This window comes from Tursiops truncatus, chromosome 3 (genome assembly GCF_011762595.2).
Source record: "Tursiops truncatus isolate mTurTru1 chromosome 3, mTurTru1.mat.Y, whole genome shotgun sequence".
Taxonomy (NCBI): Eukaryota; Metazoa; Chordata; class Mammalia; order Artiodactyla; family Delphinidae; genus Tursiops; species Tursiops truncatus.
The window spans coordinates 157,501,549-157,572,214 of NC_047036.1; the positions used below are offsets into that span (position 1 = coordinate 157,501,549).

The window sequence follows — 70,666 nt, forward strand, 5'->3', positions numbered from 1 at the left end:
AGCCAGTGAACTGCAATGAAGAGCCCACGTGATGCAATGAAAGGTCCTGCATGCCACAGCTAGGACCCAACAAAGCCTAAATAAATAAATATTTTAAAATAAATAAATTTTTTTAAAAAAATAATTTTTTATCCTTTTTTACAGAAGAAGGGGTCCATGAAGGTGAAAGTTCCTCAGGCCCATGAAAACCATAATTGGGTTCTGCAACTTCTCCCTTGGACACTGGGTGCATCCCTGTCATTCATTTAGTCACTCAATCGACATCGTTCAGTAGCATTAACTGAAGCCAGCCACTATGCTGAGAACTAGGGGGTAGTTTTTGCAATCAAACACCCTGTTGATTTTATTCCTAATAATTTTGAATCCATCTGTTTTCCTCTATCCCCTGCCCCACGTATCCCCTTCACCTTCCAGTTTAAGGCACCATCAGCTCTTGCCTGGATGGTCCTACAACCTCCTAACTGGACCTCCTGTTGCCGTGTTTCCCCATAATACACAAACGCATCTCAGCCATGGCTTATAACAACAGACAGCTATTGCTCACGGTTCTGAAGGCTGGGAAGTACAAAATCAAGGCGGCAGCATGGTCGCATTCTGGTGAGAACCCTCTTCCTGGATCATAGCAGGCACCTTCTCACTGTGCCCTCACATGGTGGAAGGGGCCAGGGAGCTCTCTGGGGTCTCTTTTATAAGGACATTAATCCCGTTCATGAAGCCTCCACCCTCATGATCTAATCACCTCCCAGAGGCTCCACCTCCTGACTCTATCGTTTTGGGGGGCTAGGATTTCAACATATGAAGCTGGGGGGGGGAGGCACAAACATTCAGACCATATCAATCTGACCTCACTACCCGCTCCTCCCCAATCTCATGCAACTCCCCCACCGTATTCTGACACCTGGCGCTTCAGTCAGTTTTATTTCTGTGTGAGCTTCCTATTGCTGCTGTAACAAACTACTACAAACTTAGTGGCTGAAAACAATGCAAATTTAGATCTTACAGTTCCGGAAGTCATAAGTCCAAACTGGATTTCACTGGGTCAAAATCAAGGTGTCCACAGGGCCATGATTCCTCTGAAGGTTCTGAAGGAGTACCCATTTCCTAGCTTTTTCCTGCTTCTAGAGGCTGCCTGCACTCCTTGACTTGTAACCTCTTCCTCCATCTTCAAGGGCACAGCAGCATCTTTAAACCTGACACTAACTCTTTGCTTAGGTCATTCTATCTTCTTCTGCTTCTGACCCTCTTGCCTGCCTCTTGTAAGGAAACCTGTGATTACACAGGACCAACCTGTGTGATGCAGAATACTCTCCCCATCTCAAGATCCTCACAAGATCCTCACATCTGCAAGGTACCTTTGACCAAGTAAGGTGACATATTCACAGCTTTGAGGGATTTAGACATGAACATCTTTAGGAGAGGTGGGGGAAGTGAGCATTATGCAGCCTACCACAGTTTCTTCCACGCTTCAGACTTTCTTTTGCCCCCAAGCATTTACACACGTTACTCCCTCTGCTTAGAAATTCTCTCTCACAGTGGTATATGAGTGAATGGAAGTTACACTCATTCTGCCATGCATGTAGACAAGTTTTAAGAACATTGGTTATAAAGATGTCTCTAAGGCTGCTACCTGCAAGCAGCATTGGGAACAGTGTTACATCAGTGAATGGAACTTATACCCATTCTGCCGTTCATGTAGTGTTTAAGAACAATTGTTATAAAGATGGTTCTAAGAATGCTACTTGCAAGCTGCTTTGAAGACAGTGTTATATCTGTAAATTAAAGTTATAGCCATCTGTAAAGCATGTAGAAAAGTGTTTAAGAACTCTTGTTATAAAGATGTTTCTAAGAATGCTACTTGAAGCTGCATTGAGGGGGAAAAAAGGAAAGAAAAGAAAAGAAAATTCTCTTCCTACCCGTTTTCCTGTCTAGTACCATCAGTTTCCCTGGTTCCACAGACTAGATCAAACCCCTATATATACATTTCCATAATACCCTGCACTTTTCCTTATCATTCTTGTCCCATTTGTGTGTGATAGTCTAGTAACTATCAAGCCCCTGAGGTACTGCCTTATTTCTAGAGCTCTTGGAAGCAGACCTGAAAACAAGAATTCAAGTGTAAGAAATTTATCTGGAAGGCAATTCGAGGAAGTCCCAGGATAGGAGCAGGGCAGTGGTGCAGGAAAAAGAAGGCAGCCAGTAACAGGTGTTAAACAAATTACCATCATGGGCAACTGAGGCTCAGTCCTGCTGGGGACCTCTCAGAGACTGTGGAGAGCACGCATCTCAGAGTTATTCCAACCAAGGAGCAAGGAGGCTGGGGTACTTATCCATCCACTCTAGTCAGTCATAGATTGAGGGCTGCGCTTCTGGCCTTTGCATGGACCAAGCAAGCTTCAGTGGCCAGAGATAGCCTTCAGGCAGGGAGCTGAAGGGGCTGGCAGTTGGGAAGGCCAGTGCAGTATGTGTGGGGATGGTGCCAAGGAGATATGGCTGTGGCACCAACATCTGTTGCAGGGAGGGATCTTATCTGGCTTACCCCTCCGTATCCCCAGTACAAGGCACATAGCAAACGTTGGGTAAATATTTGTTACATGAATCAGTGAACAAGTGGAATAACTTAAAGTTTGCAGAGTGTTTCTATGTGTGTTGCCTTATTTAATTTTCAGTTTTAGAAATACAAAGATTTCCTTGTAATTAGCTGGTTCACCATGACTCTGCTAGCTCCCGTATTATCTTCCCAGTTTTCCTGGAAAATAAGAGACTGGCAGAGGAAGCAACACAGCATCGGCTGGGGAGAGAGGCAGACCTGGGCTTGACCCCTCCTAGTTGTGTTACCTTAAGCAACTTGTTTAACCTCTCTGAGCCTCAGTTTTCTCTTGTGTAAAACCATGATAATAGAATTACTTCTCTCACCAGGTTGCTGTCAGGATTCACTGAGGTGATACTGTATGTCAGTTACCCCAGTGCCTGATAGTAGGGAGGTCTCCATAAATAGTAAAAACTCATGTACTTTTTTTATTATTGAGGGGAAATTCATATGACTTAAAATTATCCATTTTAAAGTATACGATTAGGTGGTAATTCATTGAATTCACAAGCACCACCTGTATCTAACTCCAAAACATTTTCATCACCCCCAAAAGGAGAAACTGTATCCTTTAACAATCATTCTTATTCTATTCTAAGGAAGATCTTGCTGCTTTGCAGAGATGTCCAACCATGAAGGGGAGGGGTTAATTTTGTGAAGTAGTGAGTTCCCTGACACAGAAACAGTCAAGCATGGACTAGAATTTGCCAGGGACATTGTACTGAGGAGAGTCACACAGGACTAAAACAGTAGTTCTCAACAAAGTTCTCAGTAGTTCTGTTTTGGGATAAAAACAGAGATTCTCAACTAAGAGCAATTCTGGCCCCCAGGGGACATTCAGCAATGTCTAGAGGTATTTTTGGTTGTCCCAACTAGGAGGTAAGAGGTAGGGGATGCTCCTGGCACCTATAGAGCCCAGAGGTGCTGCTAAGTGTCCTACAGTGTAAAGGGCAGACCCCCACCATGGCATAGAATTATGCTGGCCAAAAACAGTTAACCATGTTAAGATTGAGAAACCCTGACTAAACTAAATGCCTCTCAGAGTCATCTTCAAAGTCAAAAATTCTTTCTTCTTAAGAGCTTTATTGAGGACTAATTGACAAATAAAAGTTGTATCTAGGGCTTCCCTGGTGGCGCAGTGGTTGAGAGTCCGCCTGCCGATGCAGGGGACACGGGTTTGTGCCCCGGTCCGGGAGGATCCCACATGCCGCGGAGCGGCTGGGCCCGTGAGCCATGGCCACTGAGCCTGCGCGTCTGGAGCCTACGCTCCGCAATGGAAGAGGCCGCAACAGTGGGAAGCCCGCGTACCGAAAAAAAAAAAAAAAATGTGGTATCCATTTAACAAGTACAACTTAATGTTTGGTATATGTATACTTTGTGAAATGATCATCGCCATCGAGCTAACACATCCATTACCTGGCATAGTTACTAAGTTCTTCTTTGTGTGTGTGTGGTGAGAACACTTAAAATCTACCCTCTTAGCAACTTTCAAATACACAATACAGTATTGTTAACTACAGTCACCATGCCGTTCATTAGATCTGCAGAACGTATTCACCTTGCATAACTGAAAGCTTGTATGCTTTGACCAACAGCTCCCCCATTTCTTCCTCTTCCCAGCCTCTGGCAACCACCATTTTACTCTCTGCTCCTATGAATTTGCAAAGTCAAAAATTCTTGATCAAATCCTGGACTGTTTATTCCAGTTCGTCCTTCTTTCCATTTTGGCTAACACCCCAAGATCCTTTCATAAATAGTTCTACCTCAGACTCTAGGACTTCTGAGCAATGAGCAGTTCTCTCCATCAGGTCCAAATGCAGTGATTCATGTTCTTGTGGGTAGTAAACCAAACAGTGATTTATCTGCCCCATACACATCGTATAATCAGTGTGGGGATTCAACAGGAGAGTGGTGATTTAAAACCCCTACTATGAAATGGGGAGAAGAGTTAACACAATCGTGTGTTACTAGCAAATGACAAATTCTTCTGTGCAGAATATTAAAGACTTTCTTCTCTGGCAATCAAGTAGGCTCCTTTTGTTCAAGAAAAACTGAAGTTGTTTAATGGCGTATATGTGCAGCTAGTAAATAAGTAAGTCTTAGAGATCTAATACACAGTATAGTAATTATAGACAACTGTATTATAAACATTAAACTACCTAAGAGAATACATCTTCCCGGTTCCCACCACTAGAAGAAATTGTAACTGCATAGTGCGACAGAGGGGTTAGCTGACACTACCTTGGCGATCCCATTGCAAAATAAATGTATCAAATCAGTATGTCGTGCCCCTTAAACTCACACAATGCTAGATGTCAATTATATCTCAATTTTTTAGTGGTAGAAAGCAAAACTCGATTAAATTTGAGAGCTGAGAACTGTTTCTTTTTAACTTGCAAGGAAGTCACCCCTTCAGAGGACTGGCTCTCAGAATTAATATTTGATATGTATTTAAAAGCTAAACCCACAAAAGTGTGGTTATTTTGTTCAGTATTCTAATTGCTGTGGGGGGAATAGCAATTCCTCATTGTGGTTATGTGTAGGGGTCAGCATTGCAAAAAAATCAGCAATACATTTTGTTTTCTTTTAAGGAGTCAGTAACATACAGTGTATTAATTATCTATTGCTATGTGACAAACTACCCAAAGATTCAGTGGCTTGCAACGACATTTATTATCTCTCAGTTTTCTGTCCAAAAGTCTCTCACCAGGCTGAGGTCAAGATGTCAGTTGCGGGGCTTCCCTGGTGGTGCAGTGGTTGGGAGTTCACCTGCCGATGCAGGGGACACGGGTTCATGCCCCGGTCCGGGAGAATCCCACATGCTGCGGAGTGGCTGGGTCTGTGAGCCATGGCCACTGAGCCTGCGCATCCGGAGCCTGTGCTCCTCAGCGGGAGAGGCCACAACAGTGAGAGGCCTGCGTACCGCAAAAAAAAAAAAAAAAAAAAAAAGTCAATTGCGGCTGTGGTCTCATCTGACAGCTCTACTGGGGTATGCTCTGCTTCCAGGCTTACTCACAATGTTCTGTTAGGATTCAGTCCTCACAAGCTATTGGCTGGAAACCTCCCTTTGTTTCCTGACACATGGGTCTCTGCAAGCTGGCAGCTCCCATCATCAAAATGTGAAAAGGAAGGCAAGTGAGACGAGTCAGAGAGAGCAAGACAAAAATTACAGTCTTTTGTAACCTAATCTCAGAAGCGACACCCCATTGCTTTCAAGATATTCTATTTATTAGAACTGAGCCACTAGGTCTAGCCACACTCCAGGTGAGCAGGTTACACAAGGGAGTGCATACCAGGTGGTGGGGACCATTGGAAACAATGTCAGAAGCTGCCTGACACACAGGTCCCAATATTTAGTCTATTGTGGGTTTAATACTAAGCAAAACTTTTGAGTGATTTAAGAAAAGACAAGGTGCAACTCAAGGGTGGTTTTCTCAGGATGCAAGGTGTTTTTCTGACATTGCTATGTGATGTGCATGTTTCACTATGAAGGGAAAAGGGAGACGTTGATGAGAGGTTGAACGTTTCACTTTCTCACTTCATTCTTCTGTTTCAGAGAAATTTCCTACCCACTGTCCTCCATGACTCCTGGCTTTGCCTCTGAGATGTCTTCCTTGTCCGTCATTCTCCCAAAATACATCTTAGGTGGGCATAAGAGATGGAAACTTGAGGAGGGAGGGTGCACATTTCAAAGGTTATTTCCTGCTAGTATAGATTTAGAGCCAGAGGATGTTTTGGGGTTTGAACAATTATAGGCTTTTTGACCAAAAACACACTTGTAATTTCTTCAATAATAAAATTCTCTCAAAAAATTAGTATACTTTCAGTCTATTGATTTCTGGTCAGTTCCATGTGTAAGGAATAACTATAGCCCATGAGTTCATCTAAACATACTTAATATGCTTAAATTTTCAAGATGACCCCCTCTCCCTCTCCTTTTCTCCCTCCCTCCCTCCCTCGTCAAACTCTCCTTCAGCAGAGCTTTGACTCCTACATTCACAATGTTCTGCAACCATCACCACTATCTACTTCCAAACACATTTTCATCACCACAAAATAAAACCCCATCCCCGTTAACCCATTACTACAGATTCCCCCCCTCATCCCAGCCCCTGACAACCACTCATCTACCTTCTGCCTCTGTGGATTTTCCTATTCTGGACATTTCACATAAAAGGAATCCTACAGTACGTGACCTTTTGTGTCTGGTTTCTTTCATTCAGCATGATGTTTTCTCCTTCAGCACACTGGCTGGCTCCACTCTGAGTCCACCTTTTGTTTTTATACGACTTTGCTGACAGCGGCGAGAAGTAGTCCACACACTCCAACATTTTCAGTTTTTTAAAAACCATTTCCTCTGGAACCACAGGCTCTGCACACATTGTAATTAACAGCCCTACCAAATGTTTCATCACAGTAGAACATGAGTGACTAGCTTTCCAGCGTATATACATGCATCCTCACCACTTCCTGCTAAGCCAGGGTTTCTCAGTCATGGCACTGTTGACATTTGGGGCCAAATGATCCTTTGCATGGGGGGTCTGTCCTGTGTATTGTGGGATATTTAGCAGTGTCCTTGACCCACTGGATGCCGGTAACATCTCCCTCCAACTGAAGACAACCTAAAATGTTTGCAAACTTTGCCAAATACCCCGGGTGGAAGGGCAGAATTGCAGAATTGCTGCTGATTGAGAATCACTATACCAAGCCAACGTCATACATTTGGGGTTCTGTCGAGGAAATACTTTTCTCCTGGTACCAAATTCTGTATTAGTTAGATTATGGATTTGTTTTTTAAACCACAGAGACCCAGCACAACGGTGTAGCAAGGTAAAATTGAAAGTATGCAGTCCAGGCCTGGAATGAGAAAGGGGTCTGCATGATTACCTTGCTATGGCTTTCACCTTGTGTTCCACGATGGCTGTCCTCCTCACACCCATGGTAAATAGGAAGGATAAAGGAAGAAGGAAATGAGCGCTGGGATCCTGAGGCCTTGCAGCCAGCCATACTGGGACCCAACCCAGCCCACCAGCAGCTGGCAGCCTCTGCACTAGGCAGGGCCTGGCAACCAGTTGGGCCAGGGGTCAGCCATGCCTACCAGCATCCCCACATTCGTCAGCCCACCAGATTCCATGGAATTCTATGGAAGATGGTGAGGAATGTTCTGGAACCTAGAAGGAGATGCTAGAATACATGGAAAGGGATTAAATCACCTCATTTACAAATGGAGACGTAAGATCCAGAAATCTGATGCAATTTGAAGCAGGTCTCAGGTCTCACATTGAGCTTGTAGAAGGTTAGGGCTGAAGTTGAATTCCCCCGACTCCCTGCTGAGAACTCTCTTCATGATTCCATTCATTTTCTAGAGCTGCAGTCAGTCTGAGGAATCAAACCATGAGGCTATGGCTTTGACATGTAGGAGCCAGGACACCACTAGATCCTTGAGAAGGCTGATCTCAGCTGAGGATGGGCTGAGAGGACATGGAGAATCCTGAGAGGCTAGGTATGGCTGTGGAACTATATTCTGGCCAATGAGACGTGAGTAGAGTGATATGTGAAACATCTCCATCATTCCCGTAAAGGAAAGGAACATGCCCTGCCCTTCCCCTTTCCTCTTTCCTGCAAACTGGAATGTGGGATGTGATGATGGGAGCTGGAGCAACCAGTTTGGGCCACAAGATACAAGCTGCATATTGAGGGAAGCAGAGCAACAAAATAGAGGGATTTTCTCTCCCTGGTGATTGCTGAGCTTCCATTCCAGCTTTGTGCCATCTATCTCTATTTTCACATGAAATAGAAAAAGATCTTCTATTTCTTTTTTATTACAACTATTTTTATTTGTGCTTAATTGGTCAAAACAACAAATACGTTATAAATATTATAAATTTTGGTAAATAGATACAAAACACAAGAAGTAAAACTTTTATTATCTTTTATTTTTTAAATTTTTATTGGAATATAGTTGATTTACAATGTTGTGTTAGTTTCAGGTGTACAGCAAAGTGACTCAGTAATTATACATATATCCATTCTTTTACTGTATAAGTTATTACAGAATATTGAGTAGAGTTCCCAATGATCTTCTATTTCTTAAGCCAGTTATGACAGCCAAATATTTTCTAAATAACACACTTTGAAAAATATAATTCCTGGGCTTCTCTGGTGGTGCAGTGGTTAAGAAACTGCCTGCCAATGCAGGGAACGTGGGTTCAAGCCCTGGTCCAGAAAGATCCCACATGCTGCAGAGCAACTAAGCCCATGAGCCACAACTACTGAGCCCATGTGCCACAACTACTGAAGCCCACGCACCTAGAGCCTGTGCTCTGCAGCAAGAGAAGCCACCACAATAAGAAGCCCACGAACTGCAACGAAGAGTAGCCCCCATTCACTGCAACTAGAGAAAGCAACGAAGACCCAACACAGCCAAAAATAAATGAACAAATAATGTCTTTTTAAAAAAATATATCATTCCTTTCAGTTTCCACCTTGTGTGAGCAGAAGTCCAGGGCCCCTTTTGTCCCTTTTCTCCAGGAGCATAGCCATGCACCACCAATCAGCTTTCTGCTCCCACCTTCCCCAGTTCATCACCTGAGTCACCTACTGACTCAATCCTTACATTTCCCTGCAAACCATCATAACCCTATTTGGTGAGAACTACCATGAGACCTAATGATCGCTGTTTTCTGGGGTAAGCTCTGAGTGTCAGAGTGGTCTGGAAATAGCAGATCCATCTTGCTCTGGGAAGGGCCTGCTTAATTTTCCAACTTTATCTCTCGTCCTTCTATGCTGCAGGAATTAGTAAAGAACATGGACACTAGAGTCAGAAATCCATTCAAACTCTGGTGTTGCCGAGTATTCACTGGAAAACCTTGGCTAACGTATTTAACCTCTTCATGCCTCGGTTTCCTCAAAATGTAAAATGGTCATAATCAGGTGGTAACTAGACTTAATGTGGTAATGATTTTGCAATGGATACAAATGTTGAATCATTACGTTGTACACCTGAAATGAATATAATGTATGTCAATTTTATTTCCATGTTTAAAATGTTCATAATAACAGTTTTTACCTCACAGGCCTATGAGAATGAAATGGGATAATCCAGTTAAAGTGCTTAAGATAGTTCCTAGCACACAGTGAGCACTCCGTAAAAAGACAGGACAGATTCTGACCTGAGTAATCAAAAGTTTTATAAAGGAGAAGACCAACGTGCAATGGATGCATAAAACTAGGAAGCCCTTACCCAGTGGGGAGAAGGCAGGTCATAAAAGGTTGCCCTAAAAAAGCTGACATTAAAGTTGTCGCCTGAAACATGAACATGAATCAGTTAGGTAATAAAAAGGAGAGTGGCTCAACATCACTAATAATTAGAGAAATGCAAATCAAAACCACAATGAGGTATCACCTCACACCAGTCAGAATGACCATTATCAAAAAGTCTACAAACAATAAATGCTGGAGAGGGAGTGGAGAAAAAGGAACCGTCCTACAGTGCTGGTGGGAATGTAAATTGGTGCAGCCACTATGGAGAACAGTTTGGAGGTTCCTTAAAAAGCTAAAAATAGAGTTACCATATGATCCTGCAATCCCACTCCTGGGCATATATCCAGAGAAAAACATAATTCAAAAAGATACACTCACCCAATATTCATTGCAGCACTATTTACAATAGCCAGGACACGGAAGCAACCTAAATGTCCATCTACAGATGAATGGATAAAGAAGTTGTGGTACATTTATACAATGGAATATTACTCAGCCATAAAAAAGAATGAAATAATGCCCTTTGCAGCAACATGGATGTAACTAGAGATTATCATACTAAGTGCAGTAAGCCAGACAAAGACAAATGTTATATGATATCGCTTATATGTGGAATCTAAAACTAAGATACAAATGAACTTACATACGAAAGAGAAATAGACCCACAGATACAGAAAACAAACTTATGGTTACCAAAGGGGAAGGGGGGCAGGGATACATACGGAGTTTGGGATTAGCAAATACACACTACTATATATAAAATAGATAACCAACAAGGACCTACTGTACAGCACAAGGAACTATACTCGATATTTTGTAATAACCTATAAGGGAAAAGAATCTGAAAAGGAATATAGATAGATAGATGATAGATAGATAGATATAGATATCTGAATCACTTTGCTGTACACCTGAAACAAGTACAACATTGTAAATCAACTGTACTTCAATAAAAACAAGACAAAACCAAAAAAACCTGCCTAGCCTAAAGCCTTATAAATTGAGGAGAGAGTTCTCTGGGTTTGATTTTGGTGGTCTTGGAGCTACTTGTCTCTCTGAGTTCTGACACTACGACCTGCAGCAACTGGAGGCTGAGGTGGTGAGATCCTATTACATTCCATCTGGAGGAAAGAGTCATTTGGGGACAGAAATCTGTAGGGCTGGCTTCTGCTTCTCCCTCTCCATTCACGTCCTGGACCACTCCCCCATCACCCTCCCTTTGGCTTCCTCACCTGTCCCAGGGCCTTTTGTCCTCATTGATTCCATATCTAAGCCACTCTTACTCATGATCACCTCCATCCCACACCTCTGCCTGGAAGATCCCCACTCAAGCAAGTCTCTTCCTCAAGGAAGTCTTCCCGTATCCCTTAGTAGTCTCAGTTAGTCTAAGTTCTCAGAGAACCATACTTCTCTCCTTCAGCATACTTATTTTAACTCCTGGTTATGTATTCATTAGTGTGTTTGTTTTGCTAATGACTGTCTCCACCCAATAAATGTAAGGTCCAAGACAGCATGGATCATATCTAATTTTTCTCCATTATATTCACTATGCCTGGGACATAGTAGGCAGTTAATAAATGTAGCAGGGAGGAGAAAAGAAAGGAAGGAGGGAGGGATGGAGGAAGGGAGGAAGGGAGGAAAAAAGGAAGTAAGGAAATAAGGGAGGGGGGAAAAGTAAGGAAAGGAGGGAAGGAGGGAGGAAGGAAGGAAGTCCTACCTAAAAATGGTCTCCCCAGTGTGGAAAAAACACTCTTTGTGTAACACCATTAAACATCCCCCTGGCAGAAACAGCTCTATATGTTGCCCACAATCAGGAGTGCTTCATGACATCAGCATTTGGAAGATCTGATTTCACATGGAAAAACCCCAGAAGGACTCAGTATCTCATCAATAGATCCCCTTGAGATTCAAGATGTCCTATCAGTTGACAGGTAGCTGACAGCATTGGGACTTCAGTTCTGTCCCTCTGTGGAGAAATGGCCTTGTGCTGGCCTAAAAATATCATTCCTGTCTCTTTCCTCACCCATTTCTGAACACAGAAACATATTTGTGACTCTTCATTGCAAGAGTAACCACAATTGCCATTTCTGCTTATTCATGGCACTAATACCTGATAATTATTCTTTTTTATCTTCATCTCGTGCCTCATTAATAGCACAATAAGCATCATTAATTGCTATTAAGTCATTGCTTCCTACAGTGGTGTGAACCTGATCCCTCCCCAGAAGACTTAGCTCAGGTCATTGATAGTATCAGTTTAGGGCCACCTCTTTCCCTTCTCCTTTCCTCCACCCTCACCATGAAAAAGACATACAGTGCACACACCATGCTGCTTCCAAAACACCAAACGGCTTACCAGAGCCAATCTCCCTGTGTATAGTGAAGACGCAGGTGTACTGGGGCGGGGCAGGGGCTTTTCCAGGTCACACAGCAAGCTAGTGAGATCAAGTTAGAGTCTTCAGCTGCCGTCCAGGTCATGGATGTTGGCCATCTCAACTAGGAAGTGTTGTTGGAGAGAAAGAGATGAATTCAAGAAGTATTCAATATTTAAGAAGTAAAACAGAGTGCTTTCTAAATCACGGACACTTTTCTAAGGGCTTTGGGTAGATTAAGTCCTCACAGCACTCAAGTAAGGTGGGCAGTATCATCTCATTCACAGACAAGGACTGATCCACAAAGACATTACGTCATTCAGGTCACTGGGGTCTACAGAGTGAAGATTCCCCACGTATATGCATCTCTTCCACCCACGCACCCTTACGTACACATGCGCACACTCACAAACACACACACGTCCACCTCTACAGCAAACTGGTAGGAATGGGAGCAACTGAGATATGTAGATGGCCAGGGGGTGGACCAGGCCAGAGAATGTGGCCAGGCAAAATGGGTGTATTCAATCAAGGTCAGAGAGAGAACTTCTTTGGTTGCCAGACCTACTCTAAGTCACCCTGAGAGGATTGGGCTAACTCGTTTATTCTCCTGAGCTCATGTGACCTTCTTAGGCTGCATTTGTCCTCTTATATTTCTTTGTCATTGATCTGACCCTTAGGCCATGAAGGAAGGAAAATAAGAGGACTCAGGAGTCTGAAACAGCTGCCCTTGGAGCTTAGCTGCACCACTGCTGAGCCAACTTTTTACTTGTCTAAACCTCCGTTTTCTCCGTGCAATCTCACAGTCCTTATCAGGATTTGAGTTTCCATTGTTCAAAGGTGACTGAGAAATGACAGCTGCATAACTCTGCTCCCCGTTGTACTGCAAGCTCAGTGACTTGCAAAACTTTGATACATTTGGGGAGGGAAGGAGCGGCTAGGGCACTTGGACGTCTTCCCTGACTGTGGCGACAAAATCCTGCCTGGCGAGATGCTTTCTCGTCTAGTCTTGTCAGACACCCATGGGTTGTTTATCCCCCAAGGGAGCCCGGGATGATGATAATTGCTAAGTCTTTGGGCAACACCACCTCCTTTTATCACAATGACATCTCACTGCTTCAGCTCCCAACAAGGCAAAGGGGGCCCCAGATGTCAGGACTTGAGGTCCAAATGGAACCATGGGTTGGTGTCACAGATGAGAATAGAGGCATTGAGCAGAGAAAGGGCTCTATTGCTGCAAAGATGAATTCATGGATGTGTTCAAGCAGTGAGTATGAGCTCTTTGGGTACATGGCCATTCTCTGGCCATGTGTGAAGGCAGGACGTAGCTACCGTGCCTGTGAACTCACGGAAAAATAGTGCTCAGGAAGCATATGCAAGTTCAGTGAAACATCTCCCCTTATTTTTCTGCAAAGCAGTCTGAGAAACTGAGCAGCTTGGGGACTGGGTGTCCTCACCCCACATCTGCCTGAGAAATAAGTCCGTTTCAGGTCTGGGATGCTATTGCTGTCACTGTGAATAATGTCAGCCCACACGTGGACATCAATCTTGTATTGATGGAAACCCAATATGGAATAAGGCAGTGGTTTTCAAGCTTTGCTGTACGTCAGGGCCATCTGTGGCTTTTAAAAGTCCTGTGGCACCATATACTTTGTGGCCCTTTGTGTCTGGCCCCTTTCACTTGAGCATGATGCTTTGAAGGTCCATCCATATTGTTGCATATATCAGAGCTTCATTCTTTGTGTCTGAATAATATCCCATTTATGGATGTATGACATTTTGTTTATGCATTCATCCATTGATGGACATTTGGGTTACTTCCACTCTTTGGCTATTGTGAATAAGAATAGGCAAATGGGGCTTCCCTGGTGGCGCAGTGGTTGAGAGTCCGCCTGCCGATGCAGGGGACACGGGTTCGTGCCCCGGTCCGGGAAGATCCCACATGCCGCAGAGCGGCTGGACCCATGAGCCATGGCCGCTGAGCCTGCGCGTCCGGAGCCTGTGCTCCGCAACGGGAGAGGCTGCAACAGTGAGAGGCCCACGTACTGCAAAAAAAAAAAAAAGAATAGGTAAATGTATAGAGACAGAATTAATCCAGAGTACTAGTTGAGAGAAAGGGAGAGTGGACTGCTTAATGGGTACGGGGTTTCCATTTGGGGTGATGAAAATGTTCCGGAATAGACAGAAGACGTGGTTGCACAACACTGTGAATGTTCACAATGCTACCGAATTGTACCCATTATAATGATTACAATGGGAAATTTTATGTTATTTATGGCCTAGACCCCACTAAACTGCTTGGGCCCCAACTAAACCAGATCTCTGGGGTTGGGAGCCAGGCTTGAATATTTTTTAAAACTCCCTTGGTGCAGCCAAGTTAGAGAACCAGTGGTGTAAGGAAAGGAGGAAGAACCATGTGAATTAAGCACCTACACTCCCCAGGGCTCGTTAAGTGCCGTTTCCTCCAACACCCACCCCCCCCCAACTACACTCTCACCACTTCTAGTCATTTCCTGTCACCTCATCTGGTGTATTTCCATGTTAAGTGCATGTCACCATCGAATTACCTTGTTTATTCATTTGTTCAATTATTGTCTCTTCCTACAAAACTAGTAGTGTTCAACCTTGCAATGCATTCAAATCACCTGGGGCCCTTTTTTAAAAACATACCAATGTCGGGACCCCTGCATGATCACTTAAGTCAGAAACTTCTGGAGGAGGACACAGGCATCTGAAGTTTGGTTTTGTTTTGGTTTGGTTTTTTTTGCGGTACGCGGGCCTCTCACTGTTGTGGCCTCTCCCGTTGCGGAGCATAGGCTCCGGACGCGCAGGCTCAGCGGCCATGGCTCACGGGCCCAGCCGCTCCGTGGCATGTGGGATCTTCCCGGACCAGGGCATGAACCCGTGTCCCCTGCATCGGCAGGCGGACCCTCAACCACTGCACCACCAGGGAAGCCCCATCTGAAGTTTTTAAGGGCTCTCCCAAGCAATTGCAGTATGCAGCCATGGTGGAGAAACACTACCCTGCAATGTAAGCCCATGAAGACTGTGTCTACAGCCCCAGGAACAGCTGATCCAGAGCCTGGTCAGGTGATGCCAGGCCACTGTACAGAAAGTATTTCATTGTATCCTCAGAATAGTTCCCCAAGTAGATTTTAGCAGGTGAGGCAATGCTGGCTCAGAAAAGTTAAGTGATCCGTCTGTAGCCAAGCCAGCATGGGAGTGTAGTCCAGGGACCACCCAGCCCCCTTTCTGTGCTAAACCAGGTCAGGGGGCTCCTCTGTGTTCCCACAGCCTCCTGTATCCTCATCTCAGCATTGGTCACCCTGACCTCTGTCTATGAGCTGTCTGGGTACCCCCGCCAAGAGAACTCCATAAGGACCATTCACCATCAGAAGATAAAATAATAAAATGTTATCAGATAATAAGATTAGACAACTATTGAATTCATCAACTTAATTAGTTGATTAATTAGCTGACAGTTGCTCCAATCCACGGTGACCCATCTTTTTCTGCCTTACCATTCTGGTTCACACGCCACTAAGATTTCTTGAGCGCCCCCCGCCAAGTCCTGTGTTCCATGTTTTCATACTGCAGTCTTGATGAGGGAGGTGGTCTTATTCCCAGTTTATACCTGTAGGGTTAGGCAGCATGAGTGTCGATTCTGACAAAGCCAGGCTCCCAATTCACAGGTCTTTACTGAATGTTTTCCATGAGGCTTGCTAGGTGCTGAGTAAACGACAAGCATGGCTTATGTTCTCACCAGCCAGCAGTCCTTTCAGGAAGACAGACAACAAGCCAGAATTATTAGAGCAGTGTGACTGACCAGTAGAAATGCAGGGAGCCCTGGAAGTTGGGATCTGACCTAGTCCAGGGAGTGTTCAGAGGTGGCTTCCTGCAGAAGCTTCATTTCACCTAAGATCCAACTGATCTTTTAAAGACCAAGAGTTAACAAATCACTCCCCAGTTCAGAATTCCTCAGTGGCTTCCCATTGCCTATTGAATAGGGGACCAATTCATTTTGCTTTGCCTGGGATTTCTCCAGGCTTTTTAGCACTTAAATCCCTGCATCTCAAGAAATCCATCAGTCTTGGACAAACCAAAATGGTTGTTCTCCCAACCAAATCCAGACTCCTTAGAGTAGCTTCAAGTCCCTTCACGATCTCATCCCCTCCTAGACTCACTTCTCACTACATGAACTCAACACTTACCTGCACTCACCCCTCACCACCTGGACTCACCTCTCACCACCATCACTTACACTTTATTCTCTAGCCACACGGAAGCAGGCGTGGTACCCTGAAACCACTGAGATCTTTCCTTCTCCTCTGCTACTGCCCATGCTGAGATCTCTCTTCATGGGCTGCCTCCCCCAAATGCCCACCTGGAAAGCACCTACTCATTCCTCAGGTCTCCGATGAAATACCAGCTCCTCTGGGAAGTCAACCTGCAACTCTATATAACCTTATGCATGCATCCCTCCAAAGAGTCTTTACACTAGTCTTTCTCTGGCTAATTGTCAGGTAACTCTAATATAATTAATCAGTTTTAGATTAATTAACTAACAGTTACCCCAGCCCGTAGTGACACATTCTTCTCTCACACACTGATAGTGTATAAACATGTGTCTCATTGGAGCAGCCAGGGCCTTCTGATGTTTTTGTCATTGATAGACTGAGGAGAAATTGATAAGGAATCATCTCTGCCACCCCTGCTTTCAGGAGACTACTGGACATGCCACAGCCTTCATCCACCCTGCCCTTCCTCCTTGTGACCTCCTATGACTCTGAGCGCAATGTTCAAACACGGTGCCTACACAAGGGACTGGTTTATCTGGACCCACCTGCTTTTCTGTAGAAAGGTTACCTCAGGAAATGCCCTTTTCAACCCTGGGCCCATGGGGCTGGACACACAATGGAATACTACTCAGCCATAAAAAAGAATGAAATAACACCATTTGCAGCAACATGGATGGGACTAGAGATTATCATACTAAGTGAAGTAAGTCAGAAGAAGATGAATATCATATGATATCACTTATAGGTGGAATCTAAAATATAGCACAATGAACTTATCTATGAAACAAAAACAGATTCACAGACATAGAAAAGAGACTTGTGGTTCCCAAGGGGGAGGGGCGTGGGGGAGGCAGGGACTGGGAGTGTGGGGTTAGCAGATGCAAACTATTATACACGGAATGGATAAACAACAAAGTCCTGCTGTATAGCACAGGGAACTATATCCAATATCCTGTGATAAGCCAAAATGGAAAAGAATATTTTAAAAAGAATGTATATATATATATAATATATATACGCACATACATATATAAAACTGAATCACTTTGCTGTACAGCAGAAATTAACACAACACTGTAAATCAACTATACTTCAATAAAAAATACATAATTTTAAAAAATACATCATTTAAAAAAAAGGTTGCAAGAAGGAAGAAGAAGCATAGCTTAGCTAAAATGTTTGACATGGGATGAGGATTGGATATTGGGTCCAGTTTGATTGGGTCTTTCTCTGGTTTTTGTTTCTCTTCCAGTGAACAATGTGTGCTTTTTACACCATCACAGAACAACATGACGACATGTTTCCCAATCTCTGTAGATGAGTCTGTGCCCTCCCCAGTGTGTTGTTCTATCCTCTCCTGGAATGGTCAGACCTTACCTGGCTCATTTGGAGGAAACATGAAAAGGGATGCTTCTCACACACAGCTCAACAGCCCCCAAGCCCTACCAATGCCCAGAAAACTTATGGTTGAGACCTGGTCTTTAATTAACATTTGTGACAGTACTAGGGATAATGAGGCATTTTGCAAGATCTGTGCCTGCTGTTGGTGACAGTGAGGATGCAGGAGGAAGAAGAAAAAGAGATGACATGAGATTGTAATCTTCACAAAGAGAGAGACTACATCAGTTTTATTTACCAATGTCAACCCAGCATCAGAGTACTCAATAAATATTTGTTTAATAAAATGAATGAAGGAAGAGGAGAACTAGCAAGGAGAAGAAGGAGAGATGGAAAAGAAGCAAATATAACATTCTCCTATATGCCAAGAACTAACATTGTTGGGTGCTTTACATACAAAATACCTCTCTGGATCTCCCCAGCAGCCTAGGAGGTAGGTCTTCATTTGCCACATGAGGAAACTGAGGCTTATGGGAATATCTTGTGCTGTTGAGGATGCAGGGAAATGGGCACTCTCTCATATATTGTTTAAGATTATTCATCAAATTGCTAAAGCCTTTTGGGAAAGCAAGCTTGAATTCAGAATTTATCAAAAATTTTGATACTGGGGCTTCCCTGGTGGAGCAGTGTTTGAGAGTCCACCTGCCGATGCAGGGGACACGGGTTCGTGCCCCGGTCTGGGAAGATCCCACATGCCACAGAGCGGCTGGGCCCTTGAGCCATGGCCGCTGAGCCTGCGCGTCCGGAGCCTGTGCTCCTCAGTGGAAGAGGCCACAGCAGTGAGAGGCCCGCGTACCGCAAAAAAAAAAAAATTTTTGATGCCTATGCCCTTTGATTCCACCTCTAGGAGCCTCTCCTCCAGAAAAGGCTCAATCTTATGCTTAAAGAGGAATGTGCAGGGTTGCTAATGGCATCCTTACTTGTCGTGGTGAAAAACTGGAAACACGCGAACTGTCCATCATCAGGAGGGTGACTAAACAAATTGCTGTACAACAATTCTATAGAATATTGTGCAGCTTATAAAACCAATGGTGTTGCACATGCACTGGAATGGCTAAAATGAAAAAAAAGAAAAGAAAATACCAAGTGTTCGTAAACGCCCCCTTAGCCTTAGAACTTAGTTGTAGTTTAAACTCTAAGCCATTACACAAGACAAAATAATAATAGTTTAGTCATTAAACAAAGTCAAGGAACTTTAGTTATTCCTCACGGGCTATAGATAATATTCTGAGCCATATCCTGAGAGCTGTTTTGCAGATACTGAAGCCCCCACCAGGTGGAGGAAGATGACTACATGATGACCAAATTGTAGCCATCACATAAGCTGCTCTATTTCACACAATTCCAAAAACTGGCCTCAAAGGAATGGGAAGAAACCCTGGCACTGAAGATTAAACTGTACTTAAAACAACCAAGACGACACTGATCAGACCACCGCGTTCCTGATTTCAAGATGACCGTCAGAGCTGACTGTGCTGCTCTGCCCCGTCCCTCTGCCAAAACACCCCTGAAACTCCCCTTTAAAAGTTCTTGCCCCCTAAGCGGCACTTGTGAGTTTGTTCTTGGACATCAGTCCACCTTCTCCCCTGGTTGCCGGCCTCTGAAATAAAGCAAGGTTTCCGTTCCTACCAACACTCGTCTCTCGAGTATTGGCCTTTGAGTGGTGAGCGGCAGGACCTGAGTTTGGTAACATGCTGCCATGGATTTAGAGCCCTCATGCACTGCTGGTGGGAGGATTAAAATGGTACACCACTTTGGAAAACGGTTTGGCAATAGCTACTAAAACTATACATATGCATTCCCTATAATCCAGCACTCCCACTTATAAGTGTATACCCAACAGAAATGTGTACATATATTCATTAAATGGGATGTGCTGGATGTGCATAGTTCCATAGCTCATAATCTCAAAAAAAACACTAGAAACTACCCAAAGGTCCATCAATAATAGATTGGATACATGAGCTATGGTATATTCACACAATGGAATACTAGAGAGCTTATGTCCTCAATGGGAGTAATCTTTTACCTCCACGAGGGCAAAAATTAACTTGGGGGGAATAAAAAATATACAGATATATATATACAATATAGATATAAATAGAGATAGGTGGTTAAATAAATAGAGTATATCTGTGATATTAAATTTCATGGAGGGGCAATTAGGAAAATTGTGTAAAACGGCTTCCTGGTGGGGGGCACTAATGAAAAAAGGATTGAAAAATAAAGTGATAAGATTGAAGATCTACAGATATATTCAAAAAAAGCTGAATCTCCCATAAAAGAAGAATGAAATATTGTCATTTGCAGCTACATGTATGAACCTAGAGATTATCATACTGAGTGAAGTAAGTCAAAGAAAGACAAATACTATATGATGTCACTTATATGTGGAATCTAAAAAGTAATGCAAGTGAATTTATTTACAAAACACAAACAGACTCACAGACACAGAAAACAAACATATGGTTACCTAAGAGGAAAGGGAGGAGGGTTAGATTAGGAGTATGGGGTTAACAGATACACACCACTCTATATAAAATAGATAAACAACAAGGACTTACTGTATAGCATAGGGAACTATATTCAATATCTTGTAATAACCTATAGTGGAAAAGAATGTGAAATATATATATATATATATATATATATATATATATATATATCTGAGTCACTTTGCTGTACACCTAAAACTAACACAATATTGTAAATCAACTATACTTCAATTTTTATTTTTTTTAAGATTTTTTTGATGTAGACCATTTTTAAAGTCTCTATTGAATTTGTTACAATGTTGCTTCTGCCTTATATTTTCCTTTTTTGGCTGCCAGGCACGTGGGATCCTAGCCCCACCACCAGGGATCAAACCCACATCCCCTGCATTGGAAGGCGAAGTCTTAACCACTGGACCACCAGGGAAGTCCTAATACTTCCATTTTTGAAAAGCTGAATCTCACAAACATAATGTTGACTGAATGAAGCCAGACACAAAGGAGAGTATACTGTGCGATTCCACTCATGTAAAGTTCCCAAAACAGGTAAAGTTCATCTATAATGTTCTATACCAAAAGAATGTCTGGGGAAGGCAGAGGCAGAGTGATGATAATAAAAGAAGCTGGAGAAGGAATTCAGGGGCAGGGAGCTGGTCACATTGTTTTCCTTGATCAGGGTCCAATTGCATTGGTGTGTTCAGTGAGTGAAAATTCATTGACCTACGTACATGATTTGAGCTCTTTTCTGCATGTAGCTTATTCTGCGATTCAAAGTCTTTGAAGAGAAAACCAAAAACGAGTTTGTTCCATATGAACCGACATGGAAAGACGACTCAGACATAAAATTAAGTGAATGAAGCAGGTTATAGAACAATTTGGTAGAATGAGCCAACATATGTAACAGCTACGACTGTGTACGTCAGTGCAGAAGTGGAAATTTGGAGAAAAACTGCCCAGTCTTGTGCCTGAATAATCTCAAAACAAAAGAACTGGGGGAAGGGGAAGGTACCAGTTTTCAAAAGCTTGTTATTGTGGTAAAATATACAAAACATAAAATTTATTATTTTAACCATTTTTAAGTGTCCAGTTCAGTGGCATTAATACCTTCACATTGTTGAGCAAACATCACTGCCATCCATCTAGAGAACTTTGTAATCTCCCCAAACTGAAACTGTACCCACTAAACACTAACTCCCCATTCCTCCTCCTCCAGCCCCTGGCACCCACCACGCTACTTTCTTTCTCTATGAATGTCAATATTCTAGACACCTCATATAAGCGGAATCATGCAATATTTGTCCTTTCGTGCCTGGCTTGTTTCACTTAGCATAACGTCCTTGAAGTTCATCCATGTTGTAGCATATGTCAGAATTTCCCTCCTTTTTAAGGCTGAATAATATTCCATTGTATAGATATACCACATTTTTTACCCATTCATCCATCACTGGACATTTGAGTTGTTTCCACCTTTGGGCTATTGTGAATAATGCTACCGTGAACACCAGCGTGCAAACATCTGTTCAAGTCCCTGTTTTCAATTCTACTGTGTATATACCCAGAAGCGGAATTGCTGGATCAAATGGTAATTCTGTTTACTTTTTTGAGGAGCTACCATACTGTTTTCCACAGTAACTGGAGCATTTGGGGGGAATGTTCCAGTTTTGTTGAATAATTTCAGTATTGTTTGAATATTCCAATCCTAGGTACAAGCTCAATAGATACGAAAACATACATCTACACAAAAACTTGTATGCAAATGTTTATAGCAACATGATTCATAATGGCCAAAAAGTGGAAACCACCCAAACACCCATTAATGTATGGATGGTTGAACAAAATGAGGTATATCTATAGAATGGAATATAATTCAATCATGAAAAGGAATGACATACTGATAAATGCTACAACATGGATGAACCTTTAAAACATTATGCCAAGTGAAAGAAGCCAAAAACAAAAGATATATATTGTATGATTTCATTTATGTGAAATGTCCTGAACTGGGAAATTTACAGAAACAAAAAGTAGAGAAATAGTTTCCTAGGGTTGGGATATAGGAGGTTGGGGGAGAGCGAAATTCAGGGCAATAATTAAAGGGTACAAGGTTTCTCTTTGAGGTGATAAAAATGTCCTAAAATTGACTGTGGTGGTGGTTGCACAACTCTGTGACTATAGTATAATCCATTGAATTGTACACTTTAAACAAGTGAATTGTATGGTATGGGAATTACATCTCATTAAAGCTGTTAACATAAAATAAGGGTACTATGCTAAGTGAAATAAGTCAGACAGAGAAAGACAAATACTGTATGAAATCACTTACATGTAGAATCTAAAAAATAGCACAAACAAAAAAGATGCAGACTCACAAATATAGAGAACAAACTAATGATTACCAGCGGTGAGAGGGAGTGGGCAATATAGGTATGGGAGAAAGGAGGTACAAACTACTGGATGTAAGATGGGGCAAGATGGGAATAAAGACACAGAACTACTAGAGAATGGACTTGAGGATATGGGGAGGGGGAAGGGTAAGCTGGGACAAAGCGAGCGAGAGGCATGGACATATATACACTACCAAACGTAAGGTAGATAGCTAGTGGGAAGCAGCCACATAGCACAGGGAGATCAGCTCGGGGCTTTGTGACCACCTAGAGGGGTGGGATAGGGAGGGTGGGACGGAGGGAGACGCAAGAGGGAAGAGATATGGGAACATATGTATATATATAACTGATTCACTTTGTTGTAAAGCAGAAACTAACACACCATTGTAAAGCAATGATACTCCAATAAAGATGTTTAAAAAAAAAATGCCAAAAAGGCAAAAAAAAAAAAAAAAAAAGCCATACTCTTTGTACATCATCAAAAAAAAAAAAAAACAAAAAAAAGCCAGCTGGGTTATTTACAAGACAGAAACAGACTCACAGACTTAGAGAATGAACTTATGGTTACCAGAGAGAGGATGGCGGGGAGAGAAAATTAGGGAGTTTGGGATTGACATGTACACACTGCTATATAGCACAGGGAACTCTGTTCAATGTTCTGTAATAATCTAAATGGGGAAAGAATTTGAAAAAGATACATATATATGTATAACTGAATCACTTTGCTGTACACCTGAAACTAACACAACTTTGATAATCAACTATGCTCCAATATAAAATAAGAATTTTTTTTTAAAAGCCAGTTGGGGAGAAGGTAAAAATAGGAGGATTCCAGGAGGTAGAGAGGCCTACTGGAGAAACAGAAATGAAAGTCATAACATGGACACCCCAACACCAAAAAATAAAGTCCACCAACAATTCGAACACTGTGTGACGGAGAAAGAGAAATATGGTATGATATCGCTTACATGCTGAATCTAAAAAGAAATGATACAAATGAACTTATTTACAAAAGAGAAACAGGGACTTCCCTGGTGACACAGTGGTTAAGAATCCGCCTGCCAGTGCAGGGGACACAGGTTCAATCCCTGGTCCGGGAAGATCCCACGTGCCACTGAGCAACTAAGCCCGTGCACCACAACTACTGAGCCCACACACCTAGAGCCTGTGCTCTGCAATGACAGAAGCCCTCAATGAGAAGCACACGCACCACAACGAAGAATGGCCCCCACTCGCAGCAACTAGAGAAAGCCCATGCACAGCATCAAAGACCCAATGCAGCCAAAAATAAATAAAATAATAAAAAATAAATAAATTTATAAAAAAGAAAATAGAGTTACAGATGTAGAGAACAAATTTATGGTTATCGGGGGGAAGGGTGGGGGGAAGAAATAGATTGGGAGCTTGGGATTGACATGTACACACTGCTAAATTTAAAATGGATAACAAACAAGGACCTACTGTACAGCACAGGGAACTCTGCTCGATATTATGTAACAACCTAAATGGGAAAAGAATTTGAAAAAGAATAGATACATGTATATGCTTAACTGAAGCACTTTGCTATACACCTGAAACTAACACAACATTGTTAATCAACTATGCTCCAATATAAAATAAAAAGTTTAAAACAAATACAGGGGAAAAAACTATTCAAACACTGTGAGTCTGTTTCTGTTTCACAGGTAATTTCATTTATATCATTTTTTTTAGATTCCACATATAAGTAATATCATATGATATTTGTCTTTCTCTGTCTGACTTACTTCACTTGGTATGATAATCTCTAGGTCCATCTATGTTGCTGCAAATGGCATTTCATTCTTTTTTTTTTACTGCATTGGGTCTTTGTTGCTGTGCGGGGGCTTTCCGTAGTTGCGGTGAGCCGGGGCTACTCTTCGTTGCGGTGCACAGGCGTCTCATTGCGGTGGCTACTCTTGTTGCGGAGCACGGGCTCTAGGCGCCCAGCCTTCAGTAGTTGTGTCACGTGGGCTCAGTAGCTGTGGCTCGCGGGCTCCAGAGCGCAGGCTCAGTAGTTGTGGCGCACAGGCTTAGGTGCTCCGCGGCATGTGGGATCTTCCCCGACCAGGAATCGAACCCATGTCCCCTGCATTGGTAGGTGGATTCTTAACCACTGTGCCACCAGGGAAGCCCCTCATTCTTTTTTATAACTGAGTAATTTACCATATGACTGAGCAAGTATATGCCGCTCCTGGGCATATATCTAGAGAAAACCATAATTTGAAAAGGTACATGCATCCCATTGCAGCACTATTGCAGCACTATTTACAGTAGCCAGGACATGGAAGCAACCTAAATGTCCATCGACAGAGGAATGGATAAGGAAGATGTGGTACATATATACAGTGGAATATTATAATTTAAAAACTGGCCTTGGTAAGCCTTACACCAGGTCAGTGAAGACCGATCCTTTCCTGTGACTGACAAGAAGTCATTTTCACAAGGGCGTGCTTTGAAACCCCAGTGCCAAGCACAACACATGACCTATGGTCAAGGTGTGTTTGATACACTTATTTATGTGACATATATTTATTGATTATTTACTACTTCCCAGGAGCTTTCATTGGTGGAACTAACAGTATAAAGTCCCTTTCCTTGTGGAGTTTCCATCATGATGGAATGAGTGAAAGGACATGGATTCAGGCACCTGAGCATCCTGGGGAGGGGCTTGGACCTCCAGACCACCCCGCCTGGGAACTGTAATGAGGCTCAGTCCGGGCTGAGAGGGGACACTAGGGGGTATCTAGTGAGAGTGAATCCCTCGTGATGTCTCCACCTTGTCACCCACTCCATCATCCCAAAGCACACGTACCCCAGAGAACAGGTCACAAGTGGCAAGAATACAAACCAAATAATTAGCATCTTCTTTCTTAACAAGAAGACACGTGACTGAAACGCCCAAGAGCCCCCAAACTCTAAACACCCTGCTGTGTCCCTGGCCCCCTGTTCACAACCACAGCTGGGGTGGGAACACATGATTCCCCTCAACCCCCATAGACATCAGACTCGCCCCAGCCGTCACAGCTGAGTGCTCTCCTCATGCCATTCCTGGTGGCTTAGCACTGACCTCAGGATCCTCTGGGAGCCAGTGAAGAAAGAGTATGCCAAGACCATACTCTTGGTAATACCATCCTGGTAAGTCAGTAAAGGATGGAGAAGGGGAGGGAGTGAGCTGGATGGGACTGGGGAGGAGGAATTTCCTATTTCTCTTCCTGGATGGAGAGAGAAGGAGAGAGAGAGAGAGAGAGAGGGGGAGAAGAGACTGAGACCAATTCTATACCCTCTGAGTGGAAAGGAGGTACAGAGGGCAAGCTCTCTGTAGCTAGTCATGTGGAGAAAAAGCATTTAGGGTCTGTGGTAGGGGGACACCAAAAACCACCTTTCTCCAATGTGGTGGTTCTCCAAGTGTGGTCCTGGGCCAGCAGCAGCAGTGTCCCCTGAGAACTTCCTAGAAATGTTGATTCTCAAGCCCAATCCCAGACACTCCAAGGCATGGGCACAGCTATAGGTGTTTTCTCCGGCCCCCTATGTGACACTGATGTACACTCAAAGCTGAGAACCACTGCCCTAGCGCAACCAAGGACTTCATGTCAACAAAGACAGTTGCAAATGTGTTGCCAGGAAGGGATTCACAGTAATGTATGCATCCCAGAGAAATCCGAGCATCACCCTACAAAAGCCTCAAACCCAACTCTAAAAATCCTTGCAAAGTAACTAAGTCTCTGCTGGAGACCTCTTGAGTTTACCAAGGAAGAGCTCGTGCTGCTCACCTTCCTGAAGCCCCCCTTTGACCACCTCTTCACCTCCAATGGTCCTGTTGCTCAGAGTAGGTATTTGCATCTCTTCCTTGTTCTTGAAACACCTTGGGGTCACCTGTCACCTTTCTTATACAGACTGACCTATATACTGTGTTCTCCCATTTACTTCAGTAAACCTTAAATCTTTACAGAGACCAATGTTCTTGGAAGGCAGGTATATAAGAATCTAAAACACTTGTCATTGAAGAGGTTAACCTAGAACATGTTGACAGCACAGAGTTTATCTTTGAAACACCGCTGCATATAGGGTGGGAGTGGCCATACTCAGAAGCAGTGGAGTTTGAGAGAGTGAAAATAAATCTCACTTGAAATAACAGCCCAAGTACCTGCAGACTTAGTGCCCTTAGCATCTCTTTCAGCCCCAGTCTTCTCTCTTCTTCTTTTTTTTTTTTTTGGCTGCACCACGTGGCATATTGAATCTTTGTTCCCCACCAGGGATCGAACCCGTGCCCCTGCAGTGGAAGCGTGGAGTCTGGACCACCAGGAAAGTCCCAGCCCCAGTGCTCTCTTTTTCTTTTAATTTATTCATTTATGGCTGCGTTGGCTCTTCCTGGCTGCATGCGTGCTTTCTCTAGTTGCAGTGAGCAGGGGGCTACTCTTCGTTGCGGTGCGCTGGCTTCTGATTGCGGTGGCTTCTCTTGTTGCAGAGCCTGGGCTCTAGGCACACAGGTTTCAGTAGTTGTGGCTCGCGGGCTCTAGAGCGCAGGCTCAGTAGTGGTAGCGCACGGGCTTAGTTGCTCCACTGCATGTGGGATCTTCCCGGACCAGGGATCAAACCCACGTCCCCTGCTTTGGCAGGCAGATTCTTAACCACTGCACCATCTGGGAAGCCCCCCAGCCCCAGTGCTCTTATTGTCAGTTGTGGTCAACACCATCTCCCTCTCAGAGTCGTTGTGAAACCCACACATTAAAAACTGTGGCTTCTTAGAAGGCTCAACACTTTATAGACATTGTCATTAAATGCCTCTGATGTGTTCTTGTCAGCAATTGGTTTTAAGACCTGGGGACCTAACCAGGTAAGAAATGAGGTAAGCAAAGGGAAATCCTCTCGTGGCTGGAAAGAGACAATATTAAGGTTTCACAAGGACCTGGTGAATCATGCCAGGTTGATTTTTTTTTCTATATCATCTGTGTATCATAGAGACATGTATATGTACATGTATATAGAGACAGTGCCTATAACCTAACACATTCTCTATGAATGTTCATTAACTTAAAGGAAGGATAAATATACCCACTGGGAAATGGAGACTTAGAAAGGCAAATGCAACTGGCTTTGGTGGTCTTGTATGAATGCAACAAAGATTTGCTTTCTCTGGACTTTTGATATGAAGCCTCTAAGTCCCAATAATTAATGGGGACTTTCCAAATAGATGGGGAGATAAAACTAGGATCAAATCCATTAGCAACTGAAAATGGGTGAATGAGAATAGTATCAAACGTGCCTATGTGTTTGCATTTCTTTAAACCTTGTTCTCTCGTGTTCATTCCTTTAGTCGATATTTTCTTATCAGTTCATGTCAGCATGTTATTTTACAAACTCGCTTTTCTGCATCATATTAACTCCAGGAATACACGTATAGCACATTCTGCTTTCCATCAAGTAGGCATTTGATCACACCTTTCTCGTTGTTATGGAAACAGCTTATCTTTGAATAGTCCGTGCTGGGCCTGGGACTTTTTATTTTGAATAAGATTTTTGAACAGCTGTTTGACATGATATACACAACAGTGCATATTTTACTGAGGGTGCAAAACTGTTTCATTTGGCAGTGACAGTTTGTCTAGAACATAGGAAAATATAAAATTTCTTGTCCTGCGAAGCTACTGCTGAGAGCAAATATACTTCCAAAACGCCATGAGCTTTAAATCTCCAGAGATTCTCTTCTTACTGTGAAAGCTCTCTTTAAAACTTCTATTTATGGTCTTCCCTGGTGGCGCAGTGGTTAAGAATCCGCCTGCCGATGCAGGGGATGCGGGTTCGTGCCCCGGTCCAGGAAGATCCCACATGCTGAGGAGCAAGTAAGCCTTTGCGCCACAACTACTGAGCCGGTGCTCTAGAACCCACGAGCCACAACTACTGAGCCCGCGTGCCACAACTACTGAAGCCCACGCACCTAGACCCCGTGTTCCACAACAAGAGAAGCTACTTCAATGAGAAGCACATGCACCGCAATGAAGAGTAGCCCCCACTCGCCACAACTGGAGAAAATCCGCACGCAGCAACGAAGAGCAAACACAGCCAAAAATAAATAAATAAAAATAATAAAACTTCCACTTAACCAGCTCTCTGGGTTCACCCAACATCTCTGTTTCCCCTGAAAATATACTGAATGCTGTCCCAGTATGCTGAATTCTTGAAGCCAGAGGGCTACTCACTAGCCAGCTGAAACATTCCTGCTCAGTTGAGTTATTTTAAATAATCCCCAACCTGATTGTGCTGATTGTAGTTGCTGCTGCAATTATATTGCTTAAATACTACCATATAAATTAACAAACTACAAGAGAAAGGAGGAAGGAAGGAAGGAAGGAAGGAAAGAAGGAAGGAAGGAAGGGAGGAGGAAGGAAGGAAGGAGGAAGGAAGGAAGGAAAGAAGGAAGGAAGGAAAGAAGGAAGGAAGGAAGAAGGAAGGAAGGAAGGAAGGAGGAAGGAAGGAAGGAAGGAAGGAGGAAAGAAGGAAAGAAGGAAGGAAAGAAGGAAGGAAGGAAGGAGGAAGGAAGGAAGGAAGGAAGGAGGAAGGAGGAAGAACATGGATGGTTTTGTGTGGGGAAACAGAAATCCACAGAAGGGAGCTGTAAGGATTCCATGGGTTTTCACAGAACCTACGGGTCTGTAGGGAGCTGAGACTGGAACTCCATCTCTGACTCCCAGCTTTATGTCGCTTCCCTCTCCCCTTTTATCTTTCACAGTAGACACAGACTGTCCATGGAACCAGAAAACTGAACAGCAGTCTCAGAATTCCTCCTCCTGGGACTCTCGGAAAAGTCAGAGCATCAGATCTTCCTCTGGGCTGCTCCTCTCATGTACCTGGTCAGCGTCTTTGGAAACCTGCTCATCGTCCTGGCCAACATCACAGACACCCACCTCCACACACCCGTGTACTTCTTCCTCTCCAACCTGTCCCTGGTCGACGTCTTCTTGTCTTCCACCACCGTCCCCAAGATGCTGGCGAACCTCTGGACACAGCCAAGCCATCCCCTCTGTATGCCTTGCCCAGATGCATGCCTTCCACCTGTTCGGGACCATAGACAGCTTCCTCCTGGCCGTGATGGCCATTGATAGGTTCATGGCCATTGTCCACCCTCTGTGCTATTGGCCATCATGAGCCCCCGTGTGTGGGGGCTGCTGGTGGGGGAGCCGTGGCCGATCACCAACCTCCAGTCCCTTGTGCACACCTGCCTCATGGCTCAACTGACCTTCTGTGCCGGCTCTGAAATCCCCCACTTCTTCTGCGACCTCATACCCCTGCCGAAGCTCTCCAGCTCAGACACACACACACCAACGAGCCAGTGATCTTTCCTTTCGGCATCATCTTGGGCATCAGCTCCCTTGCATGCATCCTCTTCTCTTATACTTCCATTTTCCAAGCAGTCTTCAAGATCCTTTCTGCTCAGGTCAAATGGAAAGCCTTCTCCACTTGCAGCTCACACCTCACCGTGGTGTCACTATACTAGGACACCATCTTCACTGTGTACCTGCAGCCTGCATCTCCCGCTCCTCCCAGAAGGACAAGGCGGCTGCTCTGATGTGTGGGGTGGTCATCCCCATGCTGAATCCCTTTATCTGCAGCCTAAGGAACAAGGACATGAAGGCAGCCCTGAGGCAGCTGGTCGGCAAAGTGGCCCCCTCTCAGTCCTAGGGCAGAATGGTTGTTCGGCACCTACCACGTTCCAGGACCACTGTTGAGTGCCTGGGACACAGGGATCCATCCCATCTCTGCCCTCAAGGCATTCAGAGTCTGGTGGGGGTTAGAGACCTGTCAATAAATAATCACAGAGCAACTTAGTAAATGTGTCATATGAGATGAACGAAGTGCTACCGGACGGGAATGTGTATTTTCCCCATGGTTTATCTTCCCCCAAAGATCAGAGGAGCAGAGAAGACTTTGGAGTAACCTTACATTCTCTGGAGTATCAGGCTTATAGTGTTGCTACATGGATAATCCTAGTGGAATAAAAGGTTAGCTACACTCATTTTAATATTGATAAAGACAATGTGTATTAGCCACATGTATGACATCACTGTGCTTCCTAAGTGACTTGGGGGAGGACTTTGAGAGGATCTGTTGAGATTAGCTCACTTGCTCTTGGATTCAGCAGCCACCAGCCTCAGTCTCACAGGGGGCCTTGTGGTCCTGACTTTGCATGGGGATAACTGGCATAAAAAAGCCACCCCATTCCCCGGATTGGGACGTAGGAGATGCTGGCATTTGGATCATGGGTATTGTGATTCAACAGCCTGGCACTGGACCCTGGAGTCTGCATCCTTAACAAGCTCTCCAGGTGGTCCTGAAGCAGGGAGTGCACAGAGCACGGTGGGAGGACACTGGCCCTGGATTAGCTCCAGAGTCCGTGTGTTTCCTGTGATGTCCATCACCTGACTCCAAACCCAATACGATTCTACCAGTGCTACCAGCAACCAGTGTATGGGGTGGCCGGGAACTCATGGAGAGTTAGTGGTAGGGGTTGAATTGTGTCCTCCAAAAAAGACAGGTCGATGTCTAACCTCTAGTACCTCAGAATGTGACCTTATCTGGAAATAGGGTCTTTACTGAGGTGATCCAAGTAAAATGAGGTCATTAGGGTAGGTTCTAATCCAATATGACTGGTGTCCCTATAAAAAGGGAGAATTTGGACACAGACATGCACCTAGAGAGAATACCATCTGAAGATGGAGGCAGAGGTCAAGTTGACGCTTCTACAAGCCAAGGAACACCAGCGATGACCAGCAAACCACCAGCAGCTAGGGGAGAGGCAAGGAACAGACTCTCCCTCACAGTTCCCAGAAGGAACCAACTCTGCTGACAACTTTGATGTGAGTCTTCTGGCCTCTAGAACTTCAAGAGAATAAATTTCTGTTGCTTAAGCCATGCAGTCTGTGGTAATTTGCTATGGCAGCCCTAACCAACTAATACAGTTTGTTTAGGAAGGGCCAGCGTCGTGCAAAGACCAGGCCCAGATATATCATCTCAAGTCCATGACCTACCCTGTGTTCTGGTGAAGGGAGTTGCGCTACAACTGGAGAAAAAGCTGAAGAATTCAAGCTGCGTGGATTCAATTTCTGGGTCTCAGAATAATGACAATAATGACATCGACAGCTGAGATTTATTCTGTGCCCTGTACAGGGCTAAGCCCTTTATACACATTACCTCATTAAATTTTTAACAAAAACCCTACAATGTAGATAATATAACTCCTTATTTTGCAGATGAAGAAACTGAAGCTTGAAAAGTGAAGCTGCTAGTGAGCCATAGCGAAGGTTCAGAGGACTCATCCCATAGCCCCAGGTCTTAACGACACACGATATTGTCTAGAACTCGGTGCCTAAAGCAGGGGTTTGCAAACTGCAGTCCGTGGGCCAAATCCATCCAACAGCCTGTTTTTTGTATGGCCTGCAAGTCAAAAATGGTTTTTACATTTTTAAATGGTTGGTAAAAAAATTTTTTTTAATTTTTCTTTTTTTTGGCCGTGCCACACGGCATACAGGATCCCAGTTCCCGACCAGGGATCGAACCTGTGCTCATTGCAGTAAAAGCGTGGATTCTTAACCACTGGACCACCAGGAAAGTCCTGGAAATTTTTTTAAAGTAAGACTATATTGTGACAGATTGAAATTAGATAAAATACAAGTTTTAGAGCACTTAAATAAAGTTTTATGGGAACACAGCAACACCCATTAGTTTATGTATCATATATGACTGTTTGCAAGCTACAAGGCAGAGTTGGGTAGTCTTGATAGAGACCCCATGGTGTGCAAAATCTAAAATATTTACTATCTGGCCCTTTACAGAAGGATTTGCTGACCTCTTTTCTATAGAAAAAGTAAAGCCTGATACTCAAAGTTGTCCGTAAATCAGAGGCATCAATATTATTGGGAGTTTGCTAGAAATGAAGACTCAGATGTCATACCAGACCACTAAATCGTAATTTTAACAACCCCAGGGGAGTTACATGAGCCTTAATGTTTGAGGATCACTGGGATAGATGGGGGGTGGAGGGAAGCTGTAGAGATTTGGAATTTGAATAGACCACCTGTTCAGAAATATGAGTGAACCATATCTGGGGCATTTTCCATTTTTCCCTGCCCTAGACAGGGTCCTGGAGAGGATGATGGTCCATGTCAAACGCTTTGAAAAGAACTGCAGCTACAGTTGTAGTAAATGGCCATCAGGTGGCGATAGTGGCATTTCACAAAATGGATTAAAAGCGGCTCTTTTTCAGAAACACAGATCCTGGCTGTGATCTGGCCCAGTTCCACCCACCTCCGGTGTAATCATCCCCTGGGAGCGAACAGCACGTGCAACGTTCTCTTGGTGGGACAGAGCCCACAGTGAGGGGAGAGTGAGTATGCAGGGAGCTGTGGTCAGACCTCACCACAGGGATTGGACAAAGGGCAGAGGGGACAATGATAAGGGTTGAGCAGGTGTATGGAAGGGCAGGTGTTTCAGAACAAGCCTGCTGCTAAGTTATACCATGGGTTAGGGATGAGCAAACTTTTTCTGTAAAGGACCAGAGAGTAAATATCAGCTTTATGGGACATACAGTCTCTGTTGCAATGACGACTCAGCTCTGAGGCTATAGCGAGGAAGCCACGGTAGAGAGTACATTGCGGAAGGTGCGTGGCTGAGCACCCATGAAACTTTATTGACACTGAAACTTGGATTTCGTATCATTTTAAATATCACAAAATATAGTACTTTTTTTAACCATTGCATTGAAAAATGTATTAGAGTCATCAAAATGATGCAGAAAGATTCTCAACTAATATCTACCTTCTGTGCATTCCTCTTCCCCAAATTGTAGCAATAACATATAGCACGTAGGGGGTTTCGTTTGTTTGTTTGTTTGTTTTTGCAGTACGCGGGCTTCTCACTGTTGTGGCCTCTCCCGTTGCGGAGCACAGGCTCCGGACGCGCAGGTTCAGCGGCCATGGCTCACGGGCCCCGCCGCTCCGCGGCACGTGGGATCTTCCCGGACCGGGGCACGAACCCGTGTCCCCTGCATCGGCAGGCGGACTCCCAACCACTGCGCCACCAGGGAAGCCCCGTTTGTTTGTTTTAAAGAAAGTAAAACATATTGTAGAAATGGATCTGGCTGTTTGGGTTTTAGTGACAGTCCACTCCTTTTCTCCCCTCCCCTCCCCCACCCCAGAAACCCTCCTACATACTTGCCTCTCCTAATATGGCTGGCTACCTTGCAACAGGTGCTCCCAAACATAACAACTACCAAAATATCTTGACTACATCTCACAAAGAGGAAATCGGGAAGAAGCTTCCACCTTCTGTATCAACTGTCTAGGTTCCACGATTACAGAAAAACTCTAGTTAATTTGCAACCCAGAAAATCCTGTCTAAAATCTGCCGTCTAATGTGGGCTTTCTAAAATTACGTCTCACTGGACATGTTAATCCTATGGTTATCACTAAGTCTTCCTTCATGGGCACTAGGTTTGAAAGTCTTAATTACAAAACAAAATTATCAAAAGTAGCATGAAATTTGGTTCATAAACTGTAGTCTTTGGTTTTCAACCGTTTAAAAAATTTAAAAACCGTTCATAGCTCAAGAGCCAGATTTGGCCCTCAGGCCCTAGTTTGCAAACCCTTGTATAGACGGATGGGAGTGACAAGCAGCAGGGAGGCCAAAAGGGACTAAAAAGTGAGAGGTGAGGCAAGCTGAATCCCAGTATCAGAAAAGAAAGGGATAAACAAAGATGGTGCCACAGGACCTTTATATATGCTGCTCCTGTCTCTCCACTCCCACCCTGAGTTAATGCCTCCCCAGTTTTGATATTTCAATGCAAACCCCACTTTAAGGAAGCCTCCCCTCACCCACTCCCTATCCCAGCTACATCAGGTGCTCATTATCCCCTCATTCTCTTCACCATATCAATGATTTTTACATTCATTTGTGTGACTCTTTGATGAATGTTTATTTCATCCACTTAACTGTGAGCTGAGAGCCAGGGAGCCATACCTCCATGGTTCACAGGGCTCAGCAGCCACTCAAAATTTACTTGTTGAGTGAATGAATGAATGAATGAATAAACAAATGGATGAATGAATGGATGGATGGGAGGATGGATGGATGGATGGATGGATGGATGGAAAGGCAATGTGATGGCAAGACTATAGGATGCCACACGAGGTGGTCGGGTAGGCTGGGTTGGAACAGAGATGTCTAACAGTCAATGATAAGTTGCTACAGTTGCAATGTAAACTTCCCCTCCACTCTCCCAAACTTCAGTAAAACCCATTCCACACCCAGGGGCCTTGGGTGAGTGGGTTTCTGATGAAATCAAGGAGAGGAGTAAGTGCCTCATCCTATAGACCAGGAACATTGAGCTTACAGTGAAACTATTTAATTCAGCAACAACAGGAGATCATGAGAAAATAATCATCTAGAGATCTGCCAAAATCTCAGCAAAGATGTTGGAAGAGGTTTGAGCCAATCTTATCTAGATCTGAAGGAGAAGAATGACCCTGGACAGTATGAAAGTACAATAACATTTCTTTCTCTCCATATGGGATTTTATTTGGTATTTAAAGCAGTTTTAGAGATTCATATACTGAGGATCATAGAGGGAAAGTGACTGTCCCAAGGTCGCATGCTGGATTAGGGTGGGGTGGGGAGGAATTCCAATCCAACCTGGTATGACCCTAAAACCTGATCCCTCCCTCCACCATGATGCTGGATGGCCTCTGAGATGGGTGACTTTCCCAAGATCATGCTGCAGCTTGGAACAGTTCAAGTTGTGCCCATGTGGGGTTCTGGGGGACAAAACGTACCACCAGGGTGGATAGAAAGCCACTCCCAACAAGACATGAGGAAGGATTCAGTAAGGCTTGAGCCCAAGATCTTGGAAAGGGAGCTCCTACTTCCAAATGTACATTTGCCAGAGGTTTGGGGAGTCACTTCCTTCTCTATGAATCTGTGTAGTGGGAGGTCCCCAAGACCACACTCAGGTTCAATGATTCACTAGAAGGACTCACAGAACTCGGCAAAGTTGTTATATTCATGGTTTATTACAGGGAAAGGATACAGATTAAACTCAGCAAAGGTAAAAGGCACATGGAGCAGGGTCCAAGAGAGACCAGGCACAAGCTTCCAGTTGTCCCCTCCCTGTGGTATCACGTGGACAGTGCTTAATTCTCCCAGCAATAACGTGTGACAACACACACAGTGTACTGCCAACCAGGGTAGCTCCCTTGAGTCTTGGTGCCCAGGATTTTCACTGGGGGTTGGCCACTGTTTTAGTTTCCTAGGGCTGCCATAACAACACACCACAGATTAGGTGGCTTTAACAACAGAAATTTATTTTCTCACAGTTCTGGAGGCTGGAAGTCTGAGATCCAGGTGTCATAGCTGGCCATCTTCTCCCTGTCTCTTCCCATCATCTTCCCTCTGTGTGCACACATCTGTGTCCAAATTTCTTCTTCTTAGGATGGCAGTCATATTGGATTAAAGACTTCATTTTTATTTAATCACATGTTTAAAGACTCTATCTCTGGGACTTCCCTGGTAGTGCAGTGGTTAAGAATCCACCTGCCAATGCAGGGTACATGGGTTCAATCCCTGGTCTGGGAAGATCCCATATGCCATGGAGCAACAAAGCCCATGTGCCACAGCTACTGAGCCTGTGCTCTAGAGCCCACGAGACACAACTACTGAAGCCCATGTGCTGCAACTACTGAAGCCCACACGCCTAGAACCTGTGCCCTGCAACAAGAGAAGCCACCGCAATGAGAAGCCCGCACACTGCAACAAAGAGTAGGCCCTGCTCACTGCAACTAGAGAAAGCTCGTGTGCAGCAACAAAGACCCATTGCAGTCAAAAAATTTTTTTTAATTTTTAAAAAGACTCTATCTTCAAATACAGTCACAGTCTAAAGTACTGGGGGGTTAAGACTTCAACATATGAATTGGGAGGGGCACACAATTCAGCCCATAACAGCCACATACATGGTTCATCTTAGTTAGTCTCTGGCCCCTCCAGAGGTTAAACTGATACAGTGTGGCCCAAGGCCCCCACTATAAATCTCACTGTTAGCATAAATTAACTGGCATGGCCCCCAGGTATACAAAGAGATTCTTACCAGGTAGGATACTCCAGAGGCTTACAGGCTACATCCCAGGAGCCAGTCAAGGGCCAGACCTTTCTTTGGAAAGTGCAGGAGAGCCCAAGACCTGGGAGGGAGGAGGGAGGAGCTAAAGAATGACACGGGGTCTCTGCCTGGCCCTGCCCACCCCAGGCTTCTTGTCCCCATTTGATCGGCCACTCTTATCCAGGTTGCCTCCTTACCTCTGGGACAACCAGCATCTGGGAAGCCCTGGTGGCCACGCTAGCACCCCCAGGCCCTGCAAACTGGGCACTAGGGCAACTCTTGACGTGGCTGCAGGTAGCTAATTGCCAAATGTGTGCCAGGGCCTGCGCAGAGGCCTTGCCAGCAAGAAAGCCCAGCAGAGCTAATAAAAGGGAGGTACTGCGTGTGCAACAGGGGGCCCTGCTGTACCTCAGCTTCAGCTCCACAGCTGGTATGCTCTCACCCCTACATTGGTCTCCAGCTCCTCTGAGTTAGAGTACCCCAAAGGACACTAGGCCTACAGCCCTTCCCCTCAACTTGTGAAGAGGTGTTGTCTTGACCCCCGACCTCTCTCTCCACTGTCGGCAGTTGCCTCAAAGGCATCTGGGCAGGGATCTGATGGTGTGCACTCCACTCTCAACCTGACTCCTCCCAAACACACACATCCAAGAAAAATTAGGGACTTCCCTGGTGGTGCAGTGGTTAAGAATCTGCCTGCCAATGCAGGGGACACAGGTTCGAGCCCTGGTCCGGGAAGATCCACATGCCACAGGGCAACTAAGCCCATGTGCCACAACTACTGAGCCTGCACTCTAGAGCCCACGAGCCACAGCTCCTGAGCCCGCATGCCACAACTACTGAAGCCTGCGTGCCTAGAGCCTATGCTCCATAACAAGAGAAGCCACCGCAACAAGAAGCCTGTGCGCCACAACGAAGAGTAGCCTCCACTCGCCACAACTAGAGAAAGCCCGCATGCAGCAATGAAGACCCAATACAGCCAAAAATAAATAAATTTATTTTTAAAAATTGTTAAGAAAAATTAACAGAGCCTGAGACCTGTGGGACACCATCAACCATACCATTATATGCATAACAGGAATCCCAGAAGGAGAGAAGAGAAAGGAACAGAAAGAATAGTTGAAGAAATAATGGCCCCAAAATTGCCCAACGTTGATGAAAGACATGAATCTACACATCCAAGAATCTCAATGATCTCAAAGTAGGATAAGCACAGAGATCTGCACCAAGACATATTATCACCACACACACGCAACCTCCTCTGTACAGGCCTCCATCACCTGGCACCTGATCTCCCACCTGAACATTCAGCAGTGAATAAGACAGAGAAGTATTACCTGGTCAGCCCCAGTCTGAACAAGGAGACAGATAAACTAACACAAATCACTGAACTATAAAGTTCAAGCTGTGGCAAGTGTTAGAAGAAATGAAACGCAGTGATGTAATAATGACTGGACAGTGGTAGGTGGTCAGGGAGGGGAGGGCCTCCCAAGGAAGTGCCATTGGACCTAAAGGATGAGAAAGAGGCAGCTTCAAATGAACTAGCGTTTTCCAGGCAGAGGGAACTGCAAGTGCAAAGGGACTGGGGCAGGAACAGTTTGATGTGAAGGAGAATCGGAGAGGAGGTCATGGTGGGCCATGAGGACAACAAAGGATATGAGGCCAGAAGTCTTGTTGTGGCTGGATTTTATTTGTGGGAATCTGGATTTTATTTTAGGTGGGGTGAGCAGTTATGGGAAGACTGTTCAGCAGGGATGTGCTATGATCTGATTTCAGGTTTTTAAGTCCACTCTGGGCACAGCATGGAGAATGGAATATAGGAGTGAGGCAGGTTAAATTTTCCAAAATGGCCACAATAATATCTCCCACCCCACATTCTCTTGCACAAAGAATGTTACAAGGTCACCTTGACACACCACCCATTGACAGAGGTGGAGTCTATGTTCCTGTCCCTCGAATCTGGTGCCGGAAGTAACACAGTGTGACATTCCAAGCTGGATCAGAAAAGATAATGTAGCTTCTGCCTTTTACTTTTTTTTTTTTTTTTTTTTTTGCGGTACACGGGCCTCTCACTGTTGTGGCCTCTCCCGTTGCAGAGCACAGTCTCTGGACGCGCAGGCTCAGTGGCCATGGCTCACAGGCCTAACCGCTCTGCGGCATGTGGGTTCTTCCCGGACCGGGGCACGAACCTGTGTCCCCTGCATCGGCAGGCGGACTCTCAACCACTGCGCCACCAGGGAAGCCCTGCCTTGTTCATTTTTGAAGCCCTGGGTGGCTATGTAAGAATCCCAACTACCCTGACTACTGACCTGCTAGGAGGAACCCAGTTCACACCAAGAGGCCTGTGGAGGTGCCCTAGTCCACAGCCCCTGCAGAGGTCCCAGCCCACACCTGGCATCAACTGCAAGTGAACATGCCTCCAGATGATTTTGGCCCCTCATTTGTTGAATCACCCCTAAGCCTCTAAGTCTTTCCAACTGAGGAGTAGAAACAATCAATGTCAGCTCTGCCCTGCCCCATTTCCTGACCACAGCATCTGTGAGCATCGTGAAACGGCTGTTTGGGATGGTTTGTTAAAGAGCAGTAGTAACTGGAATTGGGGGGAAAGGGGAGTGGAGAACTGAGTGGGGGAGGGAGGCACCAGAGTGGCATCCGGGAAACTAAGGAAGAGGGGGTGTCATCAAAACGAGTGGTGCCAGGGCTTGCACCAGGCTGGAGCAGTAGATGGGAGGAAAGAGAAGGGATTTGTTCAGGATGCATTTTGGAAGTAAACCCCAGAGAACTTCTGTAGGCGATCACCAACGGAGGGTGGATAAGAGGAAAGACTAGGGCCCAGATATTCAGAGCTGGAGCCCAGGAAGGTAGCACAGAGCCCCCGTTCCCTCCCCTTCCCGGCCCGGGCGACTGACTACATCTCCCAGCATCGCTCGCTCAGGCCGCGGGAAGGGGAAAAAAAAAAAAAAAAAAGTTTGGGCCAAGCATTCCCGGAATGCGCTTCCTGCTGGCGCGGGGCGGGGGGCGGGCAGGGAGGCCCGGGCGGGGCGGGGAGGGCGGGGAGGGCGGGGGGCGGCGCGGCCGGAGCCCGGGGCGCGCACTCCGCCCGGCCCGGGCCCCAGCATGGCCGAGCCGCTACTCAGGAAAACCTTCTCCCGCCTTCGGGGCCGGGAGAAACTTCCCCGGAAAAAGTCGGACGCGAAGGAGCGCGGTGAGAGGGGGAGGTGGGGAAGAAGGGGCGCCGAACCCCACCCGGCCTGGAAGCGGGTCCCGGGGCCCCAAGGATGGACAGGGGAAGCCCTGCGGAGCCCCCTGCGGGCCGGGGTTGGGGGCCGGGGCACGCAAAGGTCCTGAAAGTAACGGGCTGGGGGGAGAGGGGGCGCGGACCGTTATGTGCGCCTGGCCAGGGATGCCAGCGCTTCGGCTCCTTGGGAGGCCCGGGAGGGGGCCTCGCCCCTGACAGGAAATGGGGCCGAGGCAGAGCGCCTGGAGAGTGCAGGGGAGGAGGAGCTGGGAGGCCTAGAAACTGGGGCTTATTCAGGCCGGGCAGGGGACACCCTGAGCCCTGGAGACCTGGGATGGGAGATGGGAGCGTACTCCTGCAGAGGGAGAGAGGTGGTGCATCAATCATGGTGGCTAGCCCCCACCCTCTCTCACCTATTAACCAGTGACTGCAGCTACACCCAACCTTAGGCAGCCCCAAGAAACTGTCCCCTTTATACAGATGGGGAAACTGAGGCACGGAGCAGTTGGGTCATTTACCCAGTGCCAGGGAAGTGACTTAACAGCTCTGTGGACTATGCTACTAAATGAACCCAGAGAGAGAGTCCTGGGGAGTGGAAATCTGAAGTGACCAGAGGAGGGAGTCCTTAAAGAAACGGGCAGGACCTTAAAGAAGTCAGAGCTGCGTGGGACAGGAAGTCCCGGAAAGGAAGGAGTTAAAGGAGGGAGGGCAGAAGACTCCATGGATCTGACCTCCCCCCAGCCCTTCCCAAAGATTCCCAAGGTTCCCAGAGCAGAGAGAAGGGACAGGGGTGCCCATGCACAAACACACACAGGAAACAGCCCGGGATGTCACAGAGAGGAGGATGGAGCAGGAGGGGGAGGTCCCAAGGGGGAGGCATTGACGTGGGGGTCAGTCCTGGGCTGAGAGACGGTGGCAGGGGTTTGGAAGACAGGCAGGGAGGTGGGGAGTGACATGCTGCAGGTATGGGAGAACCCAGCAGGCACTCACTCACTGTCATGCCTGCTCCTGTCTTCCAAGCAGGCTAGGCAGCGTCCACTGTGGGCTATGCGCTTGACCAAGATATGAGTGCCTATGAAGTGCTCTCCATGTTGAGCTCCCCGAAGCCTCCCTGAAGGGCGGCATCAAATCCCCACATTTCACAGGAGGACACTGAGGCTCAGAGATGGAAAGTGACTTGCCCAAAGCCACCCAGTGAGAAGGGACAAGGGCAGGGCTCCATGCAGAGTAAACGAGAGGTGTAGGGAAGTAGAGTGGGGAATGCAGGGCCCAGGCCCAAAGAAACCCCACCAGACCTCTGAGGCTGGAGAGCAGAGGGACAGAGTCCTGTTTGGGATACCAGGGCCAGGGAGGTTGGGGAGGAGGCCGCGAGCTGGTAACAGATGAGACTGCTGGCCTGCAACCACCCATTCCAAATGAATGTGTGGAGTGTCAGTGCTGAGTGCATTCTCCTGCTGCGGGAAGAGCCCTGGGCCGGGACTGCTCTGGGAGCAGTGGGAGGCCAAGTCTCACACCCCTTGCTCTCTGCCAGGCTGCCCAGCCCAGCGCCCAGAGCCCAGTCCTCCAGAACCAGAGCCCCAGGCCCCGGAAGGATCCCAGGCTGGAGCAGAGGGGCCCCCCAGCCCCGAGGCATCTCGGAGCCCGGCTCGGGGTGCCTACCTGCAGAGCCTGGAGCCCAGCAGCCGCCGATGGGTGCTGGGCGGGGCCAAGCCACCAGATGAGGCCACCTTGGGGCCCGGGGCAGCTGGCAGTAGGGAGCCTGCTGGTGAGATCTGGTACAACCCCATCCCTGAGGAGGACCCCAGACTCCCGGCACCTAAGCTCCCAAGCCCACAGCCAGGCTCAGCTGAGCAGGAGAGCCTGGCCTCCCCAGGTGAGCACAAGCCTCACACCCCGGGACCCCCAAGATGACTACAAGCCTCACCCCCATCCCGAGCCCAGATTTCTGGACCCTGAGGTCTGCTCTCCCCATAGGCGCAGCCCCCGCCAGTCCCCCAACCAAAGCCTCCCGCACCAAGTCCCCAGGCCCGGCCAGGCGGCTCTCAATGAAGATGAAGAAGCTGCCCGAGCTGCGGCGCCGCCTGAGTCTGCGGAGCACCCGGGCTGGCCGAGAGCGTGAGCGAGCCGCCCCCGCGGGGTCCGTCATCAGCCGTTACCACCTGGACAGCAGCGTGGGGACCCCGGGGCGGGCGGCAGTGTCTGAGGGCGCACGGGGCCTGAGGGCCGGTTACCTCAGTGATGGCGACTCTCCTGAGCGCCCAGCGGGGCCCCCGTCGCCCACCGCCTTCCGCCCCTATGAGGTGGGCCCATCGGCCCGGACGCCCCCCACTGCACTCTGGGGCCGCCTCAGCCTGCACCTGTACGGGCTGGGGGGGCTGCGACCGGCACCTGGGGCCACTCCGCGAGACCTCTGCTGCCTGCTGCAGGTGGATGGGGTGGCCCGGGCCCGAACGGGGCCGCTGCGTGGGGGGCCAGACTTCCTGCGGCTGGACCACACCTTCCACCTGGAACTCGAGGCCGCGCGGCTGCTGCGGGCCCTGGTGCTGGCGTGGGACCCCGGCGTTCGGCGGCACCGGCCCTGCGCCCAGGGTACTGTGCTGCTGCCCACGGTTTTCCGAGGTAGGATGCGTGGCTGCAGGGGAGGAGGTGTAGGGCACAGGATTCAGCTCAGGGCTCCCTCCTTCCTCCAGAGTGCCCAGGGTACTAAGCCCAGGATGGGGCGTGGGTTGGAGTAGAGACCAGGGCACGGGAGCCTATGGGGGCAGACTAAACTCAGGAGGTCCCCCTGTGTCTTCAGGGTGCGAGGCCCAGCAGCTGGCTGTGCGCCTGGAGCCCCAAGGGCTGCTGTATGCCAAGCTGACCCTGTCGGAGCAACAGGAAGCACCAGGTACAGCTGAGCCCCGAGTCTTCGGGCTGCCCCTGCCACTGCTGGTGGAGCGGGAACAGTCCCCGGGCCAGGTGCCCCTCATCATCCAGAAGTGTGTTGGGCAGATCGAGCGCCGAGGGCTACGGGTAAGTCCCTCACCCCACCCTAGCTAGGCCCAAGACCTCAGAACATCTCCCCAGAACACCCAGGGTATGGAGGCCAGGCTTCCCCCTACCCCACCTGGGGAACTCCTGGCTCCAATCCCAGCCTAGACAAGGGCAGGAGCTCCGGCTCCCTCCAGACCCCTAGCACCTAGCCCAGAATTCATGGGTCATCTGTTCATTTAGTAACGTAGGATCCCAGCCGTTCTGGAGCTCAGAGTCTGATGGGGGAAAAGACATGACTCTAATAAATCACATATGTACAACTGTGGCTGGGATAAGAGCAAAGAAACTGGGAGAGCTTAAAGCAGGACCTGACCCACTGGTTGGGGTAGTCAAGGAAGGCTTTCCAGAGGAGGTGACAAGTAAGCTGAAAATGAGTCAGAGTTTCCTGAGTCAAAGGATGTTGGTGCCAGGACAAGTGATCCAGAGGGTCTACAGGGCCAGGCTGTCCAGGCAGCCAGGTGGGATCCCCAATGACAGGCGTCAGAGGAGCAGGAAGGCAGCCAGTGAAGCGACAGCCAGCCCCCAACCTCTCAGCCCATTGCCACTGTGATCTAGGCCTCTGGCCCTCACCCACAGGGCCCTGATCAGTCTGTGGCCCTGACAAGAGGACATCTCTCTGCTCCTGCCCCCAGGTAGTGGGGCTGTACCGTCTGTGTGGCTCAGCAGCCGTCAAGAAAGAGCTTCGAGATGCCTTTGAGCGGGACAGTGCAGCTGTCTGCCTCTCCGAGGACCTGTACCCTGATATCAATGTCATCACTGGTCAGCATGCCCCTTCTCTCTCCTGCCTGCTCCCCATTCAACCCTCACCTCAAGGCAGTCCCTGTGGTCCCTCTGGGACCTCACCCCTTCTGTTGGCCTTGTTTTCACCTTCCTGCACCTATCCTCCTCCTGTTCCCCTGCTCCCAGCCCCAGCTGAATCTCCAGCCTCAGAAACCAGGGGTGCCCTGACCAGAGTGGGCCCTGTATCCACAGGCATCCTCAAGGATTATCTGCGGGAGCTGCCTACCCCGCTCATCACCCAGCCCCTCTATCAGGTGGTGTTGGAGGCCATGGCCCGAGAGCCCCCAAGCAGGGCTCCTTCCAGCACTGAGGGCACCCGTGGGCTCCTCAGCTGCCTGCCAGATGTGGAGAGGGTGAGTTGGGCCTGGTGGGAGCAGACAAGACAGGGAGTGGGCTGACATCAGCAGAATGTTTCACCCATGCCTGGGCCTGTGATGGCCATGAATGTGTGGCATTGTTACAATTCTAGAAAATAGGTGCTATTAGTATCCCCACTTTATAGATATGGAAGCCAAAGCCCAGAGCAGTTGAGTGAGTTACTTAAGGTTTCACAGGCAGAATGTATCAAAAATACAGACTCTGAACACAGGTGTGTCAACCTACCATAAGGGAAGTTCCTGGCTGTGGTATCCTGGACAAGTCCCGACCCTCTCTGTGCCTCAATATCCTCATCTATAAAATGGGATTAATACCAGCCCTGCCTAGCACACAGAGGAGTAGGCTCAAGCCCAAGTTCTGCCATTTCAAAGTTGAGTTACCTTTCGCTTCGGTCTCCCCTCCAGCAAAATGGGATCATAATACTAATACCTAATGGTTAAGTCTTAGCTGGGTCATCACCCAGCTATGAGACCTTGAACCTCAGTTTCCCCATTCTGAACCGCCTTAGTCTCCCTCAGGAGCGACAGGGGACCGACTTTGCCCACCTCATGCTCTCCCAACCCTCTCCTCTCAGGCTACACTGACGCTTCTCCTGGACCACCTGCGCCTTGTCTCCTCCTTCCACGCCCACAACCGCATGACTCCGCAGAACCTGGCCGTTTGCTTCGGTCCTGTGCTGCTGCCGGCGCGCCAGGCACCCGCCAGGCCCCGCATCCGCAGCTCTGGCCCGGGCGTCTCGAATGCAGTGGACTTCAAGCGCCACATCGAGGTGCTGCACTACCTGCTGCAAGCCTGGCCAGGTGAGCTGGCCCTCGCCCCCGCCCCCGCGCCGCCGATCGTAGCCAGGCTGCCGCTACGATGCTTTCTCCAGTGGCCAATCAGAGTCTCGGGCTTCAGGCAAGCCGCGCCCCCTAGTCCGAGTAAGCTGGTACCTGGTTGCCTCAGCAACCAGTTCTAGCTCAGCCAGTGAAATCCTGATCCGGTCGAAGGCCTTGCCTTTCGACCGGCCAATCAGGGGCCTGGCTACCTAAGCAGCCAATCAGAGGTCTAGTCGCCACCGCTGGGCGTGACATCATCCAAGCCCTCCCTCTCCCTCCGCAGATCCGCGCAGGCCCCCAGAGGCTCCGGAGCTGGTCCCGTACCTGCGGCCCAAACGACAGCCGCCGCTGCACTTGCCGCTAGCGAGCCCCGAAGTGGTGACTCGGCCCCGCGGCCGGGGCGGCCCCGAGAGCCCGCCGAGCAACCGCTACGCCGGTGACTGGAGCGTTTGCGGGCGGGACTTCCTGCCTTGCGGGCGGGACTTCCTGTCCGGGCCGGACTACGACCACGTGACGGGCAGCGACAGCGAAGACGAGGACGAAGAGGCTGGCGAGCCGACGGTCGCCACCGACTTCGAAGACGACTTCGACGCTCCCTTCAACCCGCACCTGAACCTCAAAGACTTTGATGCCCTCATCATGGACCTGGAGAGAGAGCTCTCCAAGCAGATCAACGTGTGTCTGTGAGCCGGGCGGGGCCGGACCCCGATTACTAAGGCCGGGCTCCTGGTTGCTAAGGCGGTGCCCTAACGACCTAGGGGGACCAGACCTGTAGCTCAGGCCTAGCTCCTGGTTCCTGGGGAGTTGCCTAGTGACCAGCCAACCCATTGCTGACAATCATTCCTCGTTTCCAGTGCTCAACATTTGGGCACTGGGTGCGAAGGCCGGGGATTGGGAATTTTCGGGACCAGCTATTGTGGCCATCTTTTCTGAGTACCAAGGGCTTCTTCCCGGCTGCCAAAAGGCAGTTCTGCTTGCAGTGCTGGCTGGCCTCTCTTGCTTCCCCTTAGCCAGGGAAACGCCAGTTACTGTGAGCATCACCCTGGGATGGTGAGACACCCCCCCAGTTCAGTCCTCTTGCTGCTGCCAACCAAATCAGTATTAGCTTTGAGCACTGCACTCTGCTTCTCCCTCGGCGGGCCCAAGGACTATCATGAGGTACTGTTTGAGGCAGGGTGGGGGAAAGCCCCTATCCTGGGCTCTGGCTGGATAGGAGCAGCCTGAGGCTTATAGGAAAACAGCTGGTTTCCCCACTCTCTTTTCCGAGGAAAACCCCATAATTGCCTCAAACCAGCAAAAGTAGATAGCAGAGTATGGCCCTTCCCCTCCCCAATTCTTCCTCCCCATTCCTGAACAAATTGAGCACTTATAAGACCTCCCTTTTGGAGGGGCCCCACCTGAAGTGTCAGGCTGGGGGCATTTTGGTACGGAACATATTTATTGCCTCCGTGCGTGTGTGTCTGTGTGTGAGGACTAGTGTGCATGGACATGTCTAGAGCAGGCATGTGGGGCTCTTTCAGGGACCACAGAGCGGGGAAAGAGTTTGCAGTGCCCAGGCACCCTGAAATCTCCAGTAATGGTGCCTCAGTGAGCCCCAGAGTTCCAGTGGGAGAGTAGGGTCCCCTCCTGTCTCCTCCCTCTTTCCCTCACTTCCATCTTTGTGGACAATAAATCAGTATGCACAGGTTCTGGGATGAGTACTTGGGCCCACATGCACCAGAGGTGGTTTATTCAATGTGTAAGAGAGAAGGGGAGAAAGGACACAGCTGAGCCCACAAAGAAAAAGGCCCAAGGGCTCTCCAGTGCTGCCAAGGAGCCTCTCTGAGCTCTGAGCCCTCCAGCCCCTCCTTGTCCTCAGGGAGGGTTCTAGGGTCACTGGGCCTCATGGGATAGGCCCAGGGCAAGCAAGGATGAGAAACCAGCTTGGCACAGTCCAGGGGTGGGAAGAGAGCCAAGGGCACTGACCCATGAGGCCCTACACGGCAATGGAGCCATCTCGGAAGTCCGTCCTCCCGATGAGGATGTTGACCACAACTGGGTGGCCATCTTGGCACTGCTGCTGGGCATCGTGCAGCACCTTGACCACCTGATCCTCACTCTCTCGTGAAAGTAGCAAGCCCTGGGCTCCCAGCCCCATGGCCGCCTTGTGATAACCTAAAAGGGGAGATCAAGTCAGAATGATGGCAGAACCCAGCCTACCATGCAGCTAGCCCAGGAGAGGAACATACATTCAGCTGGGCCTGAAACAGCTTTCCCCCGTCCCACCCATTCCAGGCCCCTCACCCGTGTAAGCCAAGCCACAGGCCACATTGCTGCCCAGACAGGGCACCTGCTCCCGGGAAATCTGGGTCCAGCCAGCATCGTTCCCTATCAGAGCCATCACTGGGATCTGCAGGGAGAGGATGAGGCCAGGCCACAGCCTTCAGTCCCAGGGCTTGGCCAGCCACAGGTCAAAGACAGGGACAGGACCCCTGCGAGCCAAGCAGCCCCCTCCCCAGCCCACCCCACCCCTGATGACATCTCCCAGAACCCCAGGCTATGAGCTTCCCTTGGTCACCCGGTCACCTTGTGTCTGACGAAGGTGTCAAATTCGATGAGGCTGTAGCCAAAGGCTCCATCCCCAAACAGGCACCAGACCTGAGGGGGTACCAAGGATGGCTGGGGTGGCTCACAGCCCAGAAAGCGGCGAGCCTCCTGCCCCCAGCACACTCTGACTCACCTCGGCATCCGGCTGACACAGCTTGGCGCCAAGTGCAAATCCCGCACCAACCCCCAGAGTACCGAAGGCCCCTAGAAGAACCAAGAGCAGGTGGGTGTGAAGGGGCCCCGACGATGCAAGCTGCCCCAGGCATAGGCCCGCCCTTACCAGGATCGAGCCAGCGCAGGGGGCCACGGGGCTGCACCAGGTGGGCGGCTGTACCCACGAAGTCCCCACCATCGACCACCAGAATGGAGTTGTCGGGCAGAGTTTCCTCCACCAGCTGCAGTACCCGCACCGGGTTAAGGTGCTCGGCTACAGGCATCGATGCCTTCTCCCTGTGATGGAGGAACGCAGGTCAGCAGAGCCAGCGGCCTGGGCCCCCGGGAACCCGCAACCCCCCAGGTCCACTCTACCCAGCCCCCACCTAAAGGTCTGCTCCTTCTGTCGGTCAGCCTGCCGAAGCTCCTCTGCCCAGTCTGAGGCCCATGTCTGGCCCTGAAGGCCCTGTGCCAGCTTCACCATGAAGGAGCCCACGTCTCCTGGGGAAGGAAGAGGGTAGAGCTGCAGGGAGATGGCCTCCTCCTGCCCTTCAAGCACCAGAGGCCCAAAGACAGCAGGAAGCCAACAGGCATCTGCGCAGGAGGCAAAGAAGCAGGCCAGGGGGGTCCTAGCACAAAATGGGTGAAACACACCCCAGAGCCTGCCGGAACCAAGTCAGGGCAACAGGGGTGTGAGGGAGAGCAAGGCCAAAGAAGCTAGGTTTAGGGAGCACAAAGTGGGTTAGAAACTCACATCAGCCTCTGTCTCCTGCCTCCCCATCACACCCCAGATCAGGCAGTCCTGTCAATTCTGCCTCTGAAACACATCACTAAAAACACCTCCATCCTCCAAGCACATCTCTACAACCCAGGCATGCAGAGTGCTTGTACAATGAACAAATAAACAAGCCAGTGATGATGTACTTTTCCCCATCTCCATTTTAGAAATGATCACACAGGCTCAGCGAAGTTGAGTTTCTCCTCCCTCTCCATCCCCACTCCAGGCCTCATCGTTTCTGTCCTGCCCTAACAGGCCCCTTGCCTCCACCCGGTCCCCTCCAACTCGCTGCCCACCAGCTGCTACAGTGGATCTTCCCAAACATGAATGCAAATGGTGCCACTTCTCTGCTTGACACAAGTTGCCTCTCGCCTGCACCGCAGGGTAGAGTCAACGTCCTTGGAACGATGGGCAAAGCAGGGCCTGGAAAGGCCATGGAAGAGGACTGAACAGGGGTGGAGGAGCCACAACAGGACAAGAGAGACCTCGGGGCAGGTCCTAAGGGCAGCAGGCGACATGGGAGAGTACAGACAGGGGATGTGATCACACGCACATTCCCAGGCCTTCCCTCCAGTGCCCACCCTACCATTAGTTCATCCAGAAGCACCCCATCAGTCTAAGGACCAAATATGCGTCTCTGGCCGACTCGGGGCCCCCCCTGGGGCACGGTCCAGGCCTTGGTCACCAGCACCCAGCTCAAGCCAGCTGCAGCAGAGGCCAGGAGGAGAGGAACCGGAAAGAACACATATGTGTGGGGGGCTGCTAGGGGCTCACCCTGCACAGCCTCCTGGGGCTTCCAGAACATGTCTGAGTTCATCAACATCTCTTTCCGGTTACGGTTGACGATGATGATCTTGCTGCTGCGGCTGAGGACACGGCCATAGGACAGACGGAAGTCACACACCGTTCCTGGGGTAGGGGACAGAGTCTTGGTGGACAAAGGGCCAGCATCCTGGGGAGTACCCGCTACCTTACTTAATCCACCATGGTAGACTGAATGCATAAAGGTCTTCACCTCTCCCTGTACCAGTGTCACCTGCAATGAGACTTCGCAGCTCCCCACCCCATGAACCTAGGCTGGCCTCAGGACGTGCTTTGGCCCACAGAATGTGAGAGAAGTGATGGCATGCGTTCCTGAGGCCAGACCTCCAGAAGCCCTGCAGCTTCCACTCTCTCCCTCTCACATAAACTTGCTCCCCAAGCCCTGCATGTTTCTCAACATCCACCAAGTGAACAAGCCCAGGCTAGCCTGCTGGAGGATGAGAAACATGGAGGAGGAGGTAGGGGAGAGTGAAAGAACTCAGTTACCCCAGCTGAGGCCAAGCTAGCCCAGCCTACAGCCAACCAACCCCCAAGTTACAAGCCAGCCCAGCCTGGATCAGCACAGCTGCCTTCCCGCCTCTCTGAGCGCAGACTCAGGAATGAGCCCTACCAAAATGACAAAAACTACCCCCTAACCCCAGGGGGGTCTTGAGAAATGATACGTGCCTTTTAAGCCACTGAGTTCACGGTGGTTATTATACAACAATAGCTAACTGATACCACTATTATGTCTCTGGCAGGCTTCAAGCACTTTATGTAAAAATATATATGCTGTAGGTGTACGTGCTGTGTAAATGCTGTGTAACGCGTACAAATACAAACGCTGTACACAAAGTACCAAGGTGCCCGCTAGCTCTGTGTAAGGCTGGGTCACAGGACACAACTGCAACCTGGCGAGGGTTCACCTGAATTTCAGGTCCAGGGGAAGGGGGGTGGTGAGAGGTAGGAGGGTGGCTGATTATGAGAGTGGGGTGCCAGCCAGTACCTGACCAGGAGGGGCAGGGTTACACGATTAGGGAGGTGCCTAGTGGGAGGGAAAGGAAAGGGAGGGTGGGAGGATGAGGCCCACCTGCCAGGACCACAACATCTGCCTTCTTCAGGGCGGCGCTGCGGTTCTGCCGGATGTGAAGGGGGTGGCTCCGGCCCAGCAGTCCCCGCGCCATCCCGCCCAGGAAGCAGGGGACACCCAGGGTCTCCACAGCAACCCTAGGGGTCCAGGCAGAACAGAGGTGAGTGTGGCCAAGGGCCTGCCCCTCCTCACAGGGCCCCAGGGGACCAGGGATGTGACAGTAAGGGCAAGCCTGAGGCTTCTCACCGAAGTTTGTCTGAGGGTGTCGGAGGCAACAGGGCCTGGCTCCCGAGCAGCACAAGGGGCCTTTTGGCCCGGCTCAGGATCTCAACACAGCGCTGAACCTGGGGCAAGAGGTGGGGCTCAAATAGCCACCCCTGAGTCACCATCAGCCCCCAAGATCACAGCCCCAGTACTGGGTCAGAGAGAAGCGACACAGCAGGTGGGGGTCCCTGGCCAGGGCACAGAGGCAATTCACCTGCTGAGGGGAAGCCTGAGGGATGTCCAGAGGCAGAGGCCCCTCAGGCTGAGGCTCCCAGGCTCCTGCAAAGAGGTTGGCCAGGTAATTCTCTAAGTACCTGCGAAGGGGAGAGGAAGAGTCAGTTACCAGGAGTCATACCAGGGTTCCAGAAGCTGAAGGAGGAGAAGGACCAGGAAAGGGACCAGGAAGGCAGTAGGACAGGAACAGAGGTACAAAAGCAACAGCCCAGGGACAGACAGACCCCAGTGGCTGAGTGCCCAGTGGCCTGTTTCCCCTCAGAAGGTTCTGGTGACCATCCCAACCTGACACAGACCCTCAAAACCAAGTGCCACCGGCGTGGAGTGCCAGAATCAGGGGCCATGGCTGCGGGGTCAGATGGAGGTGGGCTTGAGTCTGGCTCTGCTGCTTCCTGTGTGACTGTGGGTGAGTGACCCAACTTTTCTGAGCTTCCTCCTCTGAAAAATGTAAAAGGGAACATCTCTCCCAAGGTTCAGTGATCTAGCCACTCAGGATATAAAGCACATTGCAAAACACTCGATTAATTGGAGTTATTAAAAATCGTCCGTACCCTTGCCTTTCTCTGGCTTCTGATGTCTCCTTACTCATTGGGTCACAGGGCCCTGGAGACACAAAGATAAATCCCGCTCAGCCCTGCCCTCAAGGACACCCAATCCAGCCAAAAATACACATGTGGGCATCAGCCGGCTAGAATTAGTCAGAGCCTGAAGCTTCTGTTTCTCTTTCGAGGAGGAGTAAAGATCGCAGAAAATGAGAAGAGACCAAGGATGGAACCATGGGGAACCCTAACATGGAAAGAAAAGGCAAGGCACTAGCCAGCCTTGCAGGGGGCTAGTTCCCTAATCATGTCGGAGGAAGGTTGGGAGACACCTTGCCTTACGCTTGGTGTGACACTGGACTCAGCCCTATTCTTATTTAAGATAATAATGGTTAATTCCTTTATACTTCAGCATATGCTTTGCACTGTCAAAATAATCTCATTTCATTCATCACAGAATCTCAGTCTAGAGAGAAAAGGCAACGTTGGTCCATCTTACAGATGAGGAAGCTGACGTCATATATTTAATCACAATATGTGTAAGTCAAATCATTATGCTGTAACCCTTAAACTTACACAGTGCTGTATGTCAATTATATCTCAATAAAACTGGAAGAAAAAAAAAAGGTTTAATCATTTGTTCAAGGTTAACACAGCTAGTTAGTGGCAGTCCTGGGATTCGAACCCATCTCTCTGGACTTTCATTTCACTCATTATAGATGGAACACAGCTCTGTGGATAAAGCATTGAAGGTTCCTCCGGGCTGAATCCCAGTGCGCCATTAACAAACTGGACAACTTCATGCAAGTCATTCAGCTGCCTTGGGTCTCAGTTACCTAATCTATGAAATGGGCATAATAATACCTCTGAGTCTTAACTCAAAGGGTTGTTATAAAAGACATGTGAGTAAACCTGCTACTCCTTGAGCTGGCCCTCGAGGTGCTTCTCACACGCCCATGTGCAGGGACCTGTCTGTCCTGTTCATGCCCATCCAGGTACCTAGCACATAGCAGCACTCGCTAAATATTTGGAGGGGGAATGGAAGGCAGAGGGGCAAGGACAGGCAAATGCAAGGGACAGAGGGCAAAGAGGAGGAGGAGGAGGAAAATCGATTCTCCTTTCTTTTTTTTATTTTTTTTTTTGCGGTACGCGGGCCTCTCACTGTTGTGGCCTCCCCCGTTGTGGAGCATAGGCTCCGGACGCGCAGGCTCAGTGGCCATGGCTCACGGGCCCAGCCGCTCCGCAGCATGTGGGATCTTCCCAGACCGGGGCACGAACCCGTGTCCCCTGCATCGGCAGGCGGACTCTCAACCACTGCACCACCAGGGAAGCCCTGATTCTCCTTTCTGCACCCTGTTTCAGCCAGGCCTACCTCAGTGGTGACCAAAAATGGATCCTTTTCATGTACCTCTGCTAGGGCTATGCCCCTACTTAGAACCCTTTTTATCCCGTCAACAGAAAGAAACTCCCCCTTGAAACTTGTAGCTCTTCCAGGAAAACCTTCAAGCTTGTCCCAGGCCAGCCCCACTGACCTGCTCTCTCCAACATCCTGGCCACTCACCACTCAGAAGTCCCATAGTGGTCCCAGACTGAGCTGTGCCCATGTCATGGGCCCATAGGGACACATTGTTCCCTTATCCTGGCCTGCTGGAGGTCCAGGCACTCATATGTGATCCATCCAGATGTATCCCACAGCTACCACCCAGATTCCAGACCACCATCATCTCTCATCCCAGTGACCACCACACCTCCTCCCTGGCTTCCCAGCTTCCACCTGACCCGAAAGTCCACACTCCAGCAATAGCCAGAGGGAACATAATAAAAACCCAAGCCAGGGTATCCCGTGCCAATGCTTAAGGCCCTGCAGTGCCTCTCAATGGACCTCAAATTAAAAACAAAGTCCCAGGTCTGCCAAGTGGCTCCTGCTGGTGCTCTGAGCTCAGTCTCTGCCCCTCTCCCCTTTGCTCACCTGCTGCCACCACATGGGCCACTTTGCTTTCCCAACCCACCAACTTCATTCCTGCCTCAGCACACGTGCATATTCTATTTCCTCTACCTGGAATGCTCTTCCCACGGCTGGCTCCTCTCAACTGATGTGCAAATCAATGAATGAGTCAAAGGAGAGATGGGTGCTAGCAGGAGGTTGCAGGAGAAGCCAGAGGATAGGGGAGGGTATGGTAGGAGTTGGGCTACTTACCAGGAGACCCCTTGACCCACGAGGCCCTTGGGCGGCTTAGCTGGCACCATCTCCTTCTGAACCATGAAGTAGGGGTACAGCACATCGATAGGCAGTTCCACAAACACCGGGCCTGCATGGACAGGGAGAGCGCTGAGTCTGCTGTGTCTCCCAGCCCCCAGGCCCTAGGGCCTGACCACTGCCCAGCCCCCGCCCCGCACCTGGGGTGCCCGACTGAGCAGCAGCCATCGCGGCCCTCAGGGTGGGGATGATCTCCCGCACCCTCTGCACAGAAGCACAAAACTTGCAGAGTGGCCGGAACAGGGACATCTGATCAATAGCCTGGAGTGCGCCCCGGTTCTGGTGGAGACAGGAGTCCAGGGAGTCAACACGTGAGAACTTCCAGGTTCCCTGGGGCCCCTGCCACCCCTCAAGAAGAGGGTACCTGCAGCAGGGTGCTGGCAGCCCCACCCAGAAGCAGGACTGGGGACTGGGCTATCTGGGCATTCTTCACCGCAGTCACTGTGTTGGTGAGGCCGGGGCCCGCTGTCACCGCCACCACGCCCACTGTCCCTGAAACACAAACCGTGTCACAGCTGTGTCCACCCTCCTGGCCAGCCCCCCATCAAAAAACCCTGCCCCTCAAAGACATCCCAGTCTCACCAGCCCCTAGCCCTCTCCACTCTGCCCTCACCGGTCAGGCGGGCCACAGCATCAGCTGCAAAGACGGCTGTGACTTCGTGGCGGGTGTCCACCACGCGGATACCCAGCTTCTCACAGGCCACCAGCAGTGGGGAAATGTGCCCGCCGACCAGCGTGAAAAGGAACCGCACGCCATGGGCCCTCAGCACGGCTGCCACATTCTCCCCACCATGCCGGATGCTTGCCTTGTCCACCTGGGCCCGAAAAGGGGGAGAAGCGAGATTGTCAAGGACCAGGGCACGGGCACCAGGGCAGGTGGGAAGAGGGACAATCCCCCTCCCCCAGGAAGGAGGGCAGGGTCGGAGGGCAGGGGAAGCTTGGTGTTGCTTAGGCACATATTACACTATACACCTGGCTCAGAGTAGGACATATCATCTTATCAGATCCTCCTGACGTTATATCCTTTTACAACTACAGAGGTCAAGACTCCTGAGCAAGACTCAAAGTCCCATAGAACCAATGCTCTTAAAGCCCCCCACTCTGTAACACTGCCCGCCTCAGGGATGGTGGAGCAAGCAGGAAGAGAGGTTAGGGAAGGTCGATCCACAGAACCCAAGGGAGTTTGGCCAGGGGCCATCTGCTGGGACTCCAGCACGGCCTGCTCTCCAGTATCAGGGCATCTTACTTAATGTGACTGCTGACTCCAGCCTACCAGACTCCCTCCTACTCACTGGGCCCAGTTAACAGGCCGCCAGCCGCCACGTGCCTGACATGGGAGCAGCCTGCTGACACAGACAGTGCTTCTGCACAGCAACGCACACCAGAGGCCTTTGCCTTAAATCTCCACAAATCCTCAAGTTGCTGCTGGTTAGGAGAGGAAGGACTGGGGAGAGGGTCTGGGGAAGGGGTAAATTTCTGAGAGAGAAGGCAAGTAGTTCAGAGCAAGGTCTGTGGGGTCAGCTCTTCCCCAAACAGGTCTCCTAACACAAGCTATCACACAACCTCTCTGAGCCTCGGTTTCCTCTTGTGGAAAATGAAGACAGAAACAAGAGTATCTATTCCGGAATGTATTGGGTACGTGGGAAAATCCTTCTGAAGCGCTGAGCTCAGCAGACAGCAACTGTCACAAAAGAGTCACAGCCGTCCACGTCCTCTGGTGCCTGCTCTCTGCACTCTGACCCCATCGCGTTACGGAGCACTGCTCCGTGAAAAGGGCTCGAGGCCCCTGAGGAAGGAGGTGGGCGGGGGGTTGAGTGCCCAGGCAGGTGTAGCCTCCCTGTGACCTCTTCCTAGAGGCAAAGTCCAGAGCCCCGTAAGCAGCTCAGCAACAGCGACAGGATACTGGAAAGAATCTCCCGACCAGTCCCTCTGGATTAACCGGACCTCACTCTCCCCGCCTATAAAATGGGTTAGCTGGAAAGAACGCTGGAAGTCCACTCCTTTGGCTGCCCCCGGCCCGTCTCCCTTGTATTTCCCCTGAACCTTGTGCATCAATTGATAGAAGAGCCCCAGGCGGTGAGCGGCGCCCAGCAAGGCGGCCACTAGCGTCGCGAAACCCAGGAGCAGGAAAGAGGGGAAGAAGCCCCCAGCAGGGGCGGCAGCCGCGGGCGTCTCCATGAGATGGCACCTAAGGGAGAAAGGGCAGGGCTAGGACGTTGGCGCGACAATTAAATTATCCAGAAGAAGGCACGCCCCCTCTCCCAGCCCAGATCCCGGGCCACGCCCCTTGGCACGAGTTTCTGCGCGGCCACGCCCCTTACACCCCCAGGCTCCGGACCAGGCCAAAACTCTCAGGGACCTGGCCACACCTCTTACAACGCCAGCCCACCCCCCTTACGTCACCACAACCACCTAACGAGGTCACCACAGGTCAATGCGGCGACAAAGCCTCAAGATAGCTATTTTCCTACTTACCTACTTCTCAAAGGATCGGTGGGAAGCCCCGCCTCTCTTTGACATCAAGGACCCGAATCTCAGCCCTAGTGGTGAGCCCACCCCACGTCTACGCCCCCAAGTTACCGTGCACGACCCTCTCCACAAGCCAGGCCCCTCCCCTCTAGCGAGAGCCCGGGCCCGAGCCTGTCCCCCGACCCCAGGCCTCGAGTCGAGGTCAGGTTGCATCGGGATGCTTCTCCAACCCCCGGGGCATTTTAACCTTCACCTACAGGAAATGGCGCTAACTCCAGAGGAATTCCGCTCCCTTCGTGTCACGTGAACAGGCGCGCGGCTTGAACAGGCTGGGCCGGACAGCTGTGGCCTTGCCCCTTTTGCCCACTTGGATCCGGGGCGCCCTGTAGTCCGGCCCGACGCGCGTGCGCTCAGCTTCAGGGCACCTCCTATAAGAGCCCTGTCTCTACTGGCCGCCCGTTGCACAAGCTCCGCCCTCCCTCGCTTCCCATTGGCTCTCACTGCAGGCCTCACGCTTTTTTTTTCAAGAGGCCACGCCCCTCTGCGGCTTCCAGTCGCCGGGAGTTTGGCGCGATCCACCTTCCTCGGCCTTCCATTGGCCCAGCATTGCAGGCCCACAGGTTCCGGGCCTTCCGAGCCCAGCCTGCTTTCCACACCGGGCGTGCTGTACGCCCCTTCACGTTGGCCGAGCATGGACGATTTCGGACCTCCTGCCCAGTGTCCACCATCCGGGACTCTCACCCCAAACAAACCCTGCCCCTCGCTCTAGCTCCAGGCCCTGCCTCCCATCCCACCGCAATTCAGTGAAGGCAGAGGCCCGCCCCCTCTCCCCTATCCGCGCCTACGCTGTTGCCTCTACCCTTGTAAGCCCTGCCCACTTCCCCGGACGCTTGGAGTTTTTCTGCTTCCGGTGCAAGCGAATGGGCCCTCTGAGTGGTACCCGGTTCCAACCAGGGCTTCACCACGTTGCAGCCGTCTGGCATCTGGGAAATGATCTCCGCATCAGTACAGGGGGAGTAATTCTGGTCCCGAGCGCCCTACTTCCCTCCAAGACTGACTTCCATCCCTTGTCAACTTCTGGGATTTCCTTCCAAGGATTCCACCCCATCGTTAATTTTATTTTATATTGAATCATTCCTAGGTTTTCATTTCACCCATTAAAAAGAAAAAAAAAACCTCCGATGGCCCCACATTCTCCACTTGTGACTGTCCATTTGCTCCTTTTTTTAGCAAAATCCAGCTATACTTAACTGTCTCCGTAAGCTCTTCTCCTATTCTTGAACCCACTCCAAACAGGCTCTTACCCGCCTCTCTATAAGAGCTGCTCCGGATTATTCCAACAGTCTCCAAACCAGTCCCTCTCCCCACTGTCTCTCACCTACCTGCTCAACCCCACCCTCCTTGCCAATATGAACAGGATAAAATGCAAATGTCCTAGAAGGGCCTTCTGGGCCCAATTAAACTTCCAGAGCCAATAATGAAATAGTGATTATCTTATGTCAAGCACTTACTATGTGCAAGCGCTGTTCCATGCCCTTTTGACATATGAACTCATTTGATCCTCACAACAGCTCTGGAAGGGAGGTGTATTAGCAATATCCCCATTTTATAGATGCTGAAACTGAAGCACAGGGAGGTTAAGGAACTGACCCAAGGTTGCACAGCTTGTAAGTGATAGAGGCAGAATGTGAACTCAAGCAGTGCTGCCTGGGCCTCCAGACTGGAAACACTTCAAGAATGGGCCTGTGCTTCAACCACATGGCTCCCTCATGCCTATCACAGGGTGTCGTTTTGGGGACCCACCCAGATACCACTGTGGTTATGTTGAATTTTATTCTAAGTGAGCTGGGAAACCAGAAGGGGTTTTGAATAATCTAAGTCACACAAAACCTGCACATGATTGTTCATAGCGGCTTTATATGTAATAGCCAAAAACTGGAGAAACCAAAATGCCCCTCAGTAGGTGGTTACAAAAACCGTGGTCCATCCATACCATAGAACACTGCCCAGCAATAAAAGAACAAAATATGGTAACACAATAACTTGGATGAGTCTCAAACAGTTATGCTCAGAGAACCAATTGGTGGTTGTCAGAGGCAGGGGGTGAGGGGTGGAGGAAACGGATGAAGGTAGTCAAAAGGTACAAACTTCTAGTTATGAGATGAGTAAATCCTGGGTATGTAAGGTACAGCGTAGTAACTACAGTTAACAATACTGTATTGTATATTTGAAAGTTGCTAAGAGAGTAGATCTTAAAGGTTCTTATCACAAGAAAAACAGTTTATAACCATGTAAAGTGATGAATGTTAACTAAACATACTGTGGTGATCATTTCACAATAAATACAAATAATAAATCATTATGTTGTATAACTTAAACTTATACAATATCATATGTCAATTATATCTCAATAGAACTTGGCGGGGGAGGAAGTTCCCTGGCTGTCCAGTGGTTAGGACTCTGTGCTTTCACTGCCGAGGGCCCAGGTTCAAAAACTGGTCAGGGAACTAAGATCCCACAAGCTGCGTGACATGACCAAAAAAAAAAAAAAAAAAAAAAAACTTAAGGGGAAAAGCATTCTCTACGCACAAGCTCAAAAAAAATTATGCTAAATTGCTAAAAAAAAAAAAATTATGCTGAGTGAAAGAAGCCAGTCTCAAAAGGTTACATATTGTGTGACTCCATTGATATGATAATCTCCAAGTGACAAAACCATCGTGTAGGAGGACAGATCAATGGTTGCCAGGGGGGTACGGAAAGTGTGACATATGGACATACGGAAAGTGTGACATATAGCATGAGGAATTTTGAGGGGTGATGGAGCTGTTCTGTATCCAGATTGTAGTGGTGGTTGCATGTGTTAAAATTCATTGAACTGTACACTAAAAAATCTGTTTTACTGTAGGATGCTTTAAAAATAAAATTATACATGTAACTTCATACATATGTGTGTATATAGACAGATATTATACACACTCACACTATGTAAATAAAAAAAATTTTTTTTGGCCGCACCATGCAGCATGCGGGATGTGGGATCTTAGTTCCCCGACCAGGGATTGAACCCGGGCCCTTGGCAGTGGAAGTGTGGAGCCCTAACCACTGGACAGCTAGGGAATTCCCAATAAATAAATAAAGCTAGTGTATTTAAAAGATACACTAGGACCAAACTGAAATTTTTCCTTGAAGTAATCATCAACCTTCAAAGAGAACTGAGAAAGGGAATAAATTTCTGCCTGTGCAATTCAAAGGTTTCTTTCATGCCACCTGCAGGATATGTTACTGTTAAGAGCTTCACATTTTGGGAAACAGTGAACTTACCAGACCTTTCCTCATCAATCCTCATATTTATGAGTTTCAGAGAAAGCACAGGGTCTAAAAATGTCAAAGAGGGAAAAAACCATGTGTCATGGTTTAATGACCTTCGTTTAATGACCTCTGAGACACAGAGAAGGAAAGGGACCTTCCCACGTCTCAGCAAGTGGTTCAAAGCTAAACTGGAACCCAGAGCTCCAGACCCCCTGGTTCAGTGGGCATGAGGGGCCTGTGTTTCTAAGCACTCTTACAGCCTTTAAGAAGGAGCCCAAGGCACCAGGCTCCTTCTAAACTGTGATGCAAGGCCGCAGTCCTTGCTTCCATCTCCTTGAACCAAAGACAGCGCCACCTGGGCGGCTAGTCATCCTCACCAGGCAGGTAAAACTGTGAGTCTTGCAGAGCTGACTGTGTTTACTGAGTCTATAGCCTTCTGGGAAGTGGTTAGGAAAAGCCGGATTATTTGTTATATTTGTTTGCTACTTCTTGCCACTGTCGTTAAAGAGAGAGATGTACGGAGGCAAGCAGAGGTAGCAGGGACTCTAACAATATTGAGGTAGTCTCTCTCCATGCAGACTACAATTTAAATCGACTGAGTCTGGTGATTTGGGGGGTTCAAAGGGAAGCAGCGATACAAAGTGGCCCTGAGGAGGCAGTTATAGCAAGAGATTAACCATTTCTCAGCATCCTTGAGAGAATGCCAAGGTCCAATCAAGTATAGAAGCCAGGAAATAAATGAGGGCATCATTCGGGTTTAAGAACTACGCCAGGTGGATGAACCTTGAGGACATGATGCTCATTGAAAGACAGATACTGTTATCATTCCACTTCTATGAGCCATTTAGAGTAGTCAACTTCATAAAGAAAAGACAGTAGAATGGTGGCTGCCAAAGGCTGGTGGGGGGCAGGGGGTGGTGAGGAATGAGGAGTTAGTGTTTCCTGGAGACAGAGTTTCAGTTTTATGAGACGAAGAGTTCTGGAGATGGATGGTGGGGGTGGTGGCACAACATTCTGAATGCACTTAATACCACTGAACTAACATACATTTCAAAGTAGTTAAGATGATCAGTTTTATGTTGTATGTATTTTGCCACAGTTTAAAAAATGAAAAGAAAAAAAAAGAGCCATGCCAGCGGAAATCTTTGGCTGTGGTTACTTGCCCATTTAACTGCCTGAAGAAAAAAAGACCAGACACCTACTAAATTTTTGAGAGAAACTATGAGCTTGGCCTGCAAAAGATCTCTGGCATATAAAACAATGCCCCAGGGAGTTCCCTGGCGGTCCAGTGGTTAGGATTCAGCACTTTCACTGTGGGCCTGGGAACTAAGATCCTGCAAGCCTCGAGGTGAAGCCAAAAACAACAACAACCAAACGAAAACAATGCCCCAAGTTTGTACCATGAGGTCCTTAAAATCATACCACAGGAAATGGAATGAGAAAGCTTCAGAAGTGGTGATGGGGAAGAGAGGCCAGTGAGGAACCTCCCAGAGGATACAGCCAAGGACCATGGGCAAAGACCATTACTCTCAGCAATGGCAGTCTTCACAATTCCTGCCTAACTAAATATTTTAATTGCTAAATTCAGTGATTTCTGTGGGCTTCCCATGCTTCCACTGAGGTTTTTGGTTTACTATGGCTTTAACATTTATTTTGCATGTAGATTGGAAGTTTTTTTTTCAAGTCTGTGGGTCACCAGCCACAAGAAGCCATTCCAGGGCTCGAAGAACAGTGTGAATTAGATGCTGTGAATGATTGACTCATCAGGCTATGACCTCGGAGAGGATACTCTATATATGAGGAGTGCGTGGTTGTGGTATGACACTGAGTAGAGGGGCACCAGTCCTTCTGGTTCTGCCTAGGAAGATGCCTTCAGGTGTTTCAGCACCAAGATATTTACAAGACAAAGAAATCCTTCTCTTGCTAATACTGCCTGCCTCTCATAGCATAACTTTTTAAATTGTAATTGGGGCAAAATACACATACCATAAAATTTACCACTGTGACCATTTTTAAGTGTGCAGTTCAGTGGTTGCTAGGTATATTCACATTGTCGTGCAACTATCACCACCATCCATCCCCAGAACTTTTTCATCCTGCAAAACTGAAACTTCATAGTCATTAAACAACTCTCCATTCTCCCTCTCCCGGCTCCAGCCCCTGGTAATCACTGTTCTACTTTCTGTCTCTATGAATTTGATCTCTCTAGTTACCTCATATACACAGAATCCTACAATATTTGTCCTTTTTTGTCTGGCTTATTTCATTCAGCATAGTGGCCTCGAGATTCATCCATGTTGTAGCATTTGTCAGACTGTCCTTTTTTAAGGCTGTATAATATTTCATTGTGTGTATCTACCACGTTTTGATTATCCATTCATTTGTCAGTGGGTTCTTGGGATGCTTCTACCTTTTGGCTACTGTGAATAGTGCTGCTATGAACATGAGTGTACAAATGCTTTCAATTCTTTTTTTTTAAGATTTATTTATTATTTGTTTATTGACTTTATTTATTTTTGGCTGTGTCGGGTCTTAGCTGCAGCATGCAGGATCTTCGTGGAGGCATGTGGGATCTTTCATTGTGGTGTACAGGCTTTCTCTTCTCTAGTTGTAACATGTAGGCTCCAGGGCACATGGGCTCTGTAGTCGTGGTGTGCAGGTTCCAGAATACATGGGCTCTGTAGTTTGCAGCTCACAGGCTCTAGCTGAGGCACACGAGCTCAGTAGTTGTGGCATGCGGGCCTAGTTGCCCTGCCGCATGTGGGATCTTAGTTCCCTAACCAGGGATTGAACCCACGTCCCCTGCATTGTAAGGTGGATTCTTTACCACTGGGTCACCAGGGAAGTCCCTCAGTTCTCTTCTATATATACCCAGAAGTCAACTTGCTAGATCATATGGTAATTTTATTTTTCATTTTTAATCTTTTGAGGAATCACCATACCATTTTCCATAGCAACTGCACCATTTTATAATTCCATCAACAGTGTGCAATTGTTCCAATTTCTCTACATCCTCACCAACACTTGTTATAATGGAAGCCTCATCACTAGTGTTTATCTTGCTCTTTTTTTCTAGTTTCTTGAGGTGTAAAGTTAGGTTACTGACCTGGGATCTTTCTTCTTTTTTAATGTAAGCGCTTACAGCTATGAATTTCCCTCTGAGCATAGCTTTTGCTGAATCCCACAAGATTTGGTATGTTGTGCGTTCATTTTCATTTATTTTAAGTATATTCCAATCTAACTTGTAATTTCTTCTTTCACCTATTGGTCAAAGGTGTGTTGTTTAATTTCTATATATTTGTAAAGTGTCCAGTTTTCCTCCTGTTACTCATTTCTTATTTCATTCCATTGTGGTCAGAGAAGATACTTTGGATGATTTCAATCCATCATCTGTGCTTAATTAAACAGAAGTGAACTACTAAACTACAAAACTCACTTCACATCTATTAGGATGGCTAAACTCTTCAAAACCAGAAAATAACAAGTGTTGACAAAGATGTGGAGAAATTAGAACTCTAGTACACTACTGGTGGGAATGTAAAATAGTGCAGCCACTATGAAAAACAATTTGGTGATTCCTCAAAAAGTTAAACAGAATTACCTTATGATCCAGCAATTCCACTCCTAGTTACATACCCAAAGGGATCGAAAACAAGGACTCAATCAGATACGTATACACAAGTGTTCATAGCAGCACTATTCACAGTAGCCAAAATGTGGAAACAACCCAAGTGTCCATCAACAGATGAATGGATAAACAAAAAGTATATATATCCATGTGAATAACATGGAATATTATTCAGCCATAGACAGGAATGAAGTTCTGATATGTGCTACAACATGGATGCTCCTTCAAAACGTTATGCTAAGTGAAATAAGCCAGACACAATAGGACAAGTATTCTATGATTCCACTTACATGAAACATGTAGAATAGGCATATTCATAGTGACAGAAAGTAAGTTAGATGTTACCAGGGATGGGGAGGATGGGGGAATGAAGAGTCATTACTTAAAGGGCACACAATTTCAATTTAGGAGGATGAAAAAAGTTTTGGAAAGAGATGGTGGTGATGGTTGCACAAACTTGTGGATGTAATTAATGCCCCTGAGTTGTACACTTAAAAATGATTAAATAGTAGAAATTCATCTCATGTTCTTGTAAGTGGCTAACCATTATCCTTAATTTTGAAGACAAAAATGGTGGTAATTTGAAACTGAGCTTCAAAATTTTAAAAAGGAGATGGAAGAACTTAAAACAGCTTGATGCCATTTTCAAAAAGAATAAAGCAAACTAAATAATATTAACAGTTCTTATCCATTCATTCAATCAACAAATATTTGTCAGCTGAATCCAAAATACCAGGCTCCATGCTATGCCCTGTAAACACACGTTATTTTTGGACCTTACACTGTAGTGAGGGGTTGTACGAAGACCTTACACTGTCTAAAGGAGACAAACAATAGATAATAAGGTCATTTTAGTTAGTGATAAATACTTGGAAAAAATAGTATCAAGAGACTGAGAAGACAAGCCACAGACTGGGAGAAAATATTTGCAAAAGATGTATCTCATAAAGGACTGTTATCCAAAATATACAAAGAATTCATAAAGTTCAACAATAAGAAGAAAATTTTAAAAGGATAAAAAGTTTTGTTATATATATTTCACTACAATAAAAAAAATTTTAATTCTTCCTTTTTTCTTTCTTTCCCCATCATATACCAAAGAAATAAAAGACCCAAGGGGGAGAGAGGTGGCCAACAATCGTGAAAACATCATTTAAGTGTGACAGGAAAAATAAAGGCAGCCTTTGGTTGGTAACATTCATTCTCCCCACACACACACCCCAAAAAAAGGGAACTACTTCTGAGCGAGACAAAATAAAAGGATGCTGGACCGGGTGCCAACCCCTGTTCACTGCTAGGTAAAGCACTGCCCGCCAGCACCGGGTAGGGCCAGGGCCGCCCTCCACTAGTGACCATCATGCGCTGCAGACCGCCTTGCAACCCAGCAGAGTCAAAGAAGTGAAAACGAAGGGTAAGGGCAGGCTTTATGGAGTTCATGCTGGGTCTCAGGCACTCTTTGTAAATTGCCGCCCCCAGGCTACTTCATTTAAGGTTATGGGAGTGGCCCTTGTTTTCCAGGTGGGGGAACTGAGTGTCAGGCAGGGCAAGTGTTCAGGAAAAAGCTAGACCCGGAACTTAGGACGAGTGTTTATTTTTAAAACTCCGCGGCTTCGCTCCAGGGTCCTCCTCGATGCCACCCTCACATCTTTATTGCGCAGAGTGTGTACCACCGGGTTCAGCAGCGGTGTCACCACCGTGTAGAACACAGCCACCAGGCCGTCCCGGTCCGGATTCCCTCTGGACTCAGGCCTCAGGTAGATGATGGAGGCGCAGCCAAAATGCACAATGACCACGGTGAGGTGGGCCGCACAGGTGGAGAAGGGCTTGTGCCGGCCGGCTGCTGAGGGGATCCTCAGGAGGGCGGCCACAGTGAAGGTGTAGGAGAGGAGGATGAGGAAGGAGACCAGCACCACGAGGATACTCAGGAAGAAGAATGCCAGCGCTTTGCCGGCATTCCCCTTGCAGCTGAGCTTCAGGACCGCGTGATGTCGCAGAAGAAGTGTTCCACGCGTTCGCTGCGGCACAAGGGCGAGGAGAAGATCAGGCTGGTCTCGATCAAGGCCACCGAGGACCCGAAGCAGAAAACCAGGGCTCCCAGGTAGAGGCAAACTGTGGGTCTCATGATCACCCAATAACGCAGGGGATGACAGATGGCAACGCAGCGGTAGTAACCCATCAGGGTAAGGAGGAAGCAGTGGGTGCATCCCAGGCCCAGGTAGAAGAACATCTGAGCCCAATAGCCAGGGATGGAGATAGCTCCACTCTCCATGAGCAGATGACCCAGCATATTGGGGATGGTGACCAGCGTGTAGCAGGTCTCAGAGAGGGACAGCACGGCCAGGAAGCGGTACATGGGAGTGTGAAGGGTCCGATCCGCATGTATGATGGTGATGATGGTGACATTGCCGCTCAGGGTAACCAAGTATGTGAGGAAGGACAGTGCAAAGAGGGTGGTCCTCAGGCCTGGGAAGGTGGAGAAACCCACCAGCATGAACTCCGTCACCAGCCAGGTGGCATTTTCCCACTGCTTCTCTGGAACCTGAGAGGAGAAAGCAGAGGAAATGGAATAGGACAACTTAATAAGGCTCTGCTAAGCAACAGATACCAGTGAGATAGGATAATCATCCCTGTTTTACAAAAAAAAAGAAAAAAGGAAAAAAGGAAAGAGAGACTCAGAAATGAGGTCACTGTTTTCCTCATATCACCCAGCTAGCAGCTCTTCAACAGACGAGAAAATTACAGATATGGAAATGACCTGAGTGCCAATTAACAGAGGAATGGATAAAGATTGGTACATAGACACATTGGAATATTATTCAGTGGTGAGAAAGAAGGCAATAGTGCCATTTTTGACAATATAGATGGACTTTGAGGACATCATGCCAAGTATGATGTCAGACAGAGAAAGAAAAATACTGTATGATCTCACTTATATGTGTAACCTAAAAGCCAAACTTGTAAAAAAAAGAAAAAAAAAGAGTAAAATGGTGGTCACCAGGGCCTGGGATACATTGATATATTGTAATATGATTACCACTGTAGCCATATTCAGCATCTCTATCATGTCACATAATTATTATAGTTCTTAGAGTCTCTAAGTAATCCTTGCCTCATCTCCAAAGCCATGGGTGGTGGAGTGGGGAAGGGAGACAGACAATAAAAGTGTATTATCAAAGTTTTGACTGAAATAAAAACACACAAAATGAGAGCTGTGAGTTTCAGCTTTATTTGGGGACTTTCTGAGGACTATAGCCCAGGAGACAGCCTCTCAGAGAGCTCTGAGCAACTGCTCCGAAGAGGTGGGGGGCAGGTCAGCATATATGTAATTCTGGAGAAGGGGATGAGCAATCAAGCACACCTCTTCGTAGAAAATTACTGCTGGTCACAAGGCACAGTTATTTTAGTTAATGATTTTAGTGCTTTTCTAAGTATGGGAAGATGTAAGAAATTGGGTTCATAGAAGTCTCTCCTGGGGCTTCCCTGGTGGTGCAATGGTTAAGAATCCGCCTGCCAATGCAGGGGACACAGGTTGGAGTCCTGGTCCGGGAAGATCCCACATGCTGTGGAGCAACTAAGCCCGTGCGCCACAACTAATGAGCCTGGGCTCTAGAGCCTGCGAGCCACAACTACTGAGCCCATGGACTACTGAGCCCATGTGCTGCAACTACTGAAGCCCGCACGCCTGGAGCCCATGCCCCACAACAAGAGAAGCCACCATAATGAGGAGCCCGCACACCACAACGAAGAGTAGTCCCCACTCGCTGCAACTAGAGAAAACTGGTGCACAGCAACAAAGACCCAGTGCAACCAAAAATAAATAAATAAAATAAATAAATTTATTTTTTAGAAAATCTCTCCTGAAACTATCTAACTATCTGAAGGGCTGTTCTGTCAGTTTTCCCAGAGCACAGAGAGCCTCATTCCTGATCTCCACCCTGAACCCTTTCAGGGTATGTTGAAGGTCAGTGACTGCAGTGGCCAATGACTCAATTCTTGAAGAGCCCGGTGGCCAGTGACATTCTTTAGTGGGACCACTACAATTTAATCCCAGCTGGAGGTCCCTGACGGGCAACAAGGGAAGTGGGATGTTTGTCCACCAGCCCCCAATCGTCTTGCTCAAGAGTTTTGACCAGGAGGCATTAATCTCCCAGTACTTCCAAACCTGCCACATGTACAGGGAATTCAAAGTCTGGCAGGTAAGGAAGAGAATAAGCGCCAAGGGGATATGGTCCAGGAATTTACAGGGTCCTCTACAATCCGTGTGAAAAGAATACCCAAGAAAGGCAAAGCCTGTAGCATTGATATCTGAAATGAACAAAGGAATACTTTTAGGAGACCTAATACCCAGCGCTACATCAAGTCTTCCATGAGCCCTAGGCACTTTTGCCTTCCTCCATAAAAATTGTTTTTGTGTTTTTGTTTTTGTTTTAAAAAGGGAATTCCCTGGCAGTCCAGTGGTTAGGACTCTGCAATTCCATTTCAGGGAGCAGGGGTTCCATCCCTGGCCCAGGAACTAAGATTCTGCAAGCCTTGCAGAGCAGCCAAAGAAAAAAAATCGTTTTAAATTTTTATTTAAATTTTATTTTTTAAATTTTTATTTAAATATAATTTAATTTATTAAATAAATTAAATACAATTTAATTTTTTAATTTATTTCAGTTTTATAAAAATTTAAAATTTTACATTTTAGGACTGTGTTGGTGTAAAATGAATATAATTTTCACCCTAAAAATTTATTTATTTCTTCTGATCTTAGACATTAACACAATTTCATGAGCCCCCTAATGGTATTGCAGGCCCTAGGCCTTGTGCTAATAAATACATCTGTGTTAATTAAATGGAAAATAACTCTGAATTATTGACCTTTTTTTTTTGGCCACGCTGCCGGCATTTGGGATCTTAGTTCCCCCACCAGGGATGGAACCCGTGTCCCCTACAGTGGAAGCACGGAGTCCTAACCACTGGGCCGCCAGGAAACTCCCATAAAATTATTGACCATTTTAATTCAAACAATGAAGCATTAGTAAAAATCCTGGATTGGCCATAGTTTTATTATTTTATAATCAATTAACCTGCTAGCTCAGAAAAATATGTATAACCTATTTTGGAATGTTTCTGAGTATTTTGCACTCATTTGGAAAATGGTCCTAATGTAATCTTTCCCTGCTTATCAAGAGTTCATTGGTTTGGAGAGAAGCACATTTCAGCCTTGAAATCCTGAAAAATCCTGAAATACCGACTCTGACACGAGTCGGGTGGAGGCGGGGGAGAGGTGAGTCCTGATTTATGCGCCATCTAGTGGCATTTTGGGTAATCTGCAAGCCGGTGACCCTTAGGAGAGAATAAATAGCTGTGCCCCTGAAATTACTCACCTGCAGCAATGGAAGGAGAGAAATTGAGAATGACCCTTTAAATGTTTTGGAAGTTTGTTGAAATTTTAATTTGTGAAAAATAAATTTTAGATTATTATTATTATAGTTCTGAGAATATATAAAGTAGAGAAAAACAACAAAAATGTGCTTGGTCAAGTCCAAAGACATTCTGTTTATAAAGACTAGTCAGGACCATCAAAGAACTTAACAGGTGCAAAAAGTGAGGAAGGGATGCCCTATTTTCATGAAGAAAGGAAAACCAGGAGGCAGGAAGTAGGCAGCCCTGTTGATCAAGCCAGCGGTGCAAACTTTTTCTGTAAAAGGCCAGATAATGACTATTTTAGGCCATTTGGGCTGTACGATCTCCGTCACAACCGCTCAGCTCTGCCCATCTAGTGTGAAAGCAACCACAGATAATGTATACGTGTCCATGACTGTTTCAATAAAACTTTATTTACAAAAAACAGGCAGGGGGCCAGATTTGGCCCTCAGGCTATAGTTTGCCAACACCTGATCCAGCACAAATAAAACTAAAAGAATATTCAACTTAGGGAAATTCCAGTGAGGTCCTCTGAGGGATTCACACTGAGAAAAAAAAGCAAAGCCTGACTTGAAATCTTCGAAAACTAAATAAAGCAAAATGAAACTCCAAAGCTAAGAATCTCAGACTCCACTTAAGAAATCTAGATCTGGGCTTCCCTGGTGGTGCAGTGGTTGAGAGTCCACCTGCCAATGCAGGGGACACGGGTTCGTGCCCCGGTCCGGGAGGATCCCACATGCCGCGGAGCGGCTGTGCCCGTGAGCCATGGCCGCTGAGCCTGCGCGTGCGGAGCCTGTTGCTCTGCAACAGGAGAGGCCGCAGCAGTGAGAGGCCCGCGTACCGCAAAAAAAAAAAAAAAAAAAAAAAAAAGAAATCTAGATCTAAGAAAAGGCACACTTGACAGAGATGCCCAGAGCATGTGTCTGAAAGAGACTTTTTTATTTCAAATTAAACTGCACCAGAAAGAACACCAGAGCCTTTATATAGTGAGAATTATAGAAATTCAATTAGCTGGAAGACTTCACAGAGGAAAAAATGTAGTTGGATTATGACCGCTAAAAAAGTGTAATTTCTGAATATCACAAAACATTGTTAAATTGAAATAAACGTATAGGCAAATCATAAACTAGAAAATGTTGTGGCCCTAAAAAATCTTTGGCTCTTCTTTTGCACAGCAAAGAAAACCATAAACAAAATGAAAAGACAACATACAGACTGGGAGAAAATATTTGCAAATGACACAACTGACAAGGGCTTAATTTCCAAAATATACAAACAGCTCATACTGCTCAATATCAAAAAAAAAAAAAAACAATCAAAAAATGGGCAAAAGACCTAAATAGACCTAAATTTTTTTAAATTATCCAATTGGCAAAGATTAAAGAGGAAAATGAGTGCTGGGTGTTAATGAGTGTGTGCAGAACGAGGCCGTCTACCGTCATCTTTACATTGCTGGTTGCAGGAACATGCAATTTGTCATTTATCTGAAGTCCTACTTTGGTTCTATAATTCTGCTTCTAGATTTTTCTCATAAAGAAATTATCTGACACCAGGTACAAGGATATACATAGTAGCATTATTTAAAGTTAAAAAAAAAAGAAACAACATAAGTGTTCAATAAAATGCCCTTACAAATCATTAAGAGGGGAAAAACCCCTAAAACTTTAATAGGAGAGAAGATGGACTATCATTAAAGTCACATCTTTGGGCTTCCCTGGTGGCACAGTGGTTGAGAGTCCGCCTGCCGATGCAGGGGACGCGGGTTCGTGCCCCGGTCCAGGAAGATCCCGCATGCCGCGGAGCGGCTGGGCCCGTGAGCCATGGCCGCTGAGCCTGCGCGTCCAGAGCCTGTGCTCCGCAACGGGAGAGGCCACAACAGTGAGAGGCCCACGTACCGCAAAAAAAAAAAAAGGTCACATCTTTGAGAATAATTGATGACATGAGAAGAAT

At 47.7% G+C, this 70,666-nt stretch overlaps 3 protein-coding genes and 1 pseudogene across 8 annotated transcripts; 2 read left to right on the top strand and 2 right to left on the bottom strand.

Annotated features, from left to right (window-relative positions):
• Positions 1-29,558: 29,558 nt before the first annotated feature.
• OR1I1 (olfactory receptor family 1 subfamily I member 1) lies at positions 29,559-30,492 on the top strand. The gene is given in 5 exon segments (XM_019951140.2): positions 29,559-29,818; positions 29,820-29,944; positions 29,947-30,122; positions 30,125-30,344; positions 30,347-30,492. Coding segments are annotated over 5 exon segments (927 nt in total).
• A 9,514-nt stretch (positions 30,493-40,006) lies between these two features.
• Positions 40,007-46,883, top strand: SYDE1 (synapse defective Rho GTPase homolog 1). Of its 2 annotated transcripts, XM_033853767.2 has the most exons (8): positions 40,007-40,154; positions 41,719-42,060; positions 42,162-42,806; positions 42,985-43,199; positions 43,853-43,979; positions 44,193-44,353; positions 44,953-45,178; positions 45,480-46,883. In XM_033853767.2, exons 1-8 carry the CDS (start codon positions 40,067-40,069, stop codon positions 45,881-45,883), a joined length of 2,208 nt encoding a protein of 735 aa, XP_033709658.1. In that variant the 5' UTR covers positions 40,007-40,066; the 3' UTR covers positions 45,884-46,883. The 2 variants fall into 2 exon arrangements, with proteins under 2 accessions (XP_033709658.1, XP_033709657.1); XM_033853766.2 differs by lacking the exon at positions 40,007-40,154 and having other exon boundaries at positions 40,320-42,060.
• ILVBL (ilvB acetolactate synthase like) lies at positions 46,883-57,163 on the bottom strand. Of its 5 annotated transcripts, none has more exons than XM_033853769.2 (16): positions 56,625-57,163; positions 55,942-56,086; positions 54,512-54,713; positions 54,263-54,390; positions 54,039-54,177; positions 53,839-53,950; positions 51,083-51,182; positions 50,851-50,948; positions 50,605-50,741; positions 49,488-49,622; positions 48,322-48,436; positions 48,063-48,232; positions 47,916-47,986; positions 47,762-47,833; positions 47,480-47,585; positions 46,883-47,350 (listed from the first exon to the last, which is right to left on the bottom strand). In XM_033853769.2, the coding sequence occupies exons 2-16, from the start codon at positions 56,074-56,076 to the stop codon at positions 47,172-47,174; spliced, it is 1,899 nt and encodes a 632-aa protein (XP_033709660.1). In that variant the 5' UTR covers positions 56,077-56,086; positions 56,625-57,163; the 3' UTR covers positions 46,883-47,171. The 5 variants fall into 5 exon arrangements, with proteins under 5 accessions (XP_033709660.1, XP_033709662.1, XP_033709659.1 ...); XM_033853771.2 differs by lacking the exons at positions 54,039-54,177; positions 56,625-57,163 and adding exons at positions 51,654-51,705; positions 56,374-56,618; XM_033853768.2 differs by lacking the exon at positions 56,625-57,163 and adding an exon at positions 56,374-56,618.
• A 7,667-nt stretch (positions 57,164-64,830) lies between these two features.
• LOC101334939 (olfactory receptor 10T2-like) lies at positions 64,831-66,228 on the bottom strand (annotated as a pseudogene).
• Between the last annotated feature and the right edge of the window lie 4,438 nt (positions 66,229-70,666).

Coding starts and splice junctions, on each gene's coding strand:
- SYDE1 (XM_033853766.2), top strand. CDS start 41,607: ATGTGTGGAGTGTCAGTGCTGAGTGCATTCTCCTGCTGCGGGAAGAGC. Junction 42,807..42,984: donor GCTGCCCACGGTTTTCCGAG/GTAGGATGCGTG, acceptor CTGTGTCTTCAG/GGTGCGAGGCCCAGCAGCTG. Junction 43,200..43,852: donor TCGAGCGCCGAGGGCTACGG/GTAAGTCCCTCA, acceptor TCCTGCCCCCAG/GTAGTGGGGCTGTACCGTCT.
- ILVBL (XM_033853769.2), bottom strand. CDS start 56,076: ATGGAGACGCCCGCGGCTGCCGCCCCTGCTGGGGGCTTCTTCCCCTCT. Junction 47,834..47,915: donor TGTGTCAGCCGGATGCCGAG/GTGAGTCAGAGT, acceptor GTACCCCCTCAG/GTCTGGTGCCTGTTTGGGGA. Junction 47,586..47,761: donor ACACCTTCGTCAGACACAAG/GTGACCGGGTGA, acceptor CTCTCCCTGCAG/ATCCCAGTGATGGCTCTGAT.